At 39.9% G+C, this 63,980-nt stretch overlaps 1 protein-coding gene across 2 annotated transcripts; it reads right to left on the reverse strand.

Annotated features, from left to right (window-relative positions):
• Window positions 1–775: 775 nt before the first annotated feature.
• On the reverse strand, window positions 776–59,146 carry DNAI3 (dynein axonemal intermediate chain 3). 2 transcript variants are annotated; one of them, XM_089497527.1, is made up of 24 exons: window positions 59,065–59,146; window positions 58,169–58,231; window positions 44,033–44,268; window positions 41,898–41,939; window positions 38,543–38,724; window positions 37,273–37,377; window positions 36,957–37,103; window positions 34,256–34,455; window positions 32,673–32,789; window positions 27,899–28,089; window positions 26,057–26,181; window positions 25,837–25,926; window positions 24,930–25,013; window positions 22,599–22,727; window positions 21,070–21,143; window positions 18,719–18,866; window positions 14,462–14,549; window positions 13,506–13,636; window positions 9,864–9,927; window positions 9,002–9,132; window positions 7,689–7,893; window positions 5,218–5,309; window positions 2,961–3,083; window positions 776–1,244 (listed from the first exon to the last, which is right to left on the reverse strand). In XM_089497527.1, exons 3-24 carry the CDS (start codon window positions 44,250–44,252, stop codon window positions 1,095–1,097), a joined length of 2,838 nt encoding a protein of 945 aa, XP_089353653.1. In that variant the 5' UTR covers window positions 44,253–44,268; window positions 58,169–58,231; window positions 59,065–59,146; the 3' UTR covers window positions 776–1,094. The 2 variants fall into 2 exon arrangements, 1 of the variants encoding a protein (XP_089353653.1); XR_016277922.1 differs by lacking the exon at window positions 776–1,244 and having other exon boundaries at window positions 2,998–3,083; window positions 7,735–7,893.
• Window positions 59,147–63,980: the final 4,834 nt, after the last annotated feature.

The following is a 63,980-nucleotide window of genomic DNA, read 5'->3' on the forward strand; positions in this document are numbered from 1 at the left end:
TTTTGAACATTTTCAAACTGTGGATGCTTGAATCCATGTATAAAAAAATCAGTGTATAAGAAGGGCCGGCTGTATAGCGGTTGCGGTTTAAAAGCTGCATGTAGTAATCTCTTAGATCACATATTAAACTGGAAAGAGAAACAAAGAAAGAAGAAACACCCTTTAAAGCTAATTGATGAGACCTTGCTTTCCTAACTAGTATCTGAACAATCTCTAGACCAGCTTTTCTTGCCTGGTGCCTTATTCAATGTTTTCCTAGAATTTGGAAGTTACTTTTTTAAAAAAAACTAATTTGTTCCCATTCCACATTATTAAAGAAATGAGGGGTTTCATTATGATATGCTCATTGTAATGTTTAGAAAGGGCCTTCCAGCAGGGATAAACCATGGGTAGTAATTGCTGCTTCAGTTCAGACTATCTAAGAATGCTCTTGTGTTACTTTTCATAGTTACATTTTTAAAAAATGCCCTAAGATTAATTTTAAAAATGGTATAAAACCTGAAAACAAATTTATCTAAAAATGCCTTAAACTGCAACATAGCCATTTTAGTAAGTACTGTAACTAGAAAGATTACTTTTCTAATAACTAATAACTATTTTGCTAGCCAGGACTTTGGGTCTGGAAAAAACCTGATGCCTAGTTTCAGTGCTGGATGCCTAAAAAGATAATGTGAAATAAACCCCTTGACCTTTCTGTGTTTTGATTGCTTATGCAGTTAATATGACTGTACAGAGATGGGTCTATGTACTTATCTGTATTAATGACTACTTCATATCAATTAAACATAATGCAAACTGAGTTGCTTTTATTGTGAATACATAACTGAATAACACAAACAAAATGTTGCCTGTGTGTGTATTTTTTACACCTGTACAGCTCCCTCTTTTATTTAACATTTTGGGTAGTTCTCAATTCAAAATAAGCTAAAGCACTAAGAAATGGGAAGAGGTGATGCCTTCTGAACAGTGGGTGCTACTGCCCAGTAGATTCCAAAACGATGCTTCACATGGGGTCCCCTGATACGTTTTTGAATTACAGTAATGTTAACTATGTTGTTCAAGAGTGAATATGACAACAACAGTTGGCCACATAGTTAACCAGTTCTGGATTGGCTAAATTTATCTGGTGCTTTCACTAGTCCAAGCCGAATAAGAAGACTCTTCTCTAATTCCAAAAATTCTGAATTATCTTGATTGATCTTTTCTTCCATTAATTCTCTTGATCGTTGACCACCAGTTGATTTCTGCAAGGGAGGAAAAAAATATTCTGAGTTGTAGACAAAAGATAATTTGCAAGAGCATTGACGGCAGTATCTTATGTGCCTTGAGAGAACTGTGCTTCTAAATATCCAACAACATTTTAGTAGTAAAGCAGATTTACCCTTCACTGAATTTGCTATTTCAGATATGGGATAACATACCCTCCAGCTGTCCCAATTTGGTAGAGACAATCCCAATTAATCCCGTGTCATACCATTTTTCAACTGCTTTCAAAACAACGCTGTTTCATCCACCTCTTCTCATTTTCCTACTTTGCTGCCAGTATCTTAATAGCAATTTGTAGTTGTAACTGGAATAAGGGAACTACCCTTCCAGATACTGGGGCCAAATGGCTAAATTTGCTCTAGATGCAGCCTTACAGGTGGAGACCTAAATCTCACTATAGTTGATGGTCTTGTTAATATTTCGTGCTTATATTAAGGGTGTAGTGCCCAGTATAGTAAGGACCATGCTGAAGGACTGGAGGAAATATCCCGTATGAACAGAACAGATGGCCATGAACAGTGGGCACTCGGTATCCACTGGGGTTTGGTTCCAGGACCCTCTGTGGATACCCAACATCCATGGTTGTTCAAGTCCCATTCATTACAATGGCAAAGTAAAATAGTGCCCCTTATTTAAAATGGCAAAATCAAGGTTTGCTTTGTGGAATATATATATATATATATATATATATATATATATATATTCAAACCGGGGATGGTTGCATATGTGGATAAAGAGTCCATGGATACAGAGGGCCAACTGTATAAGGGCAGTATTTGAAAATGTGGTATATGTGTTAGCTAGTTGGTTTGGGTGTAGTAGTATCTGTTTTGTCTCTGTGCATGTATATATCTCTAGCAGTTTTTCTTCTGTTTTTCCTGTAAGTGTCGGTGGTTTTTTTAAACCATGAAATAAGTTTCTCCGCATCACCAGTTTGTAATCTGTGAAATGGGTGTTTACAGTGCTTTGAGGGAGCAAATATGATTTGACATCTGAGGCTTATAGCCATCTTTCTTGCTCTAGTTTTTGAGCCACTTCAGTTTGCCTTCTATGAAACAGAACAGAAAACTGTGGATTCTAAGGAGTGCTTTCTTGTTTTGAACTGAGACTCCACTTTTACAATGTATTAGGTTCTTGGGCATGTTACTGTTCTTTTTGCCTCACCACTTCACCTTCTTGAAAACAGTCACAGACCCCTATGGCAGCCATATTGTGAGACACATTTGAGAGCATCATCCATGACATCCCTCAAAATTCTAAATGTCCCTACTTTCCCCATAAAATTAGTGATTCCTGAGCTTTCCTTGTTGCAAGAAGTGGAGCAGACATTACATTTTGGAAAATGTTAACATTAACACTAATATTAAATTTTATTTCTTTACCACTTCTCCTCAAAGCTCGAGGCAGGATAAAAATCATAACAGAAGAGGGTCCATGAAAATATATCTTAATATTATAGACTAGCATGTGCTGAATAAAAGCACAACTAATTCACTTTCACTGCAGACCTAATGCACATATCCTTGGTTGAGAGAAAGTCCCACTGAAACAAACTTGTAGCCCAAAGATATTCTGTTCCTCTACTGTTTGCAAATTCAAGGACTGGTACATTCCAACACTTGACCAATAGTATTCAACATCTTAAGAGTGCTAACTTTTTAAAAAAAGTTTTTGGTCTCTTGAAAAGATCTTACCATTTTCGTCATCATCTTTTCATGCTCCAAGGCCACTCTTTCTTGCTCTCGGAATTCTTTCCGCTGCTCAACAAACTCCAGGTGCTTGACTTCTCGCTCAAAGTAATAAAGAACACTGGAACGCTGAGGTTCCCAGTGTGGCTTTCATTATGACAGCCATATTAAACATCTAGTAACAAGAATATATCCCCTGCCATGTAATCCATCTATTCTAGGAGCCTTATAGTCAGAATCTTGTTGGTGAATTACATAACCACCAGTTACGCCCCTGCAAGGACCTTTTGCTGGGATACTGCACACAGAGCGATCCAACACCTTCTTGTGCAACACAGTTGCTCAGCTGCACACTTAGGGAGTATCTATACTAAAGCAATAATGCAGTTTAACACCACTTTAACTGCCATGGCTCCATCCTATAGAATCCTAGGATAGAATCATAGAATCATAGAGTTGGAAGAGACCACAAGGGCCATCCAGTCCAACCTCCTGCCATGAAGGAAATCTCAATCAAAGCATCCCCGACAGATGGCCATCCAGACTCTGCTTAAAGACCTCCAAGAAGGGAGACTCCACTACACTCTGAGGGAGTGTGTTCCCCTGTCCAACACCCCTTACTGTGAGGAAGTTCCTCCTAATGTTGAGGTGGAATCTCTTTTCCTGTAACTTGCATCCATTTTTCTGTGTCCTGTTCTCTTGAGCAGCAGAAAACAAGTTTGCTCCCTCCTCAATATGACATCCCTTCAAATATTTAAACAGGACTATCATATCACCTCTTAACCTTCTCTGCTCCAGGCTAAATATCCCCAGCTCCCTAAGGCGTTCCTCATAGGACATGGTTTCCAGACCCTTCACCATTTTAGTCACCCTCCTTTGGACATGCTCCAGTTTCTCAACATCCTTTTTAAATTTTGGTGCCCAGAACTGGACACAATATTCCAGGTGGGGCCTGACCAAAGCAGAATAGAGTGGCACTATTACTTCCCTTGATCTAGACACTATACTTCTATTGATGCAGCCTAAAATCACATTGGCCTTGTTAGTTGCCGCATTACACTGTTGACTCATGTTCAACTTGTGATCTACTAGGACTCCTAGATCCCTTTCACACGTAGTTTCATTCAGCCAGGTGTCCTCCATCCTATATCTGTGCATTTCATTTTCCCACCCTAAGTGCAGTACCTTACATTTCTCCGTGTTGAAATTCATGTTGTTAGCTTTGGCCCAGCTTTCCAATCTATTAGGGTCATTTTGAATTTTGATCCTGTCATCTGGGGTATTAGCTACTCCTCCTAATTTGGTGTCATCTGCAAATTTGATAAGTATGCCATAGGAAAGCGCTTCAGCACACAAAGCGGTGTCAAAATGCATTTTTTCTATAGTGTAGATGCAAGCAATATTGTGTAGATGAGGGATGTTTATAACTACACATTGTGCTTGTAGGACTAAAAGAATAATTGAATGGTAATACATGGGGGAAATAACTTGCTCTTCCTGTGACTGTGCCCTCAGCATTATGATAGCTGTTGTGATGGATGGTATGACTGGGAATTTCAAATTATAGCAGAAGACAGGAATAGTCAAAACTGTTAACTGCCTGCTTGCCGATATGGAATCCCTTCCACCACTCCCTGAAAAAACAGTTGTGGGGGCCCTGATTAAATGTAATTAGAAGCATGCATTTCTTGCTAGAGGAAAGACTTTGAGCGCTTCCTGGTGAACATTTCCTACTACTACCATCCAAAGGGTATTATGCTGATATTCAATTTCTATCTCCTGAACAGACTTTCTGTGGAAAGGCAAAAAGGTGGGGGAGGTAGTAAGAAAACAGAAGGTGGTTAAAAATGGTCAGTGTTGCAGTCTGGGCCCTCTATAAAATTCCATGTTACACAAGACAATTCTCTGGAAGGACCTTGTGTGCCATTGTCCCACAAATGCAGCTGCTGGGAGTTTGTTCAGGAGGGAGACAGGGCTTAGTGGGCACCCTTCCCAAGCAACAGCTAACTGGTACAACAGTCTCTACTCTAAAACAGCCCTGCATTTGTTCCTACCTCAGCTGCTCTGTTCTGCTGATGAAGGTGGCAACCTACATATCTGCTGCCTGGTCTAAACATGTGCCACATCTTTGTTGGCTATTCAACAGGCTGCCACAAGATGGCAATGCTAACTACAACTTGCAGTGCCCTGAAAACCCCATGCAATATCCCTCCCATGCTCCCCAACACCAGCAGCACCAAGACTTGTGGAACAAGTTACAGACCTCATTGCTGGAAGGGTGGCTTAGTGTCCATGAAATTTCTAAAACGTGTAGTGTACCAAAGTCATCTGATATGGCTAAGAAGTGTTGCTTTGCTGTAAGAGAAAATGGAAGATAACAGTACTAAGTGATAAAAAACAGCAATGCTGCTGCATATTTGTGCACAGTAGATCTGATAGTCAACGAATGCATCATAAATGATAACAACTCATCATCTTTCTCTGAAAATCAGTTCTTGGACTTTCTTCTTAACTTTCTTCACTAAAGCCTATAACATTTAATTGTCAAGTGGCTGACAAGAAATGCCCCCCCCCCCCCCAGTTGTTGTCTTTAAGCCAATCTTGCTTTGCCATTCATGAAAGTCCATTGAACTGGAATGCTAATACTCATAGCTATGATTTTCAAATAAAGAGCTGCATTAGTTTGTGACAGCAGAAACAACATGGACTCCTGTGGCACCTAAAAAAATCAGCAAAATGGCAATTGCATTCTTAGCTGTGATTGTGGATTCTTATCTGTGGATTTGTCCAGGGGAGGCTAACTGTGCTAATTTATACGCAACAATTTTGTGAATGCTTACTTGTAATGATGTCATTGCCACTACTTTCTACATATTTCTTTCTGATTTCACTTATTTACCCACCCCCACCAGACCACAATGATTGTTGTGAGCTGTAGTTCATGGAAGCTTATGGTATGAGGCAAAACCACAGAGCATTGCATACTTTGGAGGTCTCCAAAGTGCCACAAGACTCATTGACTGGAATTCTGCAAACGGTTGCATAAATCTCCATTTTCTAGAGTCTCACAGCACTGGCAAAGGAAGGCACTCAGGAGTCTGCTGGGTTCAAGCAGCCTGCAATGCCTTACTTCCCTGGTGGCTGCTGCATCTGCAACCTCCTGACAGTGTAGTTATGCTCCTACCGATAGGTATCTGTTGTGGGTTGACTAGTTCTTCCTTAAGCTAGAAGTTATCTTTTTCTCATGCCTATATACTCTATATGAATATCAGCAGTGAATGTCCTGCCAAATTCATCATTTTCAGGTGTCTAAAAATATCAACAGGATTTACTTTTAACCATGACTGTGACATTAGGTGCCGGCCATTGCACAGAATGTAACTGAAACCCAGCCAATGTATCTGAGACAGAGCACTGTTGTTTTTTTAATGTATGGGCAGAATGAAATTTAGTGCTGATAAAGAGTGTAGGTGGGGTATGAAGCAGATGCTTAACCTCTGCCTGCTCCTTCTCTGCCCCCAACTACTCTCCCACAGGGATTCTGCCTTCTCCTCATAGTGCAAACACATAGTGCAAACTCCTCCTTCTAATGGCAAGCAGCTTTAATTTCTGCAAAAAGTGCAATTAGGACTCTGTTGCCTGCATTTGTTTGTAGTGCCATGTAGCCCTTGGTCTATTTTGTTGTATTACTAGCTGCTGAAGACATGGAGCTATTTTACAAATCTATTTTTATGTCAAATTAGGCTGCTCTCTTGCCAGATATTTTTCCATCCTGAACCTTTTAACATCACCATCTGCCTCAAGGAGGAGCACTGTCTAGTAACCCAGATGTTATTGGACTGCTATCATCCCTCACCAGTGCCTGTGCTGTCTAAGGCTAATGAGAATTGCAGTCTAACAATATCTGGAAGATCACATGGCCAGTATCTCTAATCTAAGAATCTGGCACAGATTTATAGCATTTGAATTGATTTTGGTTGAATGTGCATGGCAGAAATAATACAGCTTGACACAGCTTTAACTGCCATGGCTCAGTGCTATGGGACCTTGGTATTTGTAGCTTGTTAGTTTAAATATCTCACAAAACTACAAAACCCAGAATTCCATAGCAACGAGTCATGACACTTAAAGTGACATCAAACTATATTATTTCTGCAGTGCAGATGCAACCCTTTATCTCTTTTTAAAACATGGTTTTCCTAAACGCCAGCATCTCCTTTGTCACTCACTACTGGCCACAATTCTTTATGGTTCAGTATAGCACAGTAGTTCTGCATGTGAAACTTTGCTATACTGGCTGGCCATTCAGCTGATTCCCAGATCTGTCATAGATTTGATGTAGCCCCTCCCTTCTGTGGTTATCCCATGCCTGGTGAGAGTGCTGGAGGACTGGAGAAGCACCTGGCTAAGAATATAACCACACACAAAATGATTATATCCTTCCCTGATGTCCACTGGAGTCCTTTGGAGGTCTCAGTAGATGACATAATAATTTTACATCTGGCTACTGACACAGAGCCAGATGCTTCTCCAGTCACCCAATGCTCTACACCAGACACAGAATGGCTGCAGCATGTGATGGAGAGAAGGGAATACAAACCCCACATTGGCAAAAGAAAGACATTCACAGGCATTAAGGTTGACTAACAGGATACAAGCTTCCATGTGCTAAAGCCAAATCCATTGCAAAGTTACAATTGCAGCACCAAAACAAAATACTGAACACTGACGTACAAGAGTAAATCCAGGGCTTGATGCAAGTAATCATAGCGATACAAACATTTTGGGTCTGAGACGGTTCATGAGTTTTCTCCAATATGTCCCAAATGTCAATATTTCCATCTTCTCTTCCAATGAAGAAAACACCTGGCCTCGATAAGGACCAGTGTCCAACAGTATATCTCTTGGCTGCACAGCTTGACCCAAGAAGTGGTCCATTCTTAATTAAAAACACAAAATCAAATTGATACATGAATATATATCAAAACTTTAAATTTAATATTCTCCATCAGCATGTTTGATGGTTTCCCAGAATTGAACAATTTACTTTCAAAATTAATCCAATTTCCTCATCTTTTCAAAATTAAAGTTGAAGGCAGTAGAAAATCAGGAAGTTTACAAAATAGGCTGTCATCAAGTCAGCAACATCAAGTCAAAGATGAAATAATGTTGAGAAGGCTCCTAGTTGATGCTGCTGTGGCAGATGACAAGGAACTGAGGATTGAGGTGAGAAGCATGTCCATTAGATGTGTGGAGAGTGGTGAGGCTACAGCCAAAGCACTTACATAACAGACCTAGAAGGTTCCAAAACATGCTGCGCAGGAACAGATAATGCATTTGTGTGAGTGACAGAGACCATGAAGAAGAAAACAGAAGTATAGTGTAAATCACAAATGCTAACTCTAATTCTTAATGTATTGGAATTCTTATTGGTGTAGTAAATACTCCACAAACTATTCAATGCAAAGGTATTCTTTTTAAATAAAAAACACCAGCATAAAGGGCTAAATACACCACGACCTCCATATCCATGGGGAATATGTTCTCAGACTTACTATGGAAACATGAAACCACAGGTAATAGTGAACCCTTTTGAAATGAATGACTTCTAGAGGAAACTGAACATAGGGTCTTGCTGGAGGACATAAAGATTCCTAAAGAGAATACCTTTCTAGGCATTTGTAGGTCCTCCAGCATGATTCGATGGTCAATTTCTGCTAGAAGCATACCACAGAATTGTGCTGATGGACCTAAGAAATGTCTAGGGAACATATTTTTTCAGACATGGGTAAATGAAACCACAGGTACTGTTCTCGCAGATACAGAAGTCATACTGTATCATCACATTTGATCCTAATCCCACTTAAGTACTATCCTATTCTGAAGAGGAATGGTTAAATAAGTCAATGTTCCCCTGATGAAGAGCTGTTCTTACAGTTCAAAACATGCTGTAACTTATTTTTTTTCTTTCACATCTTTGGATTCTCCTTTCATATTTGGAATAGATTTGTGACTTTTTTTCCACTTTCAGTTTGGAAGGAACGTACCGTAACACCTTCTTTCCAGATTGCAAAATTCCAGCCTCCAACTGTGAGAATGATGTCTTTGAAAAATGGAGACCTCTGTACAGTGTGAACGAGTCCATCATGGATGATATGTACGTTGCTTGGCTTCTGGCCTTAAGAAAGGAAGAAGTAAACCATTTTATCCAACCCTTCATTTTTGTCTTCTCCTCATATTATCCATCTGTTGCAAGATGGGAGTTCCATCATATAAAAAGGTTGGCATGAAATGAAGAGCTCTCAGCTCCCCCTCACAAAGAAAGAGGAAAAAAGGCAGTCTTTTATATGTCTAATTCATAGTAATGTTTACTTACCCTTTATTTATGAAAGATGTATTGCAAATTTCATTCACACGCTTAGAGCAAAATCTTGACTTGTCTTTGTTAAGACTGCTTTTTTAAACATTCTTTCTGTACATAGTCACTTACATGGGCCCCATGTTGATGCTGTGAGCTAGGAACCTTTCTCTCGACTGATGTTGATGAACAACATCCACCATTCCTCACCATTATGTCCCATTATCTCTTATCATTGGTCAGGCTGATAGGGACTTTTGGGAACAGGAGGTTCAAGCAATTTATAGGACAGCCTACTTGTAAGAGTTGTTTTCTGTTTTTCTTTCTTTGCCCTATGCATCCACACTTCTATCATACTTTTAACTCTGTATTTGCTACCTTGATGAGTTCAGCCAAGTTATTTCTAACACTGGTTCAAAATGTTGTTGTATGCAACCTTTGAGGAACATGAGCATCTCTGTTGCATCTGAAATCTTAACCTTGGTTTACGAAAAGATCACTACCCCGATTCCCCAGCAATCTTTGGCTATGTTGAGAAATATAACACATACTAAGCAGTCTTCCTGAATCACCATCTCTTTCCATCTTCCAGTCTGAACAAAGAATTTCACCATCCTGTAATGGCACACAACACAGACAGCAGGAGGTTAAATGAAACACTGGTCACAAGTCAAACTTTGATTCTTTTTGAAATTTTAAAATTGCTAGCAAATCAAAACTTGTTCCTTGCATTGCTTGCCTCCACATTTTTAGGTATATTTGGACTGAAAACTAGATAATGCAGTAGAACTGTTAGATAATTTAAGGCACTTTAAAATGTACTTTATAATGCAATCTTTATTTTTTTAATGAATTTTTGGCATGGACAAATTGTGTTTATGGACTGAGAGATAAAGCTAGGCAAAGAAACCATTTCTACAGTTCTTTGTTTTGCTTTGTTCTCTCTCTCTCTCTCTCTCTGTGTGTGTGTGTGGTGTGTTTGAACTGGGAGAAGATACTGAGCAAAACTACACATTCAAAATAAGGCATAAAATCATAAGGAGCTCTTTTGTTCTGCAAACTGGGAGAGGGCGCTCTACATTCATTGAGAGGTCTTTTCACCCGAGATAGTCTCAACATGAACCTTCAGGCCAGCACTTCATTTTGAAGCATGTTCTGGCCATTCCCCCACCCCGAAAAAAATACGCTGGGCATGGTGGGGACTAAGGGGCATGCCTTTATGATGCCTCTCTTCTTTTTTATGTGGTGTGTGGATAGGTTTTTGCTTGAAGGAAAGGGCTGAGGCATTAATACACTTTGCCTGTGGATGGGAAGGGGGGATACTTTTTCTTTTTGTTTATTTCAGTGTGTTCTCCAATGGAATGTGCACTGGAGTACATTCTATTTTCAAAGGAGTAGCTAGAGTTAGGCTCCCCCTTCTGCTTTTTATGTAGGTATTTGGGCCCATTACCAGTGGCATCACTAGAGGTAGTGCAGCCCACACTGGGTGATACCCCAGAAGAGAGGAGACACCTGGTCAGGCCCTCTTCCCACTACAGGGTGAAAAGGGGCAAGCACAGTCCTCTCAGCTTAACTACAGTGGCCAGGAAGAGGCTGCTGTGGTAAAACAGAAGGGTGAGTGTGCCCAGCTTCACTGCAGTGGTGACGTCTCCTCAGAACCATAGTGAATGACAAGGGGTGAGCATGCCCAGCTTGGCTTTGCCTAAGGAGGAGGCCATGCAGCGGTGGCAAAGGAAAAGAGGCAAGTGGGCGCTTTTGCCCCTTCCCACAGCATCGGATAACACCAGAAGTGAAGATGCCACTGCCCATTACCTTTCTTTCAGCTTCACTGGTCACTGACTACATCCACCATCATTTTGTGAAGTGGAAAGCCTCCCATGATAGCCACTTTGTGATGATTCCTATCACAGTCTTACAAACTTCCAAATTGCCTGCCAGCCACCAAATGTTGAAACGCAAGCAGATGTAGTTTCTCATGATTTAATTCCATTCACATCACAATATTAAGTATGTTTGATTTTAAGTAAATCCCTCTGTGTTCTGTAGAATAAGACTGGACTCATAAGCGTTGAGGATAAGGAGATAGTCAAAAGCTTTGAGAAAGGTTTTTAGAGGATTTACTCTTTTTATATTTACTGTAATTTTGTATATAATTGTAACCTGTCTTGGCTCCTATTCTTGGGAGAAAGGCAGATAGAAACATTAATGACATGAGATGATGAAATGAGTTTTGAAGCGGAATTATTTGTGTGTTGTGTGTAAATATCTATCATCTATCTATCTATCTATCTATCTATCTATCTATCTATCTATCTATCTATCTATCATCTAGTTATCTAATAATTTATACATATAACGGTACTAATCTTATGTGCTAGGAAAGTATGGGTTACATGTTAATAAAACTTGTGATTTGTTGCCTTCTCCAGCTTCGAATCTAGAGAAAGGGACTCCAGTATAGAAGGATTTTAACGGCTGCAAACTTGCTGTGAGGCATTTGTGCATCTGCTACCTCAAGTTAAGTTACATACATTTTTATGAGATGCAGAAACTTGTCTTTGACTTCTTTTGATGGGTAAAAGAACATACATATGAGATTCTAGGAAACATGAAAAGGTAAATCATCTTGTATTTAGTGCCTCAGAATATAATTCCCAAGAGCCAATGGCCATGCTGGCTGGGCATTTTGAAGGTTACAATCCACAGTAACTTTTTGAAGTCTTCCACTATTCCTCGTTGCCCCCAAATAAACTGCTGGCTTGATAAAGTCACAGACCAAGTCCCTGCCCAGGGTCTCTACTAATGAGAAAAAGAAAGAGATCTACCAAGGTGAATTGCTATGCATCATACTTCTGATATGGTGTCTCCATACCATACAGTTTTAGCATTTGATGCTACTTTAACTGTCCTGTCCCCATCCTATTGAATCTTGAAATCTGTAATTTCACAATTGTTTTCCAGAGAGGTCTAGTTTTGTAGTTCAAGGTAAGGAACTAGAGAATTTTAAGTACTTCACCAAATGACAAATCCCAGGATTCCATAAGATAGAGCCACAGCAGTTAAACTATATAACTATATCAAACTGATACAGTGAACTAAGGTGAGTGACAGGAGGCTGATTCTTAGGAGTTTATCAAATGGTAGGAATTTCTCTTAAATTCGAATGAAAAGAAAGTGGGGCCAGAACGCATTCACTTAAAGTCGCTAGTTTAGCGCAATTACGTGAATGCGCATTGCATTCGAACTGGCTTCCCATTGCCCAAAAATAGCATGCCATTGCCTGCATTTGCATGTGGCAGTCTATCACGCAATAACGTGAAATCACATGATTGCGTTCAGACTGACTTCCCTTTGCCCGAATTTGTGTGTAGTAGGTTATCACACAATAACGTTAAACCCCATGATTGCGTTCAGATTGCCATTGGATTATACTTCCAATTCCCCTTGTCTGATAAACTACTTAGTAACCTTCTGAGAGTCATCTCAGCAGACTTCCAACATATAGACTCAGATTAGAGAAACTCCTAGCTTTTCATTTATTTACTAAATTATATGTATTGCTGGTTTATCTCTGTATGCTTATAAATACAGTGGACCCTTGGTATCCACTGGAGTTTCGTTTGAGGATAACAAAATCTGTGGATGCTCAAGTCCCATTAAATACAATGTCTCAGTAAAATGGTGTCCCTTATAAAAAATGGCAAAATCAAAGTTTGCTTTATATGTATTTAAAATATTTTCAACCCATGGATGCTTGAATCTGTGGATAAAAAAACCCATAGATATGGAAGGCTGACTGTATACCTGTTTGGATTTAAATTATTTAAATTGGAAAGTTGAAAGCTGTCATGGTTGGCATCCATAGTTTTTTGTGGGTTTTTTGGGCTATGTGGCCATGTTCTGGAATAATGTATTCCTGATGTTTGGCCTGTATCTGTGGCTTGCATCACAACCACATAGCCTGAAAAACCCACAAAAATGACTTAAATTGGTTTAGTTTTACAAATTCAGTAACATTACAAGTCTGTAGTGGAATACATAGAGTGGAAGTACAAAACCTGTACCTAACTTCCTTGATTCAGGCAAAGAATTTACTTGTCAGTTTATCAAATATCTGTTCAGAGAGATATATTATCCTGCATTCTCCAAATCTCTCCTGTCATTAACAGTAATTTACACAAAAATAAACTTACTTCCGTCCCAACCAAAAAGCTACTGGTAATATTTTCTAACATCTTAAGAGGTTTGATCGTTGAGGCTTGTATCTCACTGTAGGGCAGTTTTTCTGTAGTTGTCTCTGGTTTGAACTGGGGTTGTGTTTTATCTTTAAAGCAAAATGGATACCACTACTATAATACAAAAGTGATACAACCAAACATTTCTACTTGTTAGTAAGTATGTTAGTAAGTTAGTAAATATGTTAGTAAGTGGGGTGATAGAAATAATTTTCAACTGCATTGTGCTAGCTGCTAAGTGGCTTTTCCTTCTGCCTGACAAAGACCTCTGTGCAAACTGAAAGACTTCATACCTCTACTCACTCAATATTACCATTTAACACAGTGAGCAACTGTGACTTTCCAGATGTTGTTGGATTGCCACTCCTATCAGCCATAGCAGCATAGCTGATGGTGAAGGGATCAAAGAATCACAGAGTCTTAATTTAACACCTGCTTTGTATCAAACCCCCCATCTTGCAGAATAAACTTCACTGAAACTATATGGTACTTTTGGGAAATACTTCTGTCTTTGGGTGTGGGGGAGGTGCTCTATTCCTTCTGTCACACAGTTATGATCTCTCTCTCTCTCTGATTTCTATCTCGCCTTTCTCCCCAAAGGGAACCAAGGTGGCTCACAAATAAAAATTCTAAAAACATATTACAATAAAACAATTACATTGTCATCTAAAAACAATATAAAATTACAGACATTAAAACCACACTAAAACCATGATACCCACCCTATATAACAACCACCCAAGCCACCCTGTGATTATACATCAAAAGCCTGCCCGAATAAAGCCATTTTTGCTTGCCAACAAAAGGCAAGCAAGGAGGGGGCCAGGCTTGCTTCTTGTAGAAGGGTATTCCAGAGGGCATTAAGAATTATTAAGATAAATTTCTCTCAAACATGAAATGTAAAATCAAATTACCTTGAATTTTGGTGTGATAGTGTTCTTCTTTAAAGCTAATTTTTGTTGGACTATATTCCGCACCTGTATGCGTCTTGGGCAGGGTTACCTGTTTAGGATATAGAGAGTACATGGCAATAACAATCCATTAAAAAAAGAATGAATGTATCTGGTTACATCATTTTTGCACAGGTCCAGAAAGAGACTGATATTGGAAAATGAAGCTAAAGGTGCTGCTAATGCAAACACAGAGCTCCTAAAAATATAGTATTTACATTGCAGAATACAATTCAACACACAGGGGAAACCTCAGCACTCACCCCTCTGACAGACAAAGCACAATAATCTCTGGAGTGGATCAAGGAATGTATTGTAAATGCATATATTGATTATAAAGTATATCTAAATGTGTGACTGTACAATAATGAAAACCATTTATAGAAACTTCAAAAATAACTAGTTGTTGTTGGTGTCACAAAAAAGACAAACAGTTCACAATATGGTTATACAATTACAAACACAGGACAATTGATCCACAATTAATAAATGTACTTATACAGTCCATATATGATGTATAATAATACATAAATGACTTAATGGGTGCTGAATTCAAAAGACACAATAAACATGTCGTTCCACACACAGTTCTTTCACAAATTTGATATTTTAATCAATTTAGCTGTTACTCGGTTTTGATTAAGTGCAGACACTGATTTTCCCGTGTAATTTCTTTTAGTGCTTTTCAAGCACTGTGCAGTCACATATTAAAACATTAGAAACATCAAAGCAATTTCTGAAAAAACTATGTAATGGAGCAAGTCTGAGGTCATTTTTGTATTTAGAATGCCAGGTGCCTGTATAACCAGCATCTATATTTTTAAAAAGGTTTTATGACTCAGTTTTTCAGGTCTTACACATAATTTTGTTATTTGTTAGAGTATGCATTACAATAACATGCAGATAAAAATTTGAGGTCCTGTGTCAGGATCCAATGCAAACTGAGGATTATCTACACAATTGGTATTAGTGCCATACGTTGACATGTTCTTTTAATAATGTATTAGATTGTAATAGGAAGCTTATATTGCCTTCCCTTTCTTGATGCCTCTAGGAAACTGAAGTCTAATGGGATTTTTTTTACATTCTTGTCTCTCTCTAGCAGCCTCAGATCCACTGGTAGTGTGAATGAGAAAAATTATGAAATGCTAAATGCTTTAGTAGTGTTAAGATATTTTACAAACTAAAGATGTTCTGCAAATGACTACTGCAGTAGTCATAACTGTCAACATTATTAATACTCCTATCTTTATCTTTTCTGCAAGCTTGTTTTCTGCTGCTTCAGAGAACAGGACCATGAACAATGGATGCAAGCTACAGGAAAAGAGATTCCACCTCAACATTAGGAAGAACTTCCTGACAGTAAGGGCTGTTCGACAGTGGAATGCACTCCCTCAGGAAGTGGTGGAGTCTCCTTCCTTGGAGGTCTTTAAGCAGAGGCTAGATGGCCATCTGTCGGGGATGCTTTGATATGGATTTCCTGCATGGCAGGGGGTTGGACTGGATGGCCCTTGCGGTCTCCTCCAACTCTATGATTCTATGATTCTTGTCCTAAACATTGGCAGCCTTGACCAAAATATACTTAGCAGAAAGGCAAATTCCTATTTCTCCAGTATCTTCAGCTCAGGAAAATAGACTGATAATGATCTTATCAGTACAAATCATGGGGGAAGAATTCTGGGATAGAAGACATGCTGCTGATCCTATTCTTCTGGCCAGTAACTCTATGATTTGTACACTAAAGCACTTGTGAGGCTGACCATGGCAAGCAGAAAATAATAGTAACAGAGAAACTTATTGTTTTATTGCATTAAGAATAGAATTGGAATTGTACAACTGCTAAGTTTGAAAATCAGAAAGCTATTCCAGCTGTTCAAATTAGTTCATTTAAAGATTAGTTCATAACAAGATGAGCCAAAACAAACATACCTGGACTTACTTCTGAATAAACATGGATAGTATTACCTTGTGTATTTATTAATGTCAACACTTTTGGATTATATCTTTAATGTTTTATCTTAAAAAAACAAAGGCCCATTAATTGCCTTTAGGTCCCACTGATTTCAGTGGATGGAATTTTTATTCATTGTAGGTTGAAAAGAAACTGCATCAGTAACAAAATTGTATATGCCATACACCAATCACTAAAGATCTACAATGTGTTGAAGAACCTACCATTTCTATTTAGTTCAGTTAATTTTATTTAGGAGACATGCTACTCATCCTCAGGCCAGTTTCTTATAGTGAACTCCTACATTCTTCTACTCAGAAGTTACCTTCTTTTCAATGAGGATTACTCTCAAGTACACATTGTAAGACTGCAGTCTCTAAAACTTTATAGAAGCTTATTTTTGGTACAAAACTTCAAGAAATCTGAGAAGTAATGAATATGCTGGGAGAAACGTGAAAGTTATGAAACATTGGTTCTAAAACATATTGATATATAAACTTATTTGACATTTTAACTAAAGATTGTTTGATTTTTATTAGGCCATTTACTCTGAATTCATTCTGATCTGCTCTACTTTTACCCAACATAATTTTGAATTATATATCATGAATAAGTTATCACATACTGAATTACATTGCTTTGCCTTAATGTTCTAGCCACATTGATTTAAAGTCTTTGGATAAATAAGAAAAAATAATTTATATATGATTTATGAGTACATGAGATATATTATTTTTTTTGTCTCCTGTCTGAGAAGGAGTTGTAAATGCCTTTGGTCAATGGATAATTCAGCATCAGAGCTCTCATCTTCCACACATGATTGTTGAGGATTAAAAATTAGATCATCTCAAACAAATTATCTTGAGTTTATTGGACAATGGAAGGAATGCCAGTGTTACAAGTAAAATCTGAATATGTATAGTGTCTTACTGACCTACTTTATATTACTTGGCATTTGCTGAATTAATACAGAGGTAGTTTGCCAGTTCTTTCCTTTGAAATATAGCTTATAGCACTTGGATCTACTTGAAAAAGTCTTCTGCTTTCAGATCAGTCTCCCATCATGGGCAAATGGCTCCTGTACAAGGGTGAGTATGCTTTCATCCAATAGTTTCACCCACAGTGCCACTGAGCAGAATTCCTACTGTCAGAGACAGAACTTGGAAACATTATCTTTTTGGATGACATCACTCAGAATCTCTAAACAGCAAGGTCCTTGGCCATGCTATTTAGAACATTCTGGCAGTTGTAGTATGAAAAAGGTCACTTTTCCAGGCTCTATATCTGACAGATAGTCAACACTGTTGGTTCTGACAGCACCAATCGTCAATTATGCTGATGGAGAGGACATATTCAGAGGATGCAAGTCTGGCTTCTACAGGGATAGTACCTTCCTCAGGCTTCTTGTCAATTGATCAGTGCCATCAGAGTTGACAGCAGTACTGTCATACCTTGAAGGAGCTTTTGGCTCGGCTTCTATTTTCCTTGGTGTGTATAATCTCATTTTAAATTATTGTTTTCTAAAATGGAATTCTGAGAGACATCTGCCAGGTGTGAGAAGAAAAAAAGGAACAATGGAGAGATGGAAAGCCAACAAGCAATGTTTTAGACCAGTAGCAGTCAACAATGATATGTGTACCAGTAGTTTAGGGGTAATGACAGGCAGCATGGCATAGTGGTTTGAGCATTGGACTATGATTCTGGAGACCAAGGTCTGATTCCCCACTTAGCCATGAAACCCACTGGCTGACCTTGGGCACATCACACTCTCTTAGCCTCAAGGTAAGGCAATGACAAACTTCCTCTGAACAAATCTTGCCAAGAAAATCCCATGACAGATTCGCCTTAGGGTCAGAAATCATTTGAAGGTACACAGCAAGAAGTCTATTCAATATATTTCATAACAACTACTAAGAATTCACCCTTCCTCGGCCCTACTATCTCATTCTACAAGTGTGACATGCCATCTTCTATCAACTCTACTTGCCAAAGACATAGATTATCTCCATTGAGACACTGTATATCTTCTAATCAGTTCCTTGCCTTGCCCACTAATGTAGCAAAAACGATAAACACAATAACAGAATGCCTGGAGGGCTATAAGAATCCTTCTCACAAAAATCAAGCTTTCACTTCTATCATGGTAGAACTATGCATCTGTGATACTGTGACTGGTGGGGCACAAGATATGAAAAGCTGAGAACCACTGCTTTAGACTTACAACATCAATATATCTTGACTATTTCCCCAAATTCTTGACAGTCCCATACCTTAATTAGAGGCCTCCAGGAGAGATCTAGATGTTTAAAGGTAGTAGGCATATCAGGTAGAGCTGCAACAATCTTCTCCTCCTTTTTCTTCTCAATCGAAGGTTGGAGAGTAGCCCTCTGGGCTCTAAGATCCCAAAAATAGATTGTGCTGGAGAGGAATAGTCAATTATGGGACGGTCATTCACAGGGTCACCACAAGAGAAGGCTGACTTGAAGGTAGTTAATACACACACAAGGACTGCATGGCTAGCCAGAAAGTCAGCTAGATTCCACAGTATCCAAATAATATGTACCAGATGAACATATAGAGCAGAAAAATAAAACCTCTTTGTTCTTTGCTATTATCATTTGGATTACAAAGTTCCACAAATAGAGGAAATTGAATTAGACCATCATCAGAACAGAAATAAATGTGGGTCATCTTGGACGTATCCTTCATAAAACAATAAAATGGCTCACAGAAATGAATGCTAGTATATATCCTTCATAAGGAAAAGAAGGGAGAATTCCCTAAACCCCAGAATTTGCCAGACAATGGGCCCTTTTACACTACACAATTATTGCATTATATGTCTGCTTTAACTGCCATGGCTGAATCCTATGGAACTTAGGGATATATAGTTTGGGGACCACTAGATGTCTCTGGTAAGCAATTCTAAATACCGCATGAAATTAAAAAGCTCCAGATTCCATAGGACACAGCCAAGGCAGCTGAAGTGGTATCAAACTGATATCCTTGCGTACTGTGAAAGAAACTGTTGTTGCTTTTTTCTGCAAGAAGTACCATGTGCAGAGCTTATCTTTTTTCAGGGTCAATTCTAAATGCCCTTCCCCAAACTGCAAATCTCAGAATTCCAACAGCTATTGTCCTAGCAGTTAAAGTGGAATCATAGTGTGATAACTGTGAAAGCCCAATGTACTGCAAGGGGAAAAATTCCTTTATCTGTCTCAGAGCTGGACAATTTAGGATTTACCAAAGAAAACAGGGAACGTTAAGTGCTTGATAAACTCTCTTTCAAAGTTGCCAACAGACAGCCATGGACCAACTGTATAGTGCTGCCCAACTGAACCTCCAGTTCAAGATATTGATTATCACCTTTAAAGCCCTACATGGTTTGAGTCCAACCTATTTAAGGGATCGCTTACTTCCACATAATCTGCCCACACACTCAGGTCCTCTAGGAAGAATTTATTGCAGCCTTTAAAGACCAGACTAACTGCAACTTCCCAGAGGACCTTTTCGGCAACCACTCCCAGACTCAGGAATGGCCAGCCGGATGAGATCCGTCAAATTACAAGCATAGACAACTTCAAAAAAGCTGTCAAGACAGATCTCTTCTGGCAGGCCTTTTCTGAATAAAAGCACTCGACCACAGAATTGATTACTCCCTTAAACAATGTATCATGCTACCATTCTGCCCACTGTCTATGTTGTTATTAATAGCTTATTTTAAAATTAATTTTAACTGTAATGTGTTTAATTCTTTTTTAAGGGGGGGATATTGTAATTTTATACTGGATGTTGGATGTTTTTAACTATGTTAGCTGCTTTGATTGTTCTACAGTCGGACTTTCTTATACTGTACACGGATTTTTTATGCACGGATTCAAGCATCCATGGTTTGAAAATATTCAAAAAAAGTATACATTTCAAATATCAAACCTTGATTTTCCATTTTTTATAAGGGACACCATTTTGCTATGTCATTATAGTTAATGGGACTTGAGTATACACGGATTTTGTTATCCACGGGGGATCTTGGAACCAAACCCAGTGTATAACAAGGGTCCACTGTATTACAGAAAAGAGGGGTACATTATTATTATTTATTATTATTTGAACAGGTTGGAAGCTCAGGACATAAAGATAATCATATTTTACTCTGTGTTTGAACAAGGAGTTACTGCGTGAAGCAATGGGAAGTAAAAGAGAGTGTAAAAAGGGGGCTGGGATGACAGAGTTATCTCAGTGGCACAGTTCTGATGACACAATCTTTGTTCAGTAAACTATGATATGGGTGTCATACTCTGGTTTTAGAGGGACTTTTCCTATGCTTTAATGAGAAAAAAACTGTGATTGGAAACAAGAATATTTTCATTGAAATGGAGATGCATGATGGCAGGACATATAACACTTTGGGAGTCCTGAGATATGATAAATAAATATTTTAGCCAAGACAAACTACAAAGGGGATGGGTGAGAGAATATGTGAGCACACAGTTCATTACAAAGTGAATATTGCAGAGATTGTGGTTTATTGCCATGTAATCAGAACTGTGTAATAAACCCTAAATATATACAGTATATATATATATATAGATAGATAGATAGATAGATATACATATAGTACCAATCAGGTGAGCAGGTGACAAGCTGTACACTAACTCCAGCTCTGTTTTCAAATGCAGAGCCCATTCTGTTGAGCTAAGAAAGAACAAAAAACAAAAAAAGCATTTAGCATTACAAAGTGGAATGGACCACTGCTTGGTCTAGCTTGCACCTGTCTCATTCCAGAAAAAAGGCCCACCCCACAAAAAGAGGCAAGTCATACAAGATCCAAATCTCTTTCAAATCAGGGAGACAGCCATAGTGGCAGCACAAAGTTAAGTCATAGTGAATGTTTGTTGTTGTGTGCCTTCAAGTCATTTCTGACTTATGGCTCCCTAAGGCAAGATGGGTTCAAATGAGGTTTGCCATTGCCTTTCTCTGAGGCTGAGGGAGTGAGACTTGCCCAAGGTCACCCAGTAGGTTTCATGATTGAGTGGGTAAGGTAGTCCTCAGTAACTTTCAAGAGCTATTGACTGAGTTTTTGTATCTAGCACAGCATAGTGTTCTTAAAGCACAATCTTAACCAGCACAGATGGTGAAGGATCAGCTAAACTGAGACTAGCGAAGCTAAGGGGAAGGTGTCATTAACCCAAACTATTCTTAACATCACCCTCATCCTAGCATAACTTTGTGCTGGCATCATGCTTGTGTCCCAGGGCAAGAAGAGGTTTGCATTTGTTGTAACTGAACCTACCTCTTGCTCCGCCCCTTTCTAAGAACATTAAACTTCTTTGCAGGTAGATTTATATTTATTTATATTCCGCTCTTTTCCCAGGACTGGGACGCGGAGCAGATTCACAGCATTAAAAAACAGTACAATTAAAAACATTTAAAAAAAACAACGTACATTAAAAATAATTTTTAAACTGGTCCAACATCCCAGCCTGTCCTTATAACAATTCCTTGAATGCCTGTGTGAACAGGTAGGTCTTCACCTGCCGGCGGAACGCCATCAAGGAGGGAGCCATTCTGATCTCCCTGGGCAGGGAGTTCCAGAGTCCTCTCTTGTGTCCCCACCAACCGTGTTTGTGATGGTGTTGGGACAGAGAGAAGGGCTTCTCCAGAGGATCTCAGAGTCCGGGCCGGTTCATACCAGGAGAAACGGTCTGCCAAATAGCGTGGACCTGAGCCATGTAGGGCTTTGTAGGTAATAACCAGCACCTTGAATTGTGCCCAGAAACAAACTAGAAGCCAATGAAGCTGTTTCAACAGGGGCGTTGTATGGTCTCTGTAATCTGCCTCTGTTAACAGCCTGGCAGCAGCTCTTTAAACCAGTTGAATTTTCCAAACACTTTTCAAAGGCAGTCCCATGTAGAGCCCATTACAGTAGTCTAAACGGGATGTAACCAAGGTATGTACCACCATAAAGCAGTTCTGCTGGTAAGTTGCACTGTCACAATATCTTTTGAGGTCAGCCAGGAGAAGAAGGGTCTGTCAGCAGAAGAGCCTAATCCCAACCCATACAGTTGGTTTGTCTTTCAGGTAGTATTACACAGCTCATTTTTCCCCATTACTCACACAAGTATGATATTATTTATAGTTGTATCTTACCTCAAACAATTCTGGCAGCCAGTGTATATCTGTTATTACTGCTTTATGGCCGTATTCTATAGACGAGACTGCACAATATCTCACTGCCTGTGGCTCCTTTGCAACTTGTTGCTCCATCATGAAACTTGGCTACAATTGAACACAACTCTTAGAAAGTAGCTAGCGTGGTCATTTCAAAAGAATCAGTACAATATGACTCAATCTTTGTATAAATCTAGAATCAGTACTATATGACTTAATTAATATTTGTAGAAATCTAAAGCCCTTCTCTGAAGCTCGCAAGACCAATCAATTCAGGTATACAAACCATGTACAGTAAAAAAGAAAGATGAGTTTGAAGTAGGTAAGTTTGAGTAGGGCACCAAATTAACATCCCCCCAAGAAACCTGATAGGGGTGGTGGAAATATCCAGGGGGGGCAGTAAGGGAGCAGCAGGGAGTTGATGAGGGAAAAGGGGGGAGGTACAGGGGGCTTCAGTCAAAGTATTGGTGTGCAAAACAGACATGTGGACCCACCAGTCTTTAGGACCATGAATGGGAAGAGGGTTGCATGAAACTTCTTTTCAAGGTCCATTAAAACCACAATGCAGCCTCATTGATCATTTCATGCGGTGGTGTCTCCCATGCTTCGCCTGTCCACACAAGCTCGCTCCCTTAGCTGTATCTTTCACTGGTGGTGGTGGTTCGGAAACTCTTGTGAGGGCTCAGAGTGGCACCATTTTGGGACAGATTGTCTGACTGAAGCAAGGAATTGGAGCATGTGGTAGTGGGGGAGAAGCAATGGTGGAAGGGTTCCTGCTTTCAAATTTGGGATGCTGCTTGAGCTTTGTGAGCTTTGCCAGGACTTGACTGGCAGACTGGAGCTGTGCTGCTGTTCCTGCTTTCTTTCATTGGATAGGCTGAGAGAAGATGTAACAGAAGAAACAATGTCTCTGTGTGTGTCGGGGGGGGGGGGGGAGACATTTGAAGCTGTGTGAGGAAGGCATGTCTCTGGTGAAGGAAAGGGAGGTGTATGTGTGGTCAATTATTGGAAAGAGTCCTTCACTTTGGAGTGGCACCTGTAGTTAAAACCTTTCCCCGTCCATGCCAAAAAGTTTAGCCAGTCTCCAGAGCATGTGGCCTCTGCAAACCCAAAAGACACACATCTCCCCCACCCAACAAAGAACAATTGAGGGTTCTTCCTCACCAGGGAGAAGCTTCTCCTTTTGCACCTGGTCACCTTGGGAGCAACAACCAAGCAGCTGGCTGAGCAGTGACCAAGAGGCCTCTTGCCCACACTGGCCTTTGCTGGAGAGGTGGCATGCATAAGAGCCTTCTTGGATGCTGGTCAGCCAGCTGTTTGGTTGCTGCTCCCAGGGTGCCCAGGTGCAAAGGGAGCAGTGACCAAAATTTGGTTTTGAATTTGCAGTAGAAGACTAGACCTAATAACAAGAAATATGCTGGGGGAGGAGTATTGTCACATGTTATGGTCGTCACCCAAGGGGAAAGGGGTCAGTAGCTGGAAAAAGTTGAGCAAGTTCAGATGTAATAAAAAAAATCATGACTTTTTGCTACAGAAACAAGGAAAACAAGCTTAAATAAGTGTCTAACCCTTCATGCTGCCCCCTTCTCATTTCTTGAGCAGCTATGAGATTAAAATCTTTTATAGTTAGAAAAATCAAGGTTTTGCTTTGTTTTATTATTTGGAACTGTGGCTTGTTTAAAAATTATTTTGCTAGAATAAGCCAGCATCACACCATGGTTTCCTGGCTTGTTCTTGGGCTGCTGCCACACTGCAGAATTAATGCAGTCTGACACCACTGTTATGGCTCAGTGCTATAGAATCCTGGGACTTGTAGTTTGTTGTGGCACAACAGCTTTTTAACAGCAAAGACTAAATTTCTTACAAAACTACAAATCCCAGAGTTCTATAGCACTGAGCCATGGAAGTTAAAGCTATGTCAAACTGTATTAATTCTGCTGTGTAGATGCAGCCCCATTTTTCCTCTTTGTCTTCAGTCTTATTCATTCAGGTTGTAAAAGTAGTTCTCAGCAAGTTTCAACAATGCACAGTTCCTCCCCAACTGAACTCAGTGGGGCTTAGTTCCGAATAGACACATATAAAATAGTACTGTTAAGTTATGACCGAAACAATTACTTTTCCACCTGCCATAAAAGAGAGAATTGATACTGACCATAACTCTATTTGTTTTCTCCTATCTGGGTTTAACAGAATGAATCTGGTGATTAATTGGGGACTTCATTCATTTGTGCCTTGACTGAATCATTCTAAGATGGCAAACAGTTATTAGGAAATTCATTACATGAATGATTAATAGAATCGGGTACTAACCATATTAATTGTGGTGTTCTTGCTTCCACCTGACTTTGCGTTTTGTAACCTTTCTTGATATTCTGAAATATCCCACAGTACAATCTAGGAAGGGGAGAGGGAGAGGACAATATATAAGGCGATAAATTATTCTGCTTAAGTGACACGTCAGCCACATTAAAGAAGACTAGAATGTGTCTTCTCCTACAAAATGCACTTGTACAAAGTGAGCTTCTTGAGGTTACAAATAGAAATGTATTTGGTAGTTTTGGAGTAAGAGAAAAGAGTTGTAAAAAAGTTAAGGTTTTTAATACAAGTTAGGCTTAATGCTAATTGTGCAATGCCTGCTTAAGTTGCATGAGATACAACTGTTGCTATAGATGCTTTTCTAGCCACTTTGGAGTGTGATGGGTGAGTAGTCCTATGTATGATTCAACAAGTTTGCTGCAGTGACCTGGTGGGCCACTGGGCTTTAGAAATTCACATAGGCCATATCAACGATTCTTTTGCTGGCTGGCTGTACTATAGAATGGGCAGGCCCTCTAGTTTAATATACAGTGGGCCCTTCGTATCTGCTGGGGTTTAGTTCCAGGACCCTTCATGGAGACCAAAATCCATGGATGTTCAAGTCTTATTAAATACAATGGACAGTAAAATGGTGACCCTTATATAAAATGGCAAAATCAAGGTTTGCTTTTTGGAATGTATATATTCTTAAATATTTTAAAGCTGTGGATACTTGAGTCCATGGATAAAGAATCCATGGATATGGAGGGCCGACTGTACTCCAAAGCCTTACCCCACTTTTTTAGAATTCCTAAATTGTTTTCTTCTACTATTAGATGTAGAAACAATATGTAATAAATGGAAACATAAGGCTGAACATTGACTAAAGAGGATGGGGGGAAGGGAAGAATAGTTACCATACCTGTCCATTCATACATCCTCCTGCAATGATGTTGGGATCACTTGGTGAAAACTGAAAACAGTAGATATCTTCAGGGCACTCCAACATTAGCTAGAAAATATATTTATCAGAAACAGGGGTGGGGGGGAAATGTATCAGATCTGAGCACAGCTTTATGTTGCAGTGATTGCTGCTTTGTTGTTCAAACACCTCAGAAACATGAAAGTGCTCTTTTAAATACCTGAGGGTGAATAGGGTCTGCAAAACTCCAAAACAGAATTGGTGCTTTCCACAAGAGTAATTTCCCAGACTGTTGCACTCGGTCTTCATAAGAAAGGCGCTCTGTTACTGCCACAACAATGATCCCTAGTCAAAGGCAAATAAAATTCTACTTGTTGCAATGGCAATGATGTGTGTGTGTGTGTGTTATAGTTTAGTGTTTTTTTTTAAGTCATATACAGACTCAAATCCCAGTGGGGTAGAGATAGAAGACACAAAAACAATTGGCCAAGCATATTTTAGAAGAGTTGCAAATCCAAAGCTAACAATCATCAATACTTCTTAGTGGTGAATTCTGTCACTGAGTGATACATTATGGAAGTGATTCTCAAACCTTTTAATCTTGGGACTCCCTTTTACATCCACATGCAGACACTGTGCTCCCCCTAACTGGACATAGTATATCAATAAAAAGATTTTGTTTGTTTAGTATGCATTCTCACATTCATGGATAGTCGTAGTTTAACATTTTATGAGGAAATAGCATTGTTCAAATTAGAACAGTTTTATTTAATAAATTCAGTATTTAACGCAACACATTTTTACAATTGTTATACCCTAAGAGAAGTGCTCCTGTTTATGGGTCAAGCCAACCTGATGCAGTGTGTGCTGGCAGAGAGAGAAAAGAGACATCTATGCTGTTCTTTTCATTCATCCTGTAGCTTAGAGGAGGTTTTCACCCTAAGTATTCTTCCTATCCCCTTTCAACCTTCCCCAAGATATCTAATTATAAATTGTTAAATGGCCTCATTTCTCTATCTTCCCATCCTAACACTGCAACATTCCTTGTGTCCCCACGTTCACATATTCTTGTCAGGCTAGGGCTTTGTGTTTTAAAATGTGCTTTTGCTCTTCACTTACAAATTCACATACTTCTGCATATTTAGGCATGCAAAACAAATGCTATTTGATTTTTGGGCAGCCCTAGTTGGCATCAGAATGCTAAGCCTGCTCATACTTCTCATGTATTTCTGCATGGATCAATTTCAGCTGCAATCCAGAAGGACTGACATTCACTAGATGAGTTTGCAATGATAAGAAATACTGGTTTCAAAATCTAGGGATGGGAACCATACAACCCACAGGCTATGGGATGCCCATTGTGCCAACACACCCCAGTGACCCCACCCCACCCAACTCTAGGGAACTCCCATTTTGGCTTTAAAAAGTTAGGGGAAAAAACCACTGCCTGGGCAAAGATTGTACTCATAACATAGCTGAAGAGAAACATCTCAATGCAGCAAAAAGGCTCAAAATGCCCTCTTCAGTGATGCATAATGATGAAACATTGCTTCTAGTCACCCAAAATGACACTGCAGCCCTCCAGAGTTTAAAGAAGCAGTCCAAGAGTGTATCTGCCCCTTCATCATGCTCTCATTAAACAGTCCCCCTGCAAAAAGCACACACACACACAAAGCACCAGGAAAAGTGGGATAAAGGAGTTGTCAGAGCCCTTTGACACACAACTGAAGTGTAACATGCAAAGCAGCATGTTTTTTGCCTCTTAAGAGATGATAGAACAGAAGCAAAAGCCATAGATGCAAGAATTGCATTTCATTTGCATTTCATACATCTCTGCTACTACAGCCTAGTTAGAAATGTTATTAAATATTATCTGCTTTTGTTCAAATATATTATAGCACTTTTGCTCAAATATATTATAGCACTTTTGCTCAAATCTTTCCTATTTCAAGATAAAGTAATTTGACAAGCCAATAAATGAGTACAGTTGTCAATCCTTAAAGATTTCGGAATGCACCTCACTATGGTTCTCACCATAAACTGAACATTATGTAAACGTTACCATAAATGGTTGGATGCCAACAAATGCAGCTAATAGTTCTGTCCTTGAGATAATGCAGATCTGTAAAGGACTGGTATTCCTTCAGGAAGACATCTGACTTGCCCACAAAGCCAGTTTCATCTTCTGCAAGAGCCTTCCAGTCATCAAAAAAGGCATTCATTATTTCATTTTGTTGCAGTGCTACCTCAACTCTGTGGCATGGGGGAATAAATGAACAAATAAACATCAGGTGCCACTTCTCAAAGGAACATAGAAAGTTGCTTCATGATGAGTCAGAGCATTAGTCCATTTAGCCCATTACTGTCGACTTTGACTAATGCTGGTTTTCCAGGGTTGTAGGCAGAATTCTTTCCTAAGCACTACCTAGGCTAAATCTATATCGGAGTTAAAAGCCCCCAAAATGCATTATATAGCTATCAAATTTGCACTCGTGAGCATATGTGGAACAGTTAAACCTGATGTATCACACTACCTTTTAATCCACCAGATCACAGCACACCTGCTGCTTGGTATGTAATTCTTAATTAATTTTCTTCTGGAAGGAAGCAAGAAGCCATTTTAGCAATTTTCTTCCTACTGGAAGAAAATGTTTGAAAACAGCACTGCCTTCAAAGCCTATTTACAATTTGAGACTTATTCTGTTCAAAATTTGCATGTGGTTCTGTGCAGGATTTTCTGCATGCAAAATAACATGTTTTTAAAAACATTTTTTCAAATACTTTTTAATATTCTTTCCATTCCTTTGATTCATCAGAGCACATGTGTTCTCCAAAAAGAGTTCACATAATCATGTGGTGGCGGGGTTGTTGAGAGAGCATCACAGATGGAGAGATATGGAGGTAGGTTGCTATACAGACATTCCTCCACTCCTCCTTTGCCACATTACAAGCCACCATTTTAAAAATAAGAGGAAAACCCTTCAAATGGAAATGACTCCAAGTAGAAGGGACTCACTACAAAAGTGAAAGATCGAAAATCTGAATTTTCCAGGAAAAAGTGCAGAAAAATAGGATTCAATGTGACTGCTGTATATACTCACATATAAATCCAGAAATTTTAGTAAAAAAAAATTGACTTAAAAAACCTGAATCGACTTATCCAGAGGTCAATGTAAGTTCTACATTTTAACTCTTATTAAAAAAAGGAGCCATCCTCTGATGCAAGGCAAGAATGTGATCTGTCCTGGAAGCACTGACCCACCTCTACTCTCTCATTCATCTAGCGTTTAGTGTGAGCACAGTTATACCTGCTGGAATGTTATAAGTTCTTTGGCATTATTTTCCTTTCTTCATTCTTTAGATCTTTTGCTCCTAAATTTTACTCTCAACTTCTCCACGGGTCAAATAAAAATCATAATTTTGGCCCCTAAACTTGCCCTTTACTGATACATGAGGTCGATTTATAGTCGAGTCTATATGGTAATTCTGCCATTTATGGTCAGATAGAAGCTTGCATAGTAAAGTTGAAGGCTTTCATGGCTGGCATCCATAGTTTTTTGTGGGTTTTTCGGGCTATGTGGCCATGTTCTAGCTGAGTTTCTTTCTGACATTTCGCCAGAATCTGTGGCTGGCATATTCAGAGAATGTTTTGCCTGGAAAAATTGGGTGTATATATACTGTGTGAGCCTGGGAATGCAGGAGTGATTTGCATGTGTATTGTTCTGTGTTGATGGCTGGCCTCAGCTTGGGAGGCTAATGCAAACAAAGATTAATGTCTGCTAATTGGTGATCAATTGTCTGCTGGGAAAGTCCCTGACTCTGAATGGTTTCCCATTTGCATTTGCTGAGTCCTTATTTTGCTATTCCTCAGGACTGATAGCCAAATTATGTTCACTTTAAGGGTTTCTTCTTTCCAGTTGAAATTGTCCAGGTGTTTGTGGATTTCAATGGCTTCCCTGTGCATCCTGACATGGTAGTGGTTGGCATGGTCCAGAATTTCAGTGTTTTCAAACAGTATTTTATGCCCAGGATGGTTTATGGCATATTCTGCTACTGCTGATTTATCTGGCTGACCCAGTCTGCAGTGTCTCTTGTGTTCCTTGATTCTTGTTTGCACACTGCGTTTGGTGGTCCCTATGTAGATTTTTCCGCAGCTGCATGGTATGCGGTAAACTCCTGCGACTGTGAGAGGGTCTCTCTGGTCCTTGGCTGAGCAAAGCATTTGCTGGATTTTCTTCGTCAGTTTGTAAACCATTTGAAGGTTGTGCTTCCTCACCACTTTGCCTATTCTGTCAGAAATCATCATTCTGCCAGTGGACAAAGGCAATGCCACAGTAATCATGGATACAGAAGAATACAAACAAAAAATCAAGGAACTCCTGGATCCTACAACATACAAAAAGCTGAAATAAGACCCAACCAGCAAAATCACCAGAAAAATAAACACCTTGATCAAAAACTCCTCAATTCAGCCAACCACAAGACAAAGTTTGTGCAAATCTGAGGCTCGCCCACCAAGACTCTATGGACTTCCCAAGATCCACAAGGATTCCATTCCACTCCGACCCATAGTGAATGCCATTGGATCCCCCACATATGATTTGGCCAAGTTTCTGCCCACAAATTACAAACCCATATAGGGCAGACCCCCCACTACATCAAGGACTCAGCTCACTTCATAGGAAAAATCAAGAACCTGGAACTAAAACCTGGAGACATTTTAATCAGCTTTGATGTGGTCTCCCAGTCCACCAAAGTCCCCATAATGGACACCATGACACTCATCCAACAGACTTTTCCAGAAGACATCACAGCCCTGTTCAAACATCGCCTCACCACAAGCTATTTCCAGTGGGACAATCGATTCTACGAACAGAGAGATGGAGTAGCAATGGGAAGCCCTCTAAGCCCGTTGATAGCAAACTTTTACACGGTACACTCTGAAAAGCAAGCCCTGGAAACAGCACCAAAAAAGCCCACAACTTGGTTCCGATACGTGGATGACACTTTCACCATTTGGAGCCATGGAGAAGAAGACCTGGTTGTATTCCTGGACCAACTGAACAACATCCACCCCAACATCCAATTCACTACGGAAAAAGAAAAGGAAGGAACACAACCATTTTTGGATGTCCTTGTCATCCGCAAACCTAACCTATGTTTGGGTCACACAGTATACAGAAAACCCACACTTACAGACCAATACCTGCACAAGAACTCCAACCATCACCCAGGACAAAAAAGAAGCACAATCAAAACACTGGTAGACCGAGCAAAACGCATCTGTGAACCCCACTTCTTGGAAGATGAACTGAAGCATTTGGACCGGGCTCTACAGGCTAATGGTTATTCCAGCTCAGACATCAGAAGGGCTGCCAGGCCCAGGAATACCCAGAGAAGTGAAGACAAGCACAACCTTCAAATGGTTTACAAACTAACAAAGAAAATCCAGCAAATGCTTCGCTCAGCCAAGGACCAGAGAAACCCTCTCACAGCCGCAGGAGTTTACTGCATACCATGCAGCTGCGGAAAAATCTACATAGGGACCACCAAACGCAGTGTGCAAACAAGAATCAAGGAACACAAGAGACACTGCAGACTGGGTCAGCCAGATAAATCAGCAGTAGCAGAACATGCCACTAACCATGCTGGGTATAAAATACTGTTTGAAAACACTGAAGTTCTGGACCATGCCAACCACTACCATGTCAGGATGCACAGGGAAGCCATTGAAATCCACAAACACCTGGACAATTTCAACTGGAAAGAAGAAACCCTTAAAGTGAACAAATTTGGCTACCAGTCCTGAGGAGTAGCAAAATAAGGACTCAGCAAATGCAAATGGGAAACCATTCAGAGTCAGGGACTTTCCCAGCAGACAATTGGTCACCAATTAGCAGACATTAATCCTTGTTTGCATTAGCTTCCCAGGCTGAGGCCAGCCATCAACACAGAACAATACACATGCAAATCACTCCTGCATTCCCAGGCTCACACAGTATATATACACCCAATTTTTCCAGGCAAAGCATTCTCTGAATATGCCAGCCACAGATGCTGACGAAACGTCAGAAAGAAACTCAGCTAGAACATGGCCATATAGCCCGAAAAACCCACAAAAAACTAAGCTTGCATAGTGTTTGTCAAGAATTTACAAGCCAATCTAAAACCATAATCCCATGCTCTAACCACTACATCATGCTGGCTACCCTATTATAGTAAGATCATTGAATCAACTGAATTTACATGTGTGTTGATTTAACAAGTCTCATATATCCAATGGATTTACTTTAACTGGGACTAACAATTCCATTTAGCTCTATCCTCTGTACCTTTGGAGAGAATTCTTAAGGAACATGGCTCAATATGTATATATAACATCCAAGTTCAAATTCTCAAAACTGCAGGCAGGGCTAGAAAATACTCCTGCCTAAATCCTTTGAGCGTTGTTGCCAGTCAGGGTAGAAAACATTGAGTTAGAGGACTCTGACCCTAAAGAAGACGGAGCCTGGGAGTTGGAACAGACTGGCAAAAAAAGCCAGCTTTCTGGCGGCTTGGTAGCATGGTATTTAGGCACTAGCTCTTATAGACTAGAGTCCAGTTCATCAGATGCATGACACAATGAATCATTAGAGCTAAAAAGTCCAAATATTGTGTTATTTTTGACTAAAGTAGACCCACTGAATCAACTGGATTTGCCTCTGTCTTGACTCAACCATTCAATTACTGATTGAATGGGTCTGCTCTAGTTAGAATTAATCAATCTATGCCCATTCAGTTCATTTTGTGACATTGTATTAAATCTTGCCAGTATGTAACTGGAATGTGATACTAACCTGAGAGCCACAGAAAGAAGAAAGTTTTTCAGCTCTTCTGATGATAAATATTTCTCCTTTTCCTCATCTGAAAATTCTCTAGGATGGTACTGTGTGGTTGCATTTTTGGGATAGGTCCTAAAAGAAATGAAATGCACTTGAGAAGTAATTGGCAGGTAGAAAGGAAATTTGCAACAGCAAGGGCAGAAACAGTTATGATACTGTACATTAGTAGTGTAATTTCTATGCCTCTTCCAGCATTCTTCACTACGAGGCTGGCAAGGGGGCAGTTGCAAGCCAATACCTGCCCTCCAGATGTTCAGGGAAGGCCCCATTCCTGTTTTATGTGATTCCTCTCCCTGTAATAGTGAAGTTTATATGTCTCACTTTCACACTCTCACTAGATAGCACTGGTTGCTGCTGATGGGGATATGAAAATATAAAAGTAAGTCTGACTGCAGTAGAGAAGTAGTGGACAACTTTAGAGGATTGGGGGGGGGGGGTCCATCTCTCTTGAGACCCCTGAGAGGCTATACCAGATACAAAAATATTTTCCAGACAAGGTGCAAAGAACTGGCTATTAACTTTAAAGCCCTACATGGTTTGGGTCCAGGCTACCTATGAATCGCCTCCTCCCATATAATTCACCCCATACACTCCAGTTCTTTGTCAGACATTTACTCCAGACAGCTGGGACTAGGTTGGCAGCTGTCATCCAGAGGATTTTTTTTCAGCTGCCTGTAGATTGTGGAAAAACATGCCAGAAAAGTTTTGAATTGGAATATGCTGTCTGAATTTAAAACACCATTAAAAACTAGTCTCTTCTGGCAGGCCTATCCAGATGATTTTAAATTGTGAATTTTAAATTATGAATTTTTAAATATGGATTGATTGTTTCAACTTGTATTTGTCTCATTTGTTCTTTTAAATTGATGTTTTTAACTGATGGTGTGTGTTTTAACTGCTGTTGTAGGCTGTGTATTAATCTGTTGTTCCCCATCTCGATTCTGGAATAGATATGTATGTGTGTGTGAGGGGAGAATCCCCTACAGTCCCTTGCCAGCCAGAGGACATCAGAGGTAAAACTTCTAGTAGTACTAACTGAGATTGAACAAGGAGATTCCCACTATTTTCCAACTGGGACATCCCTTTCCAGACATAGGAGACACAGCACAAGTGGTAGACAGGGATCTGTCCCACCTCCAAAGGGTGAGATGTGGATATTGCACCTTTCAAATTAGGGTCCAGAACACACTGCAGAAATAATCCAGTTTGAGACCACTTTATCTGCTCTGGCTCAATGCTAGGGAGTACTGGGATCTGTAGTTTTGTGAAACATTTAACCTTCTCTGTCAGAGAGCTGTGTGCCATAATAAACTACAATTCCCAGGATTCCCTAGCACTGAGCCAGGGAAGATAAAGTGTCTCAAACTGGATTGTTCTGCAGTGTTTTGAACCTTGGTCTCCAAACTGGAGGATCCCTTCTCCAATACAGATCGTGAAAGAAATGAATTGAATTTGAAATAAATATTTGGCCCTAAATTAAGAGATACACTATTTCCTCACATTATTTAAAACAGGGATTTTATACATCTTATACTTACCATTTTGTTTGCGTTCCTGTCACTTTTTCTTCTGGGACTACCTGTATAGCTGTGTGTTTCTCAAGTTGTCGAATAGTGAAGTTCTTGTCTTGATAAGATGTACAGTCCACATAGCTTTGTTTATCAGTGGATGCATTTCTCTTATGGAATTTAATCCGAACCCCAAATTCTTTGTGTGGACGAGATATCATGAACTTTATCTACAATTTCAGTGGAAATATTTTTAATGGAAAATTTCCTTGGAGAAGCGTCTGTTCTGTTCATTATGGGTTGATCACAGCATTGTATGGGGGTTTTTTGCCTTGTTTTTAGTTTATTTTTAAATAATCTGTTTAATTATCTATTTTTGAGTGTGCAATGTCTTGCGCTTATGGTACAAGGTCAACTCAGAAAGTGTTAAAAAAGTATCTTTAAGATCTCATAAAACGCTTGTATCTAAACTGGTTTCGTAGATTAATATATAAAATACGTTGGTCCTCCACATTTGCAGCTTCGACTTTTGAGGATTTGATTATTCATAGATTTCATTATTTTGTTCTCCTTAGGAATCTCTAGGTCTCCAGTCTGACACTTCTTGAATTTGACCATAGAGTCATGCTGGAAGACCTAGACATTCCCAGAGAGAACACTTCTCTAGACATTTGTAGGTCCTACAGCATGATTCTATAGTCAAATTAGCACAGATCTTGACTGCAGATCTGCACCAGAGATTCCTACTAGAGAGGTGGTTTCTTATTTGCAGTTTTTCCACTTTCCCAGGAGTCCTGAGCCTCTAACACCAGCGAATGTGGAGAGCCCACTGGACTTATCATTTCCCAATGCATTTTACATATTAAGAAGACTCTCAGATCATGCATGAAGGAATAAGGAAATAAATTGTGGAGAGCCAGCATGACATAGTGGTTTGAGTGTTGGACTACGACTCTGAAGACCAGGGCTTGATTCCCAGCTCAGCCATGGAAACCCACTGGGTGATCTTGAGCAAGTCAGAAGAAGGCAATGGCAAACCTCCTCTGAACCAATCTTGCCAAGAAAACCCTAAGATAGGGGTTGCCATACGTTGGAATATATCTAAAAGGTCCACAACTAGGATGGATGGAAGATGTATGTAGATTATTCAGTAAATGAATTTAAGATGAACAGAGATCTTTAAGGCATTTATACCCTAACAAGTGTAAAATCAAACTATAAAAGAGGTGGATATTAATTGTTGCATTGCCCACTACCATGATGTAGACTTGCTTAGTTAACAGAGCATGTTTATTTACTTCTCCCTGGATTCAACAGAACCTGCTCGACATGGAGGATTGTATGCTGTAAAAAATCTATCCCATCATGGCATGAAGTATGACTTGCAAAATCCAGGTAGTTTTACAGTTATCAATAGGCATATAGACAGAAGGAAATGGGGAGAGCCAAGAGCGTATGTAGTGGGCATGTATTGTAGGTTATTTTGGTTATCTTGGGGTTGATTTGTTATAGAACCTGTTGGGTTTTCAAGTATTCTGATCAAATATATCTGGAGTATCTGTTCAATGAAACCTTACACGGGTTACCACTTCAGTTTCCTCTGGATAAAATTCACTGTTGGGCTAAGAGTAAAAAAATATTTTCTCTGAACTGATGCTCACTTTTTGTGATGCCCTATAGTTCAATTTCCTACATAGTTCATGAAATTTGAAGGGACCTTAAGAACGTAAGAGCACGGATGGGTCAGACTAAGGTCTGCTAGTTGAGCACTCCATTTGCAAGTAGGCTAACCAATGGTCTGTATTGTTTGTTTGTTTGTTTATATCCCACCCTTTCCCAAAAACTGGGACTCAGGGCAGCTTACAATATTAAAAAAACATACAATTTGTGGGAAACCTACAGGCAGACTGTAAGTGCACCCTCCTGTTCATGCTCATCAAGATATGGAAAAATTTTAGGTACCGGTATAGATTTGTGTGGAGTAATCAAAAGAAATGTGCCCAGAATCCTAATTTTTATGATATCCTGAATTAATGCCTACAATATCTTATTTAAAGTAGACATAAAAGACAATAGCAAAGGCCCTGCATCACAGACATAGGCTGCTGCCACTGAGCAAAATTAATGCAGTTCGACACTGCTTTAATTGTTCTAGCTCCAACCCATGAAATCTTGGAATTTGTAGTTGCAGTACTAGAAAGAAAGCTAAATATCCCACAAGGCTACAAATCCCAAAATTCTATAGCATTGAGTCAGGGCAGTTAAAGTGGCATCAAACTGCATTATTTTTGCAGTATAGATGCAGCTGTAGTAATGAATGCATAACTACATACTGTGTCATCCTCTGACCTGTCTCCTCAAACCTACCTGAAAAGGCAACAGGGGCACCAAGTATTGGAGAGCTGTTCTGATGGTGATTGAGGCACTGCAGGTTGAGGTGTGGTGCAACAAGGAAGTGTGCCAGGGATCCTGCTTCTGATGTTGCACCACTGCTCACTGGAGGAGGGGGCTGGAGTCATCCTGATGCACCTCCATAGCCAGCAGAACAAACTTCTATTGCTCAGTGCAGATACTGACCTTTAAGGTAAGTTGGAGGGCCATTTCCAACTGTGGCAATAGTACCAAAATAATAAACATGAATACCAATTATGAAGTCTAGCTTACATGTTTGTAACTGTTCAAAAAGATGGAAGACATAGTAGAATTGAGTAATATAGCTAAGAGTTCTGACCCTACTTCTTGATTCCTTAACCGATTCTTCTTCAATTTCCTTCTCACTTCCCAGTGAAACCCAAGGTTTGCGCACAGGAGGTTTGTAAATATATTCTTCTTGGATCCCTTCTTTAATTTCTCCTTCCTCTTCCTCTTCCTCTGGAGGCTGTCAGGAGAAATATTTGCAAAAGTGAAGACGAACAAGATATTTCATAAATAAAAGCAAACCCAATATTCAATTGGTTTTGCTGCATATCAGTCTCAGCAATTTCTTTTCATGAGATTGATATCTGGCACATGTGAAATAAAATGTTAATAGTTTCAAAAGCTCTTACATTCAAAATACTCTCCTTGGCCTCTTCCGTTGCAATAAGATAAAAGATCTGCCCATATTTTAGTTCTCTGTCAAATACAACCAGAAGTTCTTCTCCAGGATAATCCTGTGTAAATACAAACAATTGAGAGATTTCAAGTGGAACTGACTTTTGTATCAAGGCAAAATTCATTTTAACGTTGATGGATCTAAGGACTTGGCAGCCGTTATTCTTTGTCTAGCACTGACTGCTTCAGAAATGCAGCCTCCCTCAAGCAGTTAGGCACAGCTGACCTCTTTCCAGAGCTGAGAAGTCTTATATTTTGGACTACAGTGCTCAGAACCCACAACCAGCATAGTCATCCTAGATGGGGGATTCTGAGAGAGGTAATACAAAAAGAATTATTTTCACCCAGTTTTGCCTCTTTTTAGGTCATTGTCACTCATCCCATGTAGAATATTATTAATGTAGATTTGGGAGTCTTCAAAAAGGCCAGACAATTGAATTTTTATCTGGATTTTTTAAAAAAACCTACTGATCCCCCAGCGTGTATCACCTTCATCTGGTGCCCTACTTTGAGAAATTCTAACGGAGAAAGATTTGGTGATATTTATTGGTCAATTTTTTAAAGGTGTGGGAAAGGAGGAATAGAATTATACAGCCAACTAAAGATAGAAAGCCACAGTTAAATATCAGAATGCAATTAATACATACAAAATCAAGCCAAACCTCATGGATTGTTACAGTTTTGTGGATACATAGGTTAAATTGCAAATATCAAATAAGTACAAGTATGCATAGAACTGAGTTTATGGGAAATGTTTGAATGAAGTATTGTGGTGACTGTATGAACATGTTAAAATGCAAGAATCGCTGCTTAAACATGATTAGTGTAATATCCTTTCATAATCAATAACTTCCACTTTACAGAGAGAAGCTAATTTTCTTCCATCTTGAAGTCTTACCAACCATAATGACACTCATTATATCTGCGATCTACGCCAAGCACTCTCAAGTACTTAAAACTGGTCATATTTTCCTACGGATTTGTAATAATCATACAAGAAACTCCATTTTCCACACAGTAATAAAATGTATTTTTCTCTTCTGCATTACATAAAAGTTTATACCTCCTCTTTATCAGCATTTTTGGGTTATCAGTTTTCAAAGGGCCCTCAGTCAAAGGAGTTACATTATATACCTCAAGTTAAATGAATTTAAGTAAGCAATAGGCTATTGAGTTCTGGGGGAGGGAGGGCAAAGTACAGCATGCTCTGAAAGGGTAACTCACTAAGATAATTTTCTTGATCGGATGGAAGTCAGAAATTGCAGCTCTTGTCTTCATATCATTAATGATGTCCTCTTTTTTCACAAGTTTATGAGGATTTTCAGCTGTGACGTCTACATCAGCACGGCAATTAAATATTTCCTGTGTTTTTTCAGTAAGGACCAGCGGGAATATTTCTGGGTGGCCTAACAATGTAAGTAATATAAAAACGTTTTCATAAAGATGCCCAGTGTTACAAGCACAATGTCACATGCAGTCTAAAATCTTCAAAGCATTTTTGCAGGAATAATTGGAGAAGTTTGCAATCTCACAACTAAAACAATTATTAATATTAAATCATGACAGATTTCCCCCCTTAGCATTACCTTATTAATTCTGTTACATATATTTTTTGATATTTGATATACACTGCCTACAACAAAACCCCTTTCAAGAAAATCACCTGGTAATTTGATGAGGTTCGTCTTATGCTCAAGAAGAATGCTATACTCTGATGGAATTCTCTCACAGATTAATTAAATGATAGGCAAAGAGATCTTGGACAACTAAATTATAGGACAATTCTTTAATATAATCTAATGGAAGAATAAGAGCTATAATTTAGAATTCACAATGAATTGGCTGTATGCAACCAGTTGGAATTTAATCACTATGCTGAATGTTTGTGGCAATCTTAGTAAAAATCTGGCAAGTAGCAGCAATGGTGCAATTTACAAAAAACAGTATTTTTGTTCCATTCACAGAAAGATATTTTTGCTCCTGCTTCTTCCGTAAGTAGAATTTCACCCATGAACTTATGTCCCTTTTAGGAAGAGGACAAAGACATTGTATCCAACCCTATACTTATCACCATCAAGGGTGCTATTTACTGGATGGTTGGAAGAGAAACAGTTGTGGTCACCTAGATTGTAGAACATCCTGCCCATCTTTCCTGATGTTTCAGTTGTAAATTAAAAGAGTATAGCTTCATTGTACTTTTGATTTACACACAAGGCCATGTTGTTGTCTTTTATTACATCCATTGGCTTTTGTGATGCTAAAGCATCTTAAAGACATTAAGATGCATCTTAAAGATATTATAAAGGAAAAGCATTTGAAATGAATCCCAGTTAGGGTCTGTTCACTTCAGTTGATCTTCAGTAGGAAAGCTTCTGGAGGGATTATATCTCCTGATCTCCTGGGAATCTTTGGTATACTGAAGGGGGTTTTGCACAGAAGGAGAGACGTGGAAGATGTACAAGCACTATTGATGTGTGGAGAGAATGGACTCGTCATGAAACCTGGAAACATTAAAAAATGCTACATGGCCTGAATAGTTCATTCTTCCTCTTTTTTCTTTTACAAATAATGTGCAAAACACCAATAAGATTTTATCCTGGAAAAGTTACAGCTAGAGCACATGTTCTATAGAACCAAGTGCAGGTGGTGCAGGTGCCAGTTCTATAGAACAAGTGCTTAGTGGGTTTTTAATTTCCCAAGCACTCCTGATCTTGCGTCTTGCATGGACTGTAATGAGCTTGTACATGCTAGGTTTAGGATATCCACAGAACTTGCACAGAGAAGGACATTTCAAGAGAGATATGTTGTCATGCAAACTAGACCTGCTGAAATTCTCTCTTCTAACCAACTATTAAGAGTTGCGAAAGACTGGCCTCCTTTTCCCTTGGTTACTCCTGGCTGGCCCTCCATTCTGTTGAATGGAAGCAGCTCCAGATGCAGAATGAAAAGCTCATATGCGGTCCATTGCCCAGTCATAGATGATGGGCCACCTATTGGGGATGAATTACAAATTAAAACACCTTCTTCTTCAGAAGACTAGGAATGGGAAAGGCAGCTATGAAGGAACTAGACATGATAATACAGCAAAAATATACAACTGGACACCAAAATAAAAATCGTCCAAGCCATTGTATTCCCCATTACACTATGTACGGATGCAAGAGCTGGACAGTGAAGAGGGTAGATAAGAGGAAAACACATTTGAGATGTGATGCTAGAGAAGAGTGTTGAGGTTATCACGGATAGCCAAGAGGACAAAGAAATGAGTCCTTGAGCAGATAAAACCAGAAATATCCCTAGAAGCCAAGATGATCAAATTGAGCCTGTCATACTTTTGCCACTTCATGAGAAAGCATGATTCATTGGAAAAGACAATAATGCTGGGAAAGGTAGAAGGCAGCAGAAAGAGCAGAAGACCACACGCCACATGGATAGATTCAATCAGGGAGGTCACAGGCATGAAATTATAGCAACTAAGTAAAGCAGTGGAGAATAGGGAGTCTTGGAGATGTCTCATACACAGGATTGTCATGAATCAGGGGATGACTCAAGGGCAGTTAACAACAATAAGGCTTCAATAGCTCTGGGTGAAATACCATGTTAGGTTAGATGACAAGGGCAAGCATATTTGGAGCTATTTATGAAGCGGAATTAATTCTAAATTTGAGAATACTGATCAGCTTAGGTACACATGCTTCAGGAGTGTCTCCACTCACTCAAATCCTGTTTTAGAACTGATAAAACAATAAATCCTATTTTAATCTTTCTCATCCAGGAATCTAAATCCCTCAGCAAACATCTATCATGTAATATGTTACATTTGATAAATCCCATGTTTATCCTTTAAGCCCTTTTCATTTCTGGCCTTCCATTGTACTCGCTGTACTACAGTTATTCACTGAACTCTACAAGGGAATGGGAGATACCTGACAGGCCCAGAAATCTGGCCACAAGGATCCCAAAAGATGAATTTTTTGCTTTTAAAGCAGAATATGCCCACAAACACACTGTGAGCAGCACCACTGGTTTATGCATTTCTGCCTAACGCTAATGCATAGATTAAGGGGTAGTGATATTAACACATTCTACCAACTGCTTCATGACCCCTCCCAACCTGCATCTCACACTCTTCTGTTGTCTGCCCTTCACATCACAGGATCTATGAATTTCAGTAAACAGTAACTAGTAATCCTTGCCAGTACTGGCAAGCTGCTTGTTGTTGTTGTTGTTGTTGTTGTTGTTGTTGTTGTTATGTGCCTTCAAATAGACTCTGAATTATGGAAACCTTATAGGGAGTTCTTGTTAAGATTTACTTAGAGTAGGTTTGACATTGCATTCCTCTGAGGCTGAGAGAGTGCAACTTGTCCAGGATCATCCAGTGGGCTTCCATGGAATAGTGAGGATTTGAATCCTGGTCTTCCGGAGTCCTAGTTTAACATTCAAACCACTACACCATACTGTAAAATGCTTTCGTGTTTTGTTTTATTAACTTCATGGCCCTTCTCCTGCAGCCAGAGAACAGGAATGCCATCTCCCCACTAGTTATTCTTCAATATCTGTTTTCCTCTGTAGAACTTACCCATGCTTGCCATAGAGAGATCAGCTTCCTCTTCTTTTCTGGCTGAAATGAGAGAAAGTGGTCTCAAATAAGAACAGGAAAAAAAACCCAGCAGAATCAGTAAACATTGTCCTGCACCATCAGCAGTGATCACTTAAATGCCTCTGGGTCTATTTTATTGTTTGTATGTGCAGTGCTGTGTAAATCTACAGTGCTATCTATCTATCTATCTATCTATCTATCTATCTATCTATCAATCAAAGGTCCCACCCATTTTTCTAATCTCACAGCATCTGGTATTTAGAGATTCAGAGATTACACATGTGACACGGGATAAGTTTGGTCATTTTCCTTTTCCTGCCCCATCCCTTTTGCTTGTTTGTGTTAGATCTATCTATATATATATCTATATTTCTTAAACTAGAAACAATGACTGGAATTTTTTAAATCTGAGACAGGTGTTGGAAAATTACTTTTGGAAAAAAGAGGACAATTAATTCCTGTTATTCATTCCAGTGTTTGAAAAATAAGATGTTGCTATTTGTTATGATGTTGATGCTTATTACATTTCTTGCTGAGCAACTCATTAATCTTTTAATACATCCACTGGGGTTTGGTTCCAGGAACCCTGTGGATAACAAAATTCAAGGATGCTCAAGTCCCATTAAATATAATAGCACAGCAAAATGATGTCTCTTATAAAAAACGGAAAATCAAGGTTTGCTATTTGGAATTTATAATTTTTGAGTATCTTCAAGCCATGGATGCTTGAATCCATGGATAAAAAAATCAGTGGATAAGGAGGGACAACTGTACTTTTACCTTTCTGAGAGAAATGAAACTTAAAATAGATAAGAGAATGCCATAAAACTTGAAAGACATTTCCTGACAATATGTCTCTTAAAAATTATTTGGAAGATACAGTGGGGCCTCATTATCAATGGGCTAACAGGGTAATGTCGGCCAGATACACAACATTCTAAATGTGCCCAAAGCAGAGAATGACATTTTGATTGTTGGTGTTGTGTGCCTTCAAGTTGTTTTCGACTCATGGTGACCCTAAGACAGATCTGTCAGGGGGTTTTCTGGGGTGGAGAGTGTGTGATTCACTAAATGGCATCCAATGGGTTTCCATGACTGGGAAATCAAACCTGATCTTCAGAGTCATAGTCCAACATTCAAACCACTATACCGTGTTTGCTCCTTAACATTATGATGTTGGCAATTATATTTACAATTTTCAAAATTATTTTTATTCTTCTCCACAAGCTGTTAAATTTTGAGCCCAACAAGTGAGAGGTAGGACACTTGTTAGCTAGCCTCTTTCCACTTGCGTCCCTTGAACTTTCCTCCAAAAAACTGTATGTGAGGATTGGGGACCGTCTCAAAAGGTATGAGATGGGTCATGATGGGCTGTTGGGAGAGTCAGAAAATGTCCCTAATCACATTAAGCTATCTTACATGACCTCTGTAGTCACCCAAGTTTGGCCAGCCCCATCAGCCAGCAGTACCTGTGTCTTTCCTGAACCTTTCCCTAAACCTTGGAAGTACAATGGCCCTTAGTACCCATGGGGCTCCCATTCTGGACTCCTCTGCAGATGAAAAAACTTGCAAGACTTCAAGTCCCATGGTTTTCAATGGTCACATGCACACACAGGCACTAATGGCAATGGGGCTTGCTATCTGCGGATGCTTAAATTGGGGAGGGAGGTATGTAGTTTTAGAAGAGGCACAAGAGGATATAGAGGAAAGAGCGTGGTGGGAAAGTCTTCTTCCACAACCTTCTTTCTGCCCAAGAGTCTCAAAATTCAGTCCACTTCATAAAGCCCCCCTCCCCTTTTCTACGGCAACTTTTAAAGGAAGAAATCTGCACGAAAATGTTCAACAACTTCAATAAGAAAACCATTGCTTGGATATCATCATTTGTCATTTACATCTACAGTATGTATTTTTCTTTGTTGTATTTGAAGATATGTTTTAATGTTATTATTTTGCTTTCTTAGGTAGGTTTTTAATTTTTGTTTTGTTTTAATTTTTGTATACTCAGTATGTACAGTGCTATACAAATTTATAGCACTTTATAAATAAACTATAATAATAATAATACATTCAAACAAATTGTTTCCCTCCCCTGCCCTCTATAGCCTGATACTCACTAGCAGATTTTTGCTTTGTTTTGGGTGATCCTTTACGTGATCCTTTAGGTGATCCTTTAGGCGATCCTTTAGGCGATCCTTTAGGCGATCCTTTAGGTGATCCTTTAGGACTCTTCTTAGCCTTGGGTGTTCCTTTACCTTTACCTTTGCCTTTTTTTGCTGAGCTAACAGCAGGTGAGGTAAGGGATTCAGGTTCAGGAGTTGCTGGACTTTCAGCCATTTTGAATATTTTTTATCTGAAAAACAGACAACAAAATGTTAGTCAAACCAGCTAGAATCCAAGTGATATTTTTTCAACAATCCTCTTTAATTGGAATTGGAATTTAATTGCAATTTGTTATAATGAGAGAGAGAGAGAGAGAGAGATCCCTTATCTCACTCTGACTATAATCATTATTTGTCCTTTTGGTACAATCTTGTTGACACAAGTCATTTTGCTGCCCCAAGGATATCCATTGTGGCATCCAAGAAAGTGCATCCCAGAAATCCTTGCAAAGATATCAAAGATACAAATTTATAAAACTTGATTTAAGAATGGCCCTTAGGCATTATTCAAGAGCACCTTTGCAACTCTGCAAGGTATCCTGAACGAGATGTCTTTGGAGAGCATGCTGTTTTACTGACACTATTGGATATATCACAATCCCAACTTGGGTTACTTCTACAGTTCTCTAATCTGAAATGGCGACGGAGGGGGAATGAAGAAAAAAGAGGATGGAGAGGCTTATAGTATCTACTGCTAAACAAAAACAATGAATATGTAGAATATTGTATGCATTCACAAACTTCCCCTTTTGAAGATATATATACAATGGCTGTGGTCACGTCACAATAAGCCATGGTATAGTTTGCTGAACCCTATTTTCTTGTGAGCTATCACATACTAATTTCTGCTTTATAATCCTTGCTCCACCTTTGAAACATAAAAGGCATTTCCCAAAGTACTTCAGCACTAATAATAGCTAAATAGCGAGGAGTATTTTCATTGCACTCATTTTATATTGTTTAAAAGCTTCAGTTGAAGATGGTATCAATGACAGAAATCACTGCTCCTCTGCTTGACAGTTGTGCATAAGGATGAGGGATGGGAAAAAGAAGTTTTAAAAAATAACTCCAGCACCATCATGTGGAAAATGATCTACATCACAGCACACATTAAGTAAAGCTTCATTATTTGAATAAATCACAAATTCTTTTCAAAGTTTCCCATGTCGCAAACTAATGGTTTTAAAGAAATTATACCCATGGACAAGTGGATAACAAGAGATACTGGATGTGCATCCAACCAATCTTAAATCCTAAAACCAATTTCACAGGGAGAGATTCAAGCATATGCTCACTTCTTTCAAAATATGGAAGAAATGCAAAGGGTGTCCAACAGTCTTGAACCGAATATCAAATAACTGATGATAAAAAGCACTGTTGCTAAGTAGTTCAGTCAGAAACAGGGTGAAGGGAGTAACAAATGGAAAATATGCTTTCGTTCTGTCAAATCACTCATATATTTAAGTCACATGAACAGAAGAAACACTGAGGTTTCAGGGATTAATCACAGAGCTATTTTTAGAACAAGAATTTACCAAGTAAGGCAGAAAATTCCTTAAATAGCTAAATATCAAACAGATCACCTTTAACCTATCTATTCCCCAACATCCAGTAACTTCATTCTTTCATTTTAGAGTGCAGGTAAAATTTTGAAGAGCACAGAATCAGTGAAGGATACCAGGTAACAACCATTGGACTTACTGAGGGTTATTTCTACATCCGCCTATAGGTCTGAAATGTAATCAACTTAATCAGTGGCAAATTATTGCAGTCCATCAGTAGTGGTAGTTCATATAAAATGAAGATGAGGAGCAAGATATTACCTTTCAGGATAACTATTACAGGATAAGCAGGGCAGATGTGAAGAACAGAAAAAGAGAAACTGAAACAAGGATCTCTTCCACCTTCAAATCAATTTGTGCTGCTTGGATGTTGCTCTTGCACTGCTAGTTAGAATCTGAATTAACATTGTGGTTTCAAATTATGCTTATAATTCAGGGGCTGTATACACAGCCCCGAAGGGACGGCCTGGAGTCAACCCTATTACAACCAAATCGGGGCTGCGGCAACCTCACACCGCAGCCGCAATCTGACCTGTGCAGCGTACAAAAAGGAGCTGCAAAAAGTGTTTCCTTTTTGCGCCCTGCAAAGGGCATGATAGCTGCACTGCCGCAGCTTGGCATTGCTCATTCGGCACTGTGTCGTATCTACGCAGCACCATGATGTCATGCAGTGCATTGCGTGGCATCATGCCACCTTGGGGGGCGAGGCTGGGATTGCATCGTGGAGACGCTATGCCCCAATTCCATCCCCAACCTGACCCGAACTGCCGGTCTGCAGAGCCCCTCAGTGGCTGTACTGGCTGAAAGGTTTTAGTGGTTTAGTAGTCCAAAAGCTAAATGTTGCAAACTCTGCAATTAATATAATGCTACATTCTTTGTTTAACCACCACTCCATTTTAATATTTGTCTATACTGTCATATGCTAAGTATACTTATACTCAAGTGTTATTTAATTCTAAATTAGCAAAGATTTGAGGATTGAAACGGACCATTTAGTCATTTTCTACTCCCTACCAGCCACCACCCTTTCATTTTCTCCGTTATCCTTTCTGAGAATAGCCTGTTTGCCAGTTCAGCATTAACAAAGAGGAAATGACATTAAAATAGAAGGCCCTCTTCCTCCTCCTCCTCCTCCAGAACAGCCAGGCCATCGCTTGGGGCTTCCATCTCCAGGATGTGACTCGTCCTCCTCCTCCTGCGCAGCCAGGCCATCGCTTGGGGCTTCCATCTCGAGGATGTGACTCGTCCTCCTCATCCTCCTGCGCAGCCAGGCCATCGGGTGGGCCTTCTGTACCCAGGTTGGCACTCGCCCCTCCTCCAACTCCTCTTTCAGTGCAGGCAGGCCACTGTGTGGGGCTTCCATCTCCAGGTTAGGACTTGCCCCTCCTCCTCCTCTTCCTCCATGACCACCAGGCCATTGTGTGGGGCCTCCGTCTCCAGGTTGGGACCCAGCCCTCCTCTTCCTCCTCCTCTAGCACAACCAGGCCATTGCACAGAGCTTCTGTCTCCAGGTGGGGCTCGCCCCTCCTCCTCCTGCACCACCAGGCCACAGCACGGGACTTCCGTCTCCATGTTGGGACTTGCCCCCCCTCCTCCTTCTTCAGTGCAGCCAGGCCATCATATGGGGTTCTGTCTCAATACTGGGACTTGTCCCTCCTCCTCCTCCAGCGCGGCCAGGCCATTGGGCGTGGTTTCCGTCGCCATGCTAGGAATCACCCCTACAACTCTTGCACTTCCACTCCTGCCAGTAAACAGTGCAGGGCTTCCGTCTTCAGGTTGGGACTCACACCTCCTCTTCCTCCGCTGCCAGGCCAGCATGAGGGCTTCCGCCTTCACGTTGGGACTCTTGCCTCGTCCTCCTCCTCCTCCAGTGACTCCAAGTCATTGCGTGGGGCTTCCCTCTGCAGATTGGGACCTGCCCCTACTCCTCCTCCAGGGCACCCAGGCCATCATGCGGGGTTTCTGTCTCCATGTTGGGACTTGCACCTCCATGTCCTGCGCCACAAGGCGATCGCGCGGGGCTAACGTCTCCAGGTTGAGAGAACTCTCCTGAGTTCTCTATATGGAGTGGAAAGGCTCAGTCCTGATAGTTATCACTGCTGGCAATTGAAAAATAACTTACACAGTCAGCCCTTCTTATACATGGATTTTCGATAGATGGATTCAAGCGTACATGGTTTGAAAATGTTTCAAAAAAGTATACATTTCAAATATCAAACCTTGATTTTCCATTTTTTATAAGGGACACCATTTTGCTATGTCATTATATTTAATGGGACTTGAGCATCCACGGATTTTGTTATACACAGCCGAACTTGGAACCACACCCCAGTGTATAACAAGGGTCCACTGTATTAAACCATTATTTGAACAAAAGGTAGCTGTTTGCCCCACCATTTATTAACACTAGGGCAGATTCATTTGTGTATTTAATGAACCTATGTTTGTTGTTGTGTGCCTTCAAGTCATTTCCAATTTATGGCGACCCTATCATGGGTTTTTCATGGCAAGTTTCATCACAGAGGATTTGCCATTGCCAACCTCTGAAGTTGAGCAGGGTTCGAACCCTGGTCTCGATTCCAAATCCAATGCACAAACCACTACACCACACTGGCTCAACTTGTAACTGGAATAAACAAAATAATGTTTAAATATACCTTGCAAAAGCAAATGTTAGAGAGTGGCTATTAACTTTGTATTTCATAAGCTATATTAATTTAGACCACAAAGTAGCAAAAACAGTGTGAGAGCAGTGTGTTCTTCTAATTATCTAATGGGCTGAAATATTTAATGTTAACAAAACTGAACTCTTATGTTGCTATGTGCTCAAGGGGGAAAAGTTAATTAGTTATCAGCAAAGACTCAGGTGCTGTCTGTATCAAGAAAGAAAAGTGATTAATTGGTGACCAGACTGAACAATTTAAATGTCATGTTTATGTGCAGTACCCATTAAAAGCTGTAATTTATTTGAGGCAAAAGAACTGAATCATCAAAATACACAGGGGCAGAACATGAAGCTTTTTATTTTTAAAAAAATATACATAACCCCAAAAGCAGAAATGTCACAGGAGCTTCATGGAAAGATCCTTGCTTCTTCAGAATACATGCAGCTTTCCAATTATTATATGGAAATCTCAACCATCCTTCTCCAGTCTATTGCCCTTCAGCTATTTGGACTATAATTCCCATCAAGTCTCATTGCAGGCCCTGCTGGCTATAGCTGATGAGAATTATATCCATGCTGCCTGGAGGACATTAGATTGAGGATGGCAGGTGTAGCAAAAAGAGTCTTCCTTTTAATTTAAATCAGGAGTGGGATATTTTTATTTAAAAATTAAAATTTCCCCCACATAAGATACATAACAATATCACAAACAATAAATACAATAACAAAGACAAAATTCTCACATTCTGCATTTGTTACTTCCAAACTATCAAAACTAACTCTTATATCTATCTCGTTTTCTTTCAATTATCTATTAGTAAATGCATGTTTGTAGTTCAGCTTATTTTAGTACAGTGATTATTTACTCAAACAAGCCTCATCTAGGTTAGATAAATAATACAAAATCGCCTTAAATAAAATGAACGAAACATCGCTGGAGTTTGTACCTCTCTTCCTATTTCTGATTCTCAACTGTTATAACTCTGTGGATAAAACAAAATGTCTCCAATTAGTTTAAATCCGTCCCCAAAGTTGCATTATTCCCTCAGCATTTTTGGAGATATTCCAATCTTCTTTATCCAAATTCAAGAGTTCATTCCTGATTCCTCTTGAGAGTTTATCCAATTCCATCATATCCATTAGTTTAAATGTCCAGTCTTCTTTCAAAGGTATTTCTTTTGACCTCTATCTTTGAACATACACTATTCTTACAGCTGATAACATATAAAATAATATTTTACTATACTTTCCCCCCCCCCCTGAAGATTGTTCTATTATATTAAGCAAAAAGATTTCAGGTGAGAGCTTGAGAGATACAGATATAACTTTGTTAATTTTAAAAAAATAAATAAAAATCAATTTCCAGAATTGTTTCGCTTTCCCACATGTCCACCACATATGATACAATGAGCCCCGTTCCTTTTCACACTTCCAACATACATTACAAGAATTATTATATATTTTACTTATTTTCTCTGGGGTTAAATACTGACGGGAAAAAAAATCTCATAATAGTTTTCTTTAATATTTTGACTACAGGTATAATTCAATCTTTTTCTCCAGGTATATTCCTACTCATCTAATTCAATTACAAAACCAAAATTCTGGAACCATCTAATCATATTTTCCTTAATAATTTCTTGCTCTGTGTAAATCTTTAAGATACAACTGTACAATCTTGCTAATAAAGCTTTCTTATTTGACATTAACTCTTCTTCTAGCTGTGATTCAGAATTCCCAATACCATATTGTTTATTATCCATAAGGAAACGCTCTCTCAGCTGTCTATAAAAAACCCATGAAACTTCATAATCCTGTTCATTGAGCTCTTGACATGTTCTTATCCTGCAATTCGTTCCCTCTATTTGAGTTAGATCTTTATAAGTGAGCCAGTTTTCATCCTTTTTTGGATTATATTTGAAAAAAGCCTCATGAGCAGATACCCAGAGGGGAATTTTTGTACAAATCAGCTTTTTATATTTCTTACAAAATGATTGTTAAAGTCTTGGTTTGCTTTGACCTTATCGTAAAATAGGTAGGTGTGCCAGCCAAATCTCAGGTTCATACTTTCCAGATTCAGTAGTTCTTCATCTTTTAGAATGAGCCAATCCTTTATCCAAGTCAAACACGCTGCTTCAAAATACAGCTTGAGATTTGGCATGGCAAGCCCACCCCTCTCTTTAGCATCTTCAAGATACTTCATTTTTATCCTCGCTTTCCTCCCCTTCCACACAAATTTCGAAATCCCTCTTTGCCATTCTTTGAAAGGCAATTCCTTTTTAATAATTGGAATTGTCTGGAACAGAAAAAGAAATTTTGGCAGAATATTCATTTTTAGCACAGCAATCCTACCCAACAATGATAAATTCAGGTTTTTAGAGATATTTATCAAATCAGTTCTTTCCCCATTTATATTCAATCTTGCATGTTGTTTCTGATATATAGCTCCAGAAATTTATCCCCCACTCCAAACACTTCCATAACACAAAGTAATCATTTCAAACTTTTCTTTTTTCTCCTGAGGGCCATAAACACCTACTAACAATTTTTTTTCTGTTTTGCATAACTACTTCCACTTCAGTATAATAACCAAGACCCCCAAGAGCCCCTAACAACCTCCTTGGGTTTTTAAATTTTATTTTTAATTATAAATGCCCCATGCCCTCCTTTGAAAAAAGTCCCTTTTGGGCCTAAAACAGGTTAGAAAGGAACAAAACCATAGCAAAATTATTCCCAACCGAACAGATGGCATGGAATCATCCTACATTAAAATATGAAGAAATAAATAATTGGGGATGAAGCACAGGAATAGTGGGCTCCCCAATCTTTGGCAGTTACCCTTCCTGCTTAAATTCCTGTGCTTTGTTAAGTGACCCACCAAGGCATTTTTCTTACATCCCTTCTGCACTGTTTTTAAAAAAACTATTACCAAAAAACAGGACTGAATGCCAGTTTTAATGAGGTTTTGTAGGTACGAGCAGAGATTTAAGTTTCATTATTTAATTTCTATGTCACCTTTCTATTAAGGTGGTCCCCCCAAAAGTCAGTTTAAAGAAACCTCCATAATTAAAAAAAAAAAACAATTGAAAATCCACATTAAAAATATAAAATCATTTAAAAACATATAAAAGTTGGGGGGGGGGAATGAAACACAGTTTTCTCTGCTGACCCCTTTAAAAGCCTGCTTAAAGAAAAAGGTCTTTGCCTGCCAGCAAATGGAAAGCAATGAAGGGGGCCAGGCTAGCCTTCCATGGAAGGGAGTTCCAGAAGGTGGGAGCAGCCACCAAGAAGGCTCTCTCTCTCTCTCTCGTGTCCTCACCAAGCAAGCCTGGATGGTGGCAGGCCCAAGTGAATGTTAATATCAGAGTCATTGCATAGAGAATACTAGAAGAGTGGATGCTAGAAAGCTTCAAAGCATTTAATAAGAAATAGGAGAACTAAAGTGAGGCTGGGGAACCTATTGCCCTCTGGATATTATTGAATTCCCATTTATGTCAGCTCTAGCCAGGCTAGTAAATGTCTTCAGACATACATTAGCCTAATACCCATCAGCCTTTGAATGGTCAGAGATTTCTCAATCCTGGGCTAAGTGATAGCTGCTAGAATGATAGGAACTGCGGAAGATATTTGGTTTATTGTATTTCTGGGGAAGTGGAATGGCAGTTAATAGATGGTCTTTGTTGTTGTTACATGCCATCAAGTTGTTTCAGACGTATGGTGACCCTATCATTGGGTTTTCTTGACAAGACTTGTTCAGAGGAGGTTTTCCATTGTCTTCCCTTGAGTCTGAGAGCATGTGACTTGCCCAAAGTCACCCAGTGGGTTTTATGGCCGAGCAGGAATTGAACCCTGGTCACCAAAGTTATAGTTCAACATTCAAACTACTACACCACACTGGCTCTCTAACAGATGGTCTAGAGCAGTGGTTCCCAACCTGTGGGTCGGGACCCCTTTGGGGGTCGAATGACCCTTTCATGGGGGTCGCCTAAGGCCATTGGAAAACACCTATTTAATTACAGCAGGGGTAGGCAATCTTTTTGAGCCGGGGGCCGGGTTGCTGTCCTTCAGACAACTGGGGGGCCGAAGCCAAAAAACAAATAATTAAATAATTTTTTAAAAAAATTAAATATATAAATAAACCAGGACAAATGTAGGACAAAATTTTCAAATGGAAGACACTTTTTTTAAAAAAATGGAGGACATGTGAAAAAATTTGCTGATTTTTTAAAAAATGTTAATATAAATGCATGTTTCTGAGGCTTCTATAGACAATTGCCCCCCAAAGGCCCCGGCGGCAATCGGCAGCAGGACCGGGCTGGAGCCGGTCCCAAGGCCTCGCCGGGCCGCATCCGGCCCGCGGGCCGCAGGTTGCCTACCCCTGAATTACAGTGATGAAGTAGCAATGAAAATAATTTCAAGGGTTTGGGTCACCACAACATGAGGAACTGTATTAAAGGGTCGCAGCATTAGGAAGGTTGGGAACCACTGGTCTAGAGTAGTATTTATTTATTTATTTATTTATTTTGATAACCCAGGTAGCTTGTGTTTTGGGTTAGACCTTGGCCAGGAGTTAAGCTTGTAAGAGTCATGAACTTGCAGTTCTCCTGATTACACAGAGACAGTATGGAATAATGCCTCTTCTTTTCAGCTGTTTTTAAAATGCCCTGTTTCCCTCCTCCCACTTTCTCCCTGTGTCCTCTGTCAGGGATGATGGGAGTTGTAGCTCTTCACCTCTGGCTCGAACTCACCACCTTGTTACGCACCGGCGCTGACCAGTTTTGGCCAGTGGTTAAAGCTTTGCTCTAAAGCAGCAGAGTTACAGAGAATAGGCTGAAGACCCTGACAAACTCTCCAAGCCTTCTCACTCTTGCTTCCACAGAAGTCTTCACACTTCTTCAGGATCCTGCTGGCTCTTGTATCTTCACCCAAGACACCAGACAACTCAGTAGTCTTATATAAAAGATCTACTTTATTCTACTATATACAGCTCCAAAACTATCCAACAATACTCCTCACTACTATCCACTACTACCCACAAAATACATTGGGATTCATAGCCATTATTATAGCCCTTGGAAAACACCACCCACTCTTGTCAGTTTCCACCCAGTGGGCATGTACATCCACTCTCATTGGTTCTCTTGGTTCATCCCACAATTAATGATTTCATCATTTCACCTTGTCCACTTAACAATTCTCAGGTGTGTTCAATTATCCACTTTGCATTTCTGTCCTTGGCATTTAGGACTTGCTAATTACATTACCATTTACACCTGTGTGGCTTCTAATTGCTTTTGCTGAGTCATCCTGACTCTCACATACATGTTTTATTTCTTACACTGTATATCCCATGTTGCTTTTTCCTTAACATCCTCAGCTTACTTCAGTTCCTGCAAACAGAGTTCAAGTTCTTGGTGAATGGAGTTCAAAGTGCAAAAGTAGTTTGTACTCAATTAACTTAGCAGAGGGAGCAAAGAGGAAGGGGTCGAATCTTGCCTTATTCGGAAGGCTTTGGCAAAAGCAAACTGCTGCAACTGATTCTAGCTTGTGTGCTCTTCCTCATTAATAATTAGCCATGGCAGTTAAAGTGGACTCACGGTGCTAAGTCCAAGTAAAACTTCAATCATCTTCACTTTCCATCTCCCTCTTGCTACAAGCCTTGGGCTTTGTATGTCATAACCACTTTAATTTATGTCCATAAAATGGAAAGTGGTGGGATAGGGGGAAAGGATGCATCTTTGCGACTAGGGCTGCATCTGCACTGCAGAAATAACTCAGTATGGCACCACTTTAACTGCCATGGCTCAGTGCTATGGAATTCTGGGAATTACAGTTTGTTGTGGCACCAGAGCTCTTTAACAGAGAAGGCTAAATGTTTCACTAGGCTACATTTCCCAGAATACCCTAGCATTGAGCCAGGGCAGTTAAAGTGGTGTCAAACTGGATTATTTCTGCATTGTGGATGCAGCCTAACTGATTTATTTCAACATGAGCTTTCATGAGTATCAATCTACTTCTTTAAGTCCAATTTTATGTAGAAACAAACTAACAAGGCTATCTCAAAAGTGCAATTATGCCATAAAACAGAATAGAAGCTGCCACATGCTCCCTCTGTGAACAGTCTGTCCACAGAATTCTAGACTGGCTACAATTTTTGAACACTCTTCAAAGGCAGATCCCACATGACAGTAGCCTAAAAAGCAGTTTACAGATTACATGGTTTGTAGATAAGCAGTGACCACTTGTTTTCCCCCCGAGATCACAGAACAACAAATTGAAAGAAAATTAATTTTGGACATTACCACAGCCTTCTGGGTTTGTGTGTGTGTGTATTCATAGCTTGGGAAATTTACATTACTAGGGTACAACCTTGCTGGATGGGAGGCTCTTGGATCCATAGTAAAAAATTAACTTACCCCATACCTATAAAGAAGAAGTTCATTATTACTTCTATAACTACAAAAAAAAAAAGGACAATACTGTATATAAATCTCCAACCAGGTCTACTATCCCCAACTAACATTGTTGCAGACATTAGAGCTCTGTAGATGTACCAATCATGTTCTCTGACTGAGGACATTATCACACGGGAGGAATGTCTCCCAATTTTAAAAGAAAAGAAAGTAGGGCCAATTCTAAAATGAACGCTATTACGCGAATGGTTATCAAACGCACAGAAGAACACAGAGCCCATTCCAAAGCCAAAGTAGTGCGCATGCAAAACAAATTATCATATGAGTATGTATCCTTCGTAGTCTAGAATTCAAATTAGCAGTGTAGTGGCGTCTTCTTCTTGAGGTCTTTAAAAAAAGATGGATGGCCATCTGTCAGGAATGCTTTGTGTCTTCCTGCATAGCAGGGGGTTGGATTGAATAGCCCTTGGGGTCTCTTTCAGTTCTCTGATTCTATAATTTACTGCTGATCTGGAGAGTCTGAAGATCTCCCGTCTGATGGAGGGGTGTCTCGGGGACACAGCTACAGTGTTCTCAGTGGCACAAGAGCCTGGCAGACAAGAAGGGCAGGACAATGAGGCAGCCAGGGAGAATAAAGGAGGGTCTTTCCAGACTCAGTTGGCCGGTGGCAAGAAAACATTTGTCCTTTGCTCCCATGGTAAGGCCACTCTGCTTGGCAGAAGTGGGAGCAACTCCCAAGGAGTCCATCTTTCTTTCCTAGCCCACCTGGCAGCAGTTTTGAACTGCTCCTGAACTGCTTAAAAATGTTCATATAGGATTTCAAATTTTGCACATCATATTTTTCCCCTTTATAAATCACCAGTTTTACAAGGCAATGGACAAAGAATGATACTACTGTGAAAGATTAAACACATGCATCACAGTTGGGCATTAGACCTTCTTCTGGACTGTCTGATCAGCCCTAGGGACCACTGCCAAGCCAAAAGCCTTATACTTCAGTACTATAAATGTTTCACCTCCTTTTTTCCTTCAGGACTGAACAGGATTTTCAGGTACTGCAAGTCAAGTGCTGTAGGAAGAGAGGTGACACACTGTGTAATTTTGTGTTATATTCCTCTATTGAGATTACCATCCCTACTGGTCCTGTAATTTCCTTGTCCTGCTGTTTGTGCCAGATTGCCACCTGAGTTGTAGGTGAACTGGATCAATGAGTCTTGAAGCCTGACAAATGCCATGTATGGATTTTCCATCATCATCTGTAGTGACCTCCTAATCTCCCTGATAATTCTACTTCTCATTGCTCCTTGCTTTCTGTGACAAGATGACACAGATCCGTGGCAGAAAAAAAAAATCCTTTGCATCTTGCATACATGAAGTCAAAGGCAGTCTTTCCTATTCCAGGATGGGGGAACTTGTGGCCCTCCAATTGTTGTCAGATTACAATTTTCATTACCACCAGCACTGGCTATGTAGGCTAGATGAAAGTTTCAGAAATCCAAGTCCAGATGTTTCCCAGTTCTGTCTTATTCAAAAGGTAATGCCATGAGAAAGAATTCTACTGTCTTGGAAATATGCTGCCTCACCATTATCCAGAAGGAGGTGGCTATATCAGGCAACTGATCTTTGGTGATATGAAATGGTAGCATATTATTACTTATTTACTTTGCTACTCTTTTATTTTTGCAGCCAGGGATTGGGGAGGACAGGAACAGGATCTTGTAGGATTTTCTGCCCCCAGTACCAAAATAACTTGATTGGCCTTTGATACAGGTATTATGCATCTTGCCTCAAAGGGAAAGGCACTGTTTGCTGCTCCACCTTAGATAAGGAAAATAACTTGGACTGCTTTACTCTGTACAAAACATCTCTTTACATCTAGGGTGGCTTTTGTGTAGGGTGTGTGTGTCTTGGTTGTCCCCTTTAGCTTCTTTAATATTTTTATGTGGTTTTATATGGTTTTTAGATTATTTTAAATGTTTTATGTTTTTATTGTATTGTTTTTGAAATGCTTTTTACCTGTGAGCCCCCTTGGATCCCTTCTGGGAGAAAGGCGGCATAATACAAATGAAGCAAACAAACAAACAATAATCTTTGTTGTTGCTCAAACCAAAGTAAAGAAGCCAAATCTCACCTGGCCTTAGATTCACATAATGCAACAGTTAATCTGATAACTTCCGTATTATATTGGATCGTAAATTCCACAAGCCCCAGCCAGCATTGTCAATGGTCAAAGATGGTAGTACTAGTAGTCAAAATCATCTTAAGACTCCCATATTGTTTACCCCTTATGAATTAGTGCAGTGTAGTGGTTCCCAACCTTTGGTACTCCAGATGTTTTGGACTTCAGTACCCCTAATTGCTGACTGTTGGCCAAGTTGACTAGGGCTTCTGGGATCTGAAGTCCAAAATAAATGGGATGGGAACCACTGCATGGATGAAGAAAGTGTAGCTATTTAGATGTCTACCACTATGCCACCCTGAACTCACATTATCTTGTCCAATTTTGGAAGCTAAGCAGTGTTGGGCCTGGTTTGAACTTTGATGGAAGACCACCAGGAAATTTCAGGGACCTTTAAGTACAGTCAGGAAAGAACCCTGCCTGAAACCATGGAGGTCGGTGCCAGTTAGAGCTGACAATACTGAGCTAGATGGATTAATGGTCTGACTCAGGAGAAGGCAGCTGTCTTGTTTTATGTGCTTTGGTGGTTGGTGGCTCCATGTAGGTGGGACAATGAATTCACTCCTGGTTTTAACTGGGGGCTCAAGGCCCCAGAAATTCAAGGTGCTGATCCTCCCTCCTAAACAGATTTAAATAGTTCATTGTCCCACTGATGTAGAACCGCCAAAGCACATAAGATAAGACAGCTCTTGAGTCAGACCATTCATCCATCTTGCTCAGTATTGTCAGCTCTGAGTGGCACTGAGCTCTATGGTTTCAGGCAGAGTTCTTTCCTGGCCGTAGCTGAAGTCTGTGATATTCCCTGGTGGTCTTCTACCAAAGTCCAAACCAGGCCCAATCCTGCTTAGCTTAAATACTGGTATTTAAGACCCCTGGTATTTAAGGCCCTGTGCTTTAACATCCCTCCAAGTATCTGGCAACTGATATGTGTGGTGTGCTTTCAAGTAATTTCCAATTTATGTTGACCCTAAGGTTTGTTCAGAGGAAGTTAGCCATTGCCTTCTCCTGGGCCTGAGAGAGTGTGACCTGCCCAAGGTCACCCAATGGGTTTCATGACTGAACCATGAAATCAAACCTTGATCTCCAGTTGTAATCCAATGCTCAAACCACTACACCGTGCTATGTACCATGTAGGAAGTTAAAATCTACAGGCAAAAGATTATTGGTTCCACCAATGCATACGGCTTTATCAAGGCTGCGAGCCTCCACATTTGTGGAACAGTCTTTTTTTTTTTTTTTTTTTTTGCATCTTTGGTTGGAGTAGGATCTTACCTGCTTTTGTAAAGGGTTGAAGACCTTCCACTTCAATTGTCCGGATTAAGCTGCTGAGTGTACCTAAGACAGGTGAGAAGATTTTGTTTTTAGTACATTTAGTATATTATTTTTAATATGTTATAGTATTTTATTGCTTTGTTCTTGAGTGACTATATATGTCTGATGTTCTTCCCTTTGGGAAGAACGACCTTATAAATAAAAGTTATTAAAACCTGTAATGGATTGACCACTCCAATGACATGGCAGCCACCAACTGCCGCCATTTTCTTGCACAGGGGTTGCTAGACTGCATCACCCATCAACCCAAACCAGAATAGCCAATGGCGGAAGATAATGGGAGCTGCAGTCCAACAACATCTGGACAGCTTCACATCTGGGGGTTTATACCTGTGCTGGACAAGATGGAATTAAGCCAGTAAGTTCCTTTCTAAGCAATGGGTATAATGGAAAGAAACAAAGCTCGCATCATACTCTTCAAAATGTTTTATCAAGGGAGAAGTGGACAGATTTAGGATTTGGAGTTTCCTCTTGTGAGACCCACTGTGCCATAGCGGTTTGAGGGTTAGGCTATGCCTCTGGAGAACAGGGTTCGAATCCCTGCTTGGCCATGGAAACCCAGTGGGTGACCTTGGCCAAGTCACACTCTCTCAGCCTCATGGCAAGCCTCTTTTGAACAAATCTTGCCAAGAAAACCCCACCAGAGGTTCACTTTAGGGTGCCATAAGCCAGAAATGACTTGAAGGCACACACAATAACAACAACAACAACAATTTTGCCTCTTGCATGCTCCTTTCTGGAAGCTCTGCAACTAGCTCATTACTCCATGGGGAACTCAGGATGCCCCACATAAAGCTGTAGTACATCTCTCCTTCCTCCAGGTAGAAATTGCTCACCTGTTTGCAAATGGACTTTCCCCTCTTCCTCCCTCTGTCTCTCTCTCTCTCTCTCTCTCTCTCTGCAGAAAGGCGTCCTTCAGTTGCTAGCGCCAACCAACAAACACTCCAGAGTGGCACTTCCGCCGGCCAATGAGCATTCTCCCAACTCAGCCCGCCCCTCCTGAACAGCTATTGGACGCTTCTTTGCCAAAGCCTAAGGAACTGCTCTCTGTGAAGCAGTGTGGACTACAAGTCCCAGCATGCACTGCTGCAATCCTCTCATAACCTCTAGTAGAAGAGGGAGCATGATGGGGAGGGATGTCAGGGTGATCTGACAGGTCCCTCTTTTCCAAGACTTGCCCTACATTTCAGCCTCCCATCCAGGAGGAGTTTCAAAATGCCCTCCATTTTGAGCATGACTAAAAAGCATGTATTTACATTTATAAGAGTGCTTTGAGCTTTTGTTTTCTATCCAGGAAGAATTCCAAAATGTCCTCCATTTTGAGCATGATTAAAAAAGCATGAATTTACATGGATAGGAGTGTTTTCTGTCCAGGAGGAATTTCAAAGCGTCCTCCATTTTGAGCAGGACTAAAAAGTATACATTTATACGACATACATATATGACAGTTTTGAGTTTTCATTTTCTGTCCAGGAGGAATTTCAGAATGACTAGGAAGCATGAATTTATCTTTCTATGAATGTTTTTAGCTTTTATTTGGTCGTGTCTTCCATTTCTCGTGAAGGTCCTGCATTTTGTGGCACCTTGTCCTCTTTTATGGTTAGGCCATCTGGTAACCCTGGGGTCCCTTTAGTACAAATTGCAAGGGTTCAGATCATTGGGCGTTTTGCAGCCAATTGAGAAGGAAAGTTTGCATTTCAGTTTTCTAATCTCTCTCCACAGAAACCCACTGGGTGACCTTGGACAAGTCACACTCTCTCAGCCTCAGAGGAAGGCAACCGCAGACTCCCTCTGAAGAATCTGCCAAGAAGACTCCATGATAGATTTACCATAGGTTCACCATAAGTTGGAAATGACTTGAAGGCACACAACAACAACAACAACAACAGCTCTACAAACCCTCCTTCTCCTGCTTCGTCCTGGAGACCATGGCACTCCTCTCTTTGCTATTTCATTCCAGAAATAAATAATTATAATTTTAAAAAAGCCTGCCATGCAGGGTGACCAGATGTCCTAACCACAAACGAGGACATTGCACTGCAAAATGTAGGACACTGAAGAAAAATGTAGGCTGTTACCAAATACATTCTAAAAACACTCATATAAATATAAATCCATTACATATGGTTTATTTACAGCTATATTACAATACTGTATTTTGTTATGCACCCTGCTATATTTTTCTGATATACCTACCTTTGTTAAACTGCCTTGTTGCCTTGCAAGGTATTTGAAGAACTCTGAGCAAGAAAAATACTTAGAATTGTACTTTTCTAGCAATAAACCCTTGACTGAATCTACATTTAAACTATTCCTTTCATTTGCCCATAGTGCTGAAATTAAGCGGGGAAAACCTCAACATTGTGTCCTCAAGCAGTCCAGTGCCTAACACATTGGCTGTCATTTTCCCCTCCAAAAAATAAAGTTCTGGGTGCGAATGCTGTCTGCGGCTGCTCCTAGGAAAAATGAACTCTAGAAGGATCCATCAGTGAGAATAGGCTGCAAGTAGATTAATTTCTCAAATGGGAACTGCAAATGTGGTGCTACTCAACGGGCTTTATAGCCATGCTCAAAATGGAGGCCATTTTGACATTCTTCCTGGACAGAAGGTTGAAATGTAGGCCATGTCCTGGAAAAGGAGGACCCCTGCTCACCCTGCCTCTGTGGTGGAAGCAAGCCAATTTTTGCAACCAAAGGTTGCATTCCCTTTCATAACAGAATCCTTTCTGTCTTCGTGTTGATGGTTGACTTACAACCGAAAGGCTGTTCTTTTCAAACTGTTCTCTCATAACTTTAATAGCATAATTATGCTTGAGCTTTCCCATCACTTTGTTTGCGAAGGTACAGTCAAAAGGAGCCATTCAGGGCACATCTCCTCCTCCCACTCCATCTCTGCGCAATGCCAAGGGACTGTGGTTTATAATTGTAACTTTGTGACTGGAAAGGAGATTTAATTAAACAGAACATTTGTTCCTGTGTGCCTCCAAGTTGTATCCGGGTTCTGGCGAACCTGTCATGGGGTTTTCTTGGCAAGATTTGTTCAGAGGAGATCTGCCTTTGCCTTCCTCTGTGGCTGAGAGAGTGCAATGTGCTCAAGGTCACCCAATGAGTTTCCATGGCTGAGTGGGGATTTGAACCCTGGTCTCCAGTGTCATAGTCCAAGGCTCAAACCGCTACACTACACTGTCTCAGAACATTAAACACTTGCTATTCTTTTCCAGCTCAGCCATGAAACCCACTGACTGATCTTGGGCAAGGCCTCTGATTTTCCAGCTTAAGTTGCTGAGTTGTTCCTCAAGTGGCTGGTGGGATGTTGGAGGGGTGGGTGGGTTATAGTGTTATGTTTTATTGTCTTTGTATTTGAATGTGCATGTTTGACGGTCTTTCCATTGGTGGAAAGAGCATTAGAAATAAATGTCATTATTATTCATCCATCCAGCATTTCTGGATTGCGATGTGTGTTCAATGTCAGTGAGTGCTACTGAAATAACACCTTTTGTCATGTGGAATTCTTACCCTTGACCCTTAGATGTCATGGTTTTTCTCAGTGCTGAAGGAAAAATATACAGTACATGCTTATTTAAAAATTTACTGAAAAACCAACCATGATGGAGCCCTGAACAGGGGCGAGCTGAATGAACTTGAATAGTGAAGTAAAGTCGGCCCTCTGTATCCATGGGTTCTGCATGCACGGATTCAGCTATCCACGACTTGAAAATATTACCCCTAAAAATAAAATTATATTAAATTAAAATAAATATCCAAAAAAGCAACCCTTGGTTTTGCTATTTTATGACAGGACACCATTTTACTACACCATTGTCTATAATGGGACTTAAGCAGCCATGGATTTTGATGTCCACAGGGAGTCCTGGAATCAAACCCCAGCAGATACCAAGGGCCCATTGTAATATCAATAGCAGCATTTCTTGTGATTTGTATGAATGTGTGTGCATGCAGTGGAAAGAAATATGCTTGTATATTGCATTTGGCTACCAAAGTATGGTTTGTTGTTTGTTTAATCTATAGATGTGCTTGAAATCTCAAGGGGAAGTCATGTAGGTAGATGTGCTTTTTGTAGCCTGCATCTTATGAGAAAGATGCAGGCTCAGAACACTATGAATCCATCCAAGTATGTAATCTTGAAAAGGAAACCTTAAGACTATACAGTTTTAGTATAGTACATGTTTCCTTGTTGATTACCTACGTATCGCAGTAATTATAATGGGTCAAAGAGAACACTATGCCACTGCTCCAGCTGCCTATTATCCCATGGGTGCTCCAGACTATCCATTATCCCTTGGGTGAAATGCAAGAGGTGGATTTTGAACAATTGTGTATTTATGTAGAACTCTGAATGACCAATGCGAAGTAAAAATAAATAACAATGAATAAAATACAACAACAGAACGGAAAAAAGACACACTGTAGGTTTGTGTTTGGGTGTGTATGGTTGTTTGGGGGTCATGCACACTACAAAATAACCCAGTATGGAAATTGGGTTATTTCAGGGTTGTTCACACTGACACTGAGTTGCTTCGGTACAGTTTGTGTGTGAGGGTGGGGGGAATGACCGAAAAACCCACTTAAACCTGTGTATTTGGCACCTAATCCCTTATTGGTTCTGTTTTAAGAACCACAGTGATCCACATCTTCAATAGTGTGAATGCACTATCAGATCGATTCGGATCATGCAGCTATCATTCATGAAATGGAGGTGTCTCCATTTTGATCTGGAACGGTGGTGAATGGAAACTTCAAATCAGATTTAAATGCCACAGAGAGATTTACTGCCTTAAAACGTAGTGGGAATGGTGAATTGATTTTGTATCGATTCACAGAGGCGCATCTCTCTGTGCAAAAAAGGTAAGTGTGACTGACCCCTTAAGATACAGAAAGTAGAATACCTGAAATGCACCAGATCCTGTATGATCTTGGAAATTAAGCAGAGTCAACTGTTGTAAGTGTTTGGATGGAAGGCCACCAATGAATACCAGGAGCTGTAGTCTATATTTTAAATATTTCTAACCTCCCCCAAATTTCTATTCTTTTAATTTTTTCTTTAAAAACATCACATCTTACCAAATTTTCACTTTAACCACACAAAACTACGTGTGCCAAGGGATCTTGCAGCACCTTTGAGAGTAACCAAAAGAAAGAAGTTGGTAGCAGGAGCTTTCCTAGACTTCAGCCTACTTCCTCAGGTGCGTGTTACACATATGTGAAACTACACGTACATGAAACGATGCACAATTGGCCCTCCACATTTGTGGATCTGACTTTTGTGAGTTTGATTCTTTGCAGATTTGACTCATATGTTCTCTCTAGGAATCTCTAGGTCTTCCAGCGCAAGTCTGAGGTCAACGCCCTCCAGAGGTTGAGCCGGCGGACTCAGAGATTCCTATGGAGAACACTTCTCTAGGCACTTGTACATCCTCCAGCGCAATTCTGTGGCCGATGTTGAGAACCCAGAGATTCCTAGAGAGCTGTTCTCTCAAGTAAAAGAAATTATGATTTATATTATTTGCACTTTTTTTCCACTTTCTTGGGGGTCCTGAACCCCTCTCCCCAGTGAATGTGGAGGGAACACTGTGCCCATAAATACATTGAGGCTGTGTGCACGATACTGTAATTGAAAGAGATGGCTTTAAACTTGACTGCTTGTTTATGGTTCAGTGCTATATATATATATATATATATATATATATATGGAAAAGATGATGTGTGAGTCAGATGAGTGCAGAAAATCCAT

Source organism: Sceloporus occidentalis, unplaced genomic scaffold, assembly GCF_023333645.1.
Source record: "Sceloporus occidentalis isolate IW3139 unplaced genomic scaffold, rSceOcc1.0.p SCAF_104, whole genome shotgun sequence".
NCBI lineage: Eukaryota > Metazoa > Chordata > Lepidosauria > Squamata > Phrynosomatidae > Sceloporus > Sceloporus occidentalis.

Excerpts from the sequence above, each read along its gene's own strand:
- DNAI3 (XM_089497527.1), bottom strand. The coding sequence starts at position 44,252 with ATGGCTGAAAGTCCAGCAACTCCTGAACCTGAATCCCTTACCTCACCT. Across the intron at positions 41,940-44,032 it reads AACAAAGCAAAAATCTGCTA|CCAGAAAAGAAGAGGAAGCT; the intron begins GTGAGTATCAGG and ends CTCTCATTTCAG. Across the intron at positions 1,245-2,960 it reads AAAAGATGATGACGAAAATG|AAATCAACTGGTGGTCAACG; the intron begins GTAAGATCTTTT and ends CCTCCCTTGCAG.